The 72,089-nt window shown below is 44.6% G+C and overlaps 1 protein-coding gene across 1 annotated transcript; it reads left to right on the top strand.

Moving 5' to 3' along the window:
- Window positions 1-43,629: 43,629 nt before the first annotated feature.
- LOC114852988 (calcium-activated potassium channel subunit beta-2-like) lies at window positions 43,630-56,645 on the top strand. Its single transcript, XM_029145752.3, has 5 exons — window positions 43,630-43,643; window positions 49,931-50,038; window positions 53,715-53,885; window positions 53,971-54,163; window positions 54,250-56,645. The coding sequence occupies exons 1-5, from the start codon at window positions 43,630-43,632 to the stop codon at window positions 54,532-54,534; spliced, it is 771 nt and encodes a 256-aa protein (XP_029001585.2). The 3' UTR covers window positions 54,535-56,645.
- The last annotated feature ends 15,444 nt before the right edge of the window (window positions 56,646-72,089 follow it).

Genomic DNA, 72,089 nt, shown 5'->3' with positions numbered 1-72,089 from the left:
TGACCTCCTGTACCTTGCTCTGTGAGTTTGACCATTGCCTGTTCCTGATTACCAACCGCTTAATCCCAGTCTGTATCTTCACCTGAGCCCACTGTGTACCGGCCTGACTCTGATTCTCATTAAACCTCTTACACCTCATGTCTTGCCTGCGCTGTGCATGTGGGTGCGTTGCCTCGCATCCTGTGACAGAACAATCTGGCCAAACATGGACCCAGTCAGCGTCAAAGCCATCTGGGCCGCGCTTAAAGCCCGAGGGAAATGCATACAGAAACAGTAGGAAAGAACTGAAGCTGTGCTACAGGAGCTACCCAGACACGTTGCTTGCCAGAAGATGCTGATGACCACATTAGCTCAGGTTTCCGAGTCCTGCCGCTTCTCGACCACTCGTGCCGACAAAAAACCCATGGGTCCATTCATCAGCTGCTGAAGGGGAATTGATGTAGATCAGCAGGACCTGCTCTGACCCTCCAGCGTCTAATGGGCTCTTGACTTGTTGATTGGTTGGGTGTCAGCGGCATCCCTTTGCCCGCAACCATGGAGGCTACTGCTCTGGATGGATACCGGCTCTGGGAAGTTACTGGACCCATAACCATATTTTTTCCGACCGTAATTCTGAGCAGGTTCATTTTCATGTTGTCAAGACTTAATTCCACCCAGTGGTACTGGACTGCACCTGGCTACACCGTGTCTTGATTGGGGAACTGGAGAAGTTGTCGAATGGGCGACTGCCCTAAAGCGTGTTTCATGACCGATGTGGAGCTTGACGCAGCCGCTCCTGTGGAACAGCCGCCCAAGAAGCCAGATCTGACGGGGGTTCCGAAGTGCTAACATGACCTCGGCGCGGTGTTCAGTAATGAAAAATAAATCACTAGTGCCAATGTTGATCACACAGTGAGCCTTCCAATCTCTAAATGGGAAGCTGATCTGGACATCACCACTAATCTCTGTCACAGCCTGGACTCACTTCCTGTTTTATTTTCTTATACTTCCGGTTTTGTCTTGTCACTTTTGTTTTAGCTTTACTTTGCAGTCACGTGATATCCCCAGCTGTATTCTATCAATCATTACTCACCTGTGTTCTCATTAGTATTTAAGCACCACCTCTAAGCCCAGCACCTTGCCAGATTATCTCTTTATGTTACTGCCAGCAATCCAGCGTTTTGTATCCATAATCTTGATAACCCGTGTATGACCTCGCTTCTCCTGACCCTGATTCTTGTCTCGTCTACGACCCTGCCTTGCCATGAGTTGACCCTAGCCTGCCTTGTGATTACCGCTTGTCTAACCCTGCCTGTACTGTACCTGCCTGCTCTGTGTACTGACCTTCGCCTGCCTGACCACGAACTAGTAAACTGCGTTATCACCCAGTCTTGTCTCCGCTGTGCGTGTGGGTCCGCTACCTTGAGTCCGTGACAATCACATATTCTGGAATAATATATGTTATAATTTATTTAGAATGACAAAAAAATAAAAATAAAAATGTACAACTACTACAAGCTGTCCAATCCCAGCAGCCCCTGCACTTTGTCTTCTAGGAGATCTAAGTGGGCTTGACCTAGAGTGAGAGTGGAGAGATGTAGTTGAAAAGCAAGGTACCGGGGTTGGCAGAGCCAGATTCCAGACTAGCTCTGCTACCCACCGCCCCCCACAACCCCCATCTAGGAAGGGAAAGACGAGACCCGGGTACCGTGCCCAGGCACCACACGCAGCGCTGCCAGAACCACCCTCACACCTCTGTCACACTTACCTATTCTCTTGCTCAAGCATGCTCATGCTCACCCTGTGTAGTGCTCCACTCAAACCTACACATATACAGTACTCTGCGGCTGTGCACGGCATGCTTTCCAACAGTTGTTCAGGTTTACAGGCAGAAGTGGCAGAGAAACATGACACCAATACTTAATTAATAGTGGAAATAGTTGTGTCTAAAATAGGACACAACTATTTGGTCGTAGCTGTGTTTTACAAAGTTGTTCCTTGAACTTCAAACTGCAGAGTTTACAAGCATCATCTGTTTACAGTCTAAGAGTATATCTATGTGCCTGTGCCACATATCACTGCTCCACCTGGTGGAATAATGCGCCATTGCTACACATTTCCCAGGAGAAGCTTAGGGGGCGTTACCAAGGCTGCTACTCGTTGAATATGTCACAGTGGGGGATCAGGGGTCTGGCATGGGGATTATTGAGACCACATTGAAGTCCTGCTGAAATCAGTTAGCGATTCTGAGACGCTCCTATTGTATATTGACAACGCCTTGGCTGCGGGCCTCATCCAACCATCCTCCTCGCTGGCAGGCTCTTTTTGTGAGTAAGAAAGATGGCTTCCTGCATCCTTGCATTGATTACAGAGGTCGCAACTGTGACAATCAGCCTTCACGTCGCTTGAGGCGCTGTTTTGTTTCCTCTGCCTGATTTCTGTTGAAATCAATTCCTGTCTCAGGGCTGTGTGTAATTAATTTCAATGCCATACAACTGTGTTTAGTAGAATTTAGGCCCTGCTTCTGTTTTCAGTTTGCTGATGTGTTGTCGTAGGCACGGCCGTTACCCAAAGATCATTTGATTCATTTTTTATTGAAGTGTTTAGAGTTTAGTTGCTCGTTGTAACGAAGCATATTTAGTTTAGCCTGTTAGGAGACAGTGCTGTTTACCGTCAGGGACTCGTACCCTCTGCCCTTGCTCTCCTCTGCTTTTGAGCTTTTAGCCGACGCCAAGTATTTCACCAAGCTTGACCTGCGAAACACCTACTATTTGGTCTGCATATGAGAGGGGGACGAATAGAAAACTGCTTTCAATACCACTATTACGAGTACCTCATCATGCCATTTGTACTCACCAACGCCCCAGCCGTCTTTTAGGGTCGTGTCAAGGATGTATTGGGTTCAATGATTAACATTTTTGCATTTGTTTACCTAGACGAAATCCTAGTGTTCTCCCATACTGAAAAGGAACACCGCCACCGTGTGCGTCAAGTCCTGAAGAAGCTGCTGGAGCATAGGCTTTACGTCAAAGCGGAAAAGTGTGAGTTCCACATTTCAACCATCTTTTTCCTGGGGTTCGTGGTTTCTTCAGAGAGAATCCAAATGGAGCCTGCCAAGACCCAAGTGGTAAAGGACTGGCCGGGTTCTCAGTCCAGCTGGGATGTCCAACTGTTCCTGGGGTTTGCCAATTTCTATTGCCATTTCATCTGGCATTTTAATTCAATTTCTTCACCTCTCCATGCTCTCACCTCTCCCAGATTTACTTTTCGGTGGACCCCTAAGGCAGATGCCACCTTCCACTGTCTCAGGTCCAGTTTCATGTCGGCTCTGCTGCTGTGAAGGCCTAATCCAGCTTGCCAGTAAATTGTGGAGGTTGATGCATCAAACAGAGGGACACAGAAGGTGGAAAGTTGCACCCATGTGCCTTTCTGTCCCGCAGGCTCTCCTCTGCGGGGAGAAAATAACATATTGGAAACAGAGAACTTCTGACTGTCACGGTTAAGGAGGCGGCTCAGGATCTTCCACCGGAGCCAGTTTGTCCCCTCAATCGGCTGTTCGTGCCCCCGGAGTTTCGGGGGGAGGTAATCCACTGTGTAACTCACTGTGCTTGACTGTTTCTCTCATTTGACATTTTATTCCCATGCCCAGACTCCCTTCAACAAAGCAGCATGTGTTTTGCCTCCATGGTTTTCCAAAGTACGTGATGTCTGACAAAGGACTGCAGTTCATTTCCAGGTTCTGGCGTGAGTTCTGCAATCTACTATGGGCCAGTCTGCCATCTACAGATGGAGCGGTTCATTTTCACTGATTTCAGTCGACTGTCAGTCACCTTTCTGGCGCTGATCACACACTTATCACACCCTCATCAGCCGACTGTCAGGAGCGCCCCTCCCTTGGTCTGTCTGGGGAAGGCGTTAAAAATGTTAATGAGGCCACCCCCATTTTAGCACCAAAGACGCAATTCCAGGGTAAAACCAAAAGGTGGAGCTTTAGTATCTGACCCGTAGAGTTAGGGTCAGACAGCAAGTATAGGCACAGTTCTGAGAACAGGACATAGATCTGATAATGTCAGTTCTACACTGTTTGCTAGGGCATACAGACAAACAGACAGACAGACAATAGTCTGTCTAAACAGTGAACTAAAAAGTTGAGAAAACTTGAAAAGTTGACTTCATTTCAGAATTGAATGTTGTACTAACTTTTTTTTAATCATAGATAAGCATCGGCAGCTCACGCTGCCACAGCTGCCAAACTACCTACTGGAGGTTTATCAGTTACTGGCTGTGTTAGGTTGAGTTGGACTTCACAAATGAAATTATTAAATTCTCATTCTATATATTATTCTTATTCACTTGAATGTAGTGTATGTCAGTCTGCTTGCTTCAGGAGCTGTTTTAAATTAAAAAAGAAAATTTCAATGTTCTAATCAAGCTTAGATAAACATAACAATAGAGAGCCTCTTTTCAGACAGAACAACCAATCCACAGCACTAGTTAGACTGGTTTCACACCACCCCCTTCTCCCCAAAGCACCAGAGTCCTGCAGTGCTGTTACCTGATGTAACCAGATACATTTGTGAACTACTTCATCCATCCATCACTTATAAGAGCCTAGTGGTTAAAGCACACAACTTCTCACCCACAGTTTTTAATTAAACTGTTTTTGTTAGTTGGTGGTTTAAAATAAGAAACTTTTATATCCTAAAGCCATAGACTTAATACTTTCTTTTTAACAAGTTTTATTTACAGATTTTATAAACATCTAGTTCATTTGTCCATTTTCTAAACCAAGTTGTCTGAAAGTTGGGTCACTACATTCTTTTAGAGCAGAAATGTTTCTCAAGGAGCTTCTACATTATATGTCCTTCATGGTCTTCACACCTTCTCACAGTCCTTTGTTCAACTGATGAGCCAGTTCTTTACAGGTGTGAAGTGAAGCCTATTGTAAATAGAGGATAGTGCCTAACTTTACTCAGACTGAAGGTTCCTGCACTTTTGGTAATGTTTCTGCTTTAAGAAAAGTCTGTAAGTCAACTTGAAAATTATTGAGCAGTCACAATCAGCCGATTGCAGTGACATTTGGCAGTAAAGTGGAACCTTTAAAGTTATGGATCCATGAAGAATTTTCTTTTTAAGCAGTTTACAAATATATCTGGTTTTCATGGCTCAGGTGAAGTTGTGTGGAAGTTGAGTCATGTCAACTCTTTCAGTCTGGTGTGCTTCTTGGGGGAGGGTTCATCACACCTACTCACTTTTGTGTTTTTTGTTCACGTAACGAGCCAGTTCTTTGCAAGTGTGAAGTGAAGTCAAACTGGAGGATAATATGGAACTTCCCTCAGAAAGAGGAAGCTTTTGGTCTTTGTCAGTTGTCAAAAAATGCCAGTAAATTTAGAGCTAAACATTACAATACAGTAATGCATACAATACAGTATAATTACAACAAATAAAATATCCATGTGGATGTTGACTGAATGTTTGACTAAAGGGCATTGTAGCATTGTATTCATAACAGCTGTAATTTTCTACTTGCTTAGACATAAATAACTTTAAGTTCTGTTATAAACTACTTTACATTTAAGACGCTCATTTCTGTTCTCTCTCTCTCTCTCTCTCTCTCTCTCTCTCTCTCTCTCTCTCTCTCTATATATATATATATATATATATATATATATATATATATATATATATATATATATATATATATATATATATATATATATATATATATATATAGTGAGTATATAGCTCACTGGATAGCTCAATCCAGGGATATCCTGGATAGCTCAATCGCAAGACTTGTATACGGGTGGTCCCCGGTTCGAATTGTATACGGGTGGTCCCCGGTTCGAATCCCCGTTAGGGCAAATAAGCATCCAGTGTGGGTCCTTGGGCAAGACCCTTCAAGCTACCGCCTACCTCATATCATGAGAGACAATGAATCTCATGAGATACCGGCTCAGACGTCGCCCGGTCTAACAAGGTCTGCGTCAGGTGTTGGGGAACCAGAGCACCTTGACGAGAAATGGGCTACTGGAACAAGAAAGAAATGGCTAAGATGCGAGAGCAGAGAAATGCTACTACTCAAGTAACCCTAGTCAGAGGGGTTACATGCGAATGGGAACAGAGAAACCCACATTCAAGACTGACTGCGAAGCAACTAGTAGCTCAGTGTTCCAACATCCACAAACGGCAACTGCTATCACAACTTGAGATTGACGAGATACAACACAAATGCTACGGCAAGGGGGAGCCAGGACGCCAGGTCAGAAGGGAGGTTTCACCATATCCCCAACCGAAAATTGGATACGAAGCCCCAATGAGCACAGATACGCTGAGCGAGGCAGCGACTGACCTGAAAGATAACATGGCGAGATTACACAAGCAACCTCGAAGCCCGGCTAAGTGAAGTACCAGCAGAAAGTCTCATGGAAGATGCAGCATTGAGAGCGATCCCTACCACAACAATCACAGAAACCAATGAGCTGATATACGCTTCAGCATCAGTGATCCTAGAGGTGCTTGGCTATAAGAGCAATCATGGGAGCCATGAGAAACAATACCCACCATGGAAACGAAGGTTGGAGGCAAAAATCAAGGCAGCTCGGAGTGGGCACTTGCCCAAGTATCCATTAAATGTGGCATATACTAAGGAGATGCACTGTCCCCACTGCTGTTCTGCATAGGTCTGAACCCCCTCAACTGAACAGTACTGGAAGGGTATATGGGAGAGGGAGGCGTCACACAACAGCAATGCACAGTGGCTGGTGGATCTGAGGGAAGACCACAGTAACCTCCCTGAATCCAGTGACTATCACAGTGGCAGACATCCAACAAAGAGTCTCAGGTATGAAAAACTGGACAGCACCCGGCCCTGACATGATCCACGCCTACTGGCTAAAGAAGCTCACTGCAATCCACGAGCGCCTGGCAGCACAAATGAACCAGCTGCTAAGGGATGGGACTCACCCTGAATGGCTAACCGAAGGGCGAACGATCCTGATAATGAAGGATCCCTCAAAGACAGTACAGTCCCATCCAACTACCGGCCAATAACCTGCCTCTCCACAACATGGAAGCTCATGTCAGGCATCATCGCAGCTAAGATAAGTGGGCACATGGGTCAATACATGAGCGAAGCACAGAAGGGCATTAGTAAGGATACCAGAGGAGCCAAACACCAACTCCTGGTAGACAGAACAGTCGCCCAAGACTGGTGCGCTACACCAACCTGTGCACAGCCTGGATCGACTACAAGAAAGCCTATGACTCAATGCCACACACATGGATCACTGAATGCTTGGAACTGTACAACATCAACAGAACTCTAAGGGCCTTCATTGCAAACTCAATGAGGTTGTGGAAAACCACCCTTGAAGCCAATGGGAAGCCACTTGCCCAAGTATCCATCAAATGTGGCATATACCAAGGAGATGCACTGTCCCCACTGCTGTTCTGCATAGGTCTGAACCCCCTCAGCCAAATAATAAACAAGACTGGCTATGGATACCGACTCCGGAACGGGGCCACATCAAGCTGTACGCCAAGAGTGAGCGAGACATCGACTGACTGATCCACACCACCAGGATCTACAGCTCGGACATCGGGATGTCATTCAGGCTCGAGAAATGTGGGAGGATGGTGACAAAGAGAGGCAAGGTAATCCACACAGAAGGGTTCTCACTCCCAGAAGGAACAATAGCAGACATTGAGGACAGTTACAAGTACCTTGGAATACCACAGGCAAACGGCAACCTTGAACAGGCAACAAGGAATGCGGCAACAGCCAAATACCTCCAACGAGTAAGGCAAGTCCTAAGAAGCCAGGGCAATAAACAGCTACGCCCTGCCAGTGATCAGATACCCTGCGGGAATAATAAGGTGGCCAAAGGAAGAGATACAGACCACAGATGTTAAGACACGAAAGCTCCTCACCATGCATGGAGGGTTCCACCCCAAATCCAGCACCCTGAGATTGTACGCTAGCCGCAAGGAAGGAGGCCGAGGAATAGTGAGCGTGAGAGCCACTATCCAGGATGAAACATCCAAGATCCATAAGTACCTCAAGGATAAGGCCCCGACAGATGACGTGCTGAGTGAATGTCTCAGGCAGTGGAGAACAGAGGATGAGATGCTGGATGAGGGACCATCATGGGAGGACAAGCCCTTACACGGGATGTACCACCGGAACATAACTGAAGTGGCTGATCTCAACAAATCCTACCAATGGCTTGAAAGGGCTGGGCTGAAGGACAGCACAGAGGCACTCATCCTGGCCGCACAGGAGCAGGCCCTGAGCACCAGAGCCATAGAGGCCCAGATCTACCACACCAGACAAGACCCAAGGTGTAGACTGTGCAAAGAGGCCCCTGAGACGGTCCAGCACATAACTGCAGGGTGTAAGTTGCTGGCAGGGAAAGCATACATGGAACGCCATAACCAAGTGGCTGGCATATCTGCGCAGAGTATGGACTGGAAACCCCAAGGTCAAAGTGGGAAACACCTCCCAAGGTGGTAGAGAACGAGCGAGCCAAGATCCTGTGGGACTTCCAGATCCAGACTGACAGAATGGTAATGGCGAACCAACCAGACATTGTGGTGGTGGACAAAGAACAGAGGAAAGCCGTAGTGGTGGATGTGGCAATACCAAGCGATGGCAACATCAGGAAAAAGGAACATGAGAAACTAGAGAAATACCAAGGGCTCAGAGAAGAACTGGAGAAGGCTTGGAAGGTGAAGGCCACAGTGGTGCCTGTGGTGATTGGAGCACTGGGGGCAGTGACCCCCAACTTGGAGGAGTGGCTACAACAGATCCCTGGAATAACATCCGACATCTCAGTCCAGAAAAGTGCAGTCCTAGGAACAGCAAGGATACTGCGCAGAACCCTCAAGCTTCCTGGCCTCTGGTAGAGGACCCGAGCTTGGAAAGTGGATGAGACCACCCGCGTGGGGTGAGAAGGGAGTTTTATATATCCACCAGGGCCAGTTGTGGCCTCGTCCACTGGCCCTGGTGGAGAGATCACCACCCAGTTTTAACTGCAAAAAGACATTTAGAGTGGGGGAGGCGCTGTCCGGGGGACACACCGTCAGCCAGCGGTCGTGCTCCTGGAGGTGTCACCCACCTTCAGTTGCTCTTTAGTTCCACACACTCACGTCCAAGCTGGGTTGCAGGGTTCTGGGGTACCTTTTCTGCTGCCCTCTGCCTCCTCCGGGTTGGGGGGGTTGGGCGTTGCTCGGGAGGATCTGCGGTCCCTGCCTGGGGCCACATGGACAGCAGGCCGGAGACCTACCCTCCCCACGAATGTGATCAAGCGAATGGTGTGGGTGAGAGAATGTATCTGAGAGTGCATTGTTTCACGTATGATTGACTAGTTTGTTGTGAGAGAGTTTATGGTGTGTGTGTGTTGATGTGACGTGTGGGTGGGTGTATGCGTCTGTGTTTGTGTGAGTTTGTATGCGTGTGGTGTGGTTGGAGTGTGGGGGGTCCGGTTTTCCGGGGTACGATGATCGTCTGCCTGGGTGGTCTCTTTTCTGCTGACCCCCACCAATTGCTGGCCTTGTGCTGCAGGCCGGTGTGGTGCCAGGGGATGAGGTCGGGCTGATGGCGTAGGCCCCGCTCTGCTTGTGTAGAGGTGGTGGACTGGGGGTGGGTGTAATGGAAAAATTTTGCCTTTGTGCTGTTTTTTCAAACACATTTGACATGTGCTGGTTAGGTGCAATACTGAACATTCTTACACAAACAAATAATATCTTGTGCCCTGTCCTACATCAAGTCTAAACATCTGATGTTCCATTTGACTGACTAATAATTTCTGATATATGTTTGTCTTTTACACCCGGACTCTGGCTCCTTCCTATCTGACTCCCCACCAGACTCAAGGCTGGTAAAGCGAATGCATCTTGTCTTGGAAGCTCGGTGTTCCTTCCTTTGGATAACAAGACATGACGATGCAGAAGTGAGAAAGGAAACATTCTCACTCACAGCGAGATAAAGTGGCACAAACAATTCCATTGCTGCAGAGAGACATTCCACCAGAGCCAGAGAAAGGGGTTAAAAGGCAGAGACAACTTGAGGATCGTGGGCTCTTTGCATCACACCTTCGTGGTGTGTGCACTGATCTCCCCAGCTGGTTTTTGGTTTGTTGATGTGGACGATCAACATCCATGCTTTTTATTTGCTTTCCCCATTATTTTTATTTTCTTTATTATTTCAATAAATCGCACAAAAGGGCAACTCTCTCTCATCTGCTTCTTTATGAAAAATTTCCACCACACACACACAGCCTTGCGGTGCTATAAAAATGGGGCCCCACCACTTACATAATGCCTTCCCTAGCTCCTTACTCTAACCCTGACCATCACAAATAAAGGCAGATGTTAACCTTTGCTCGAATCCGAACTAAACCTCAATTCTAACCTTAGGCCTAAAATCACACTTTGACCCTCAAAAAGGCCTTTAAAGTTGTGGGGCCCTGCCAAAGTGACCATAGGGCCCCACTTTGGTATAAAAAAAAAAGGATTTTGGGCCCCACTCTGATGTAACCGCAAGGACACACTCACACACACACACACTGCGTAATGATGTGATGACACAGGTTTCATATTTACTTGGTGGCGTTCAGATGAACTGAAACTCACTTCTTCTATGTGTTTTCTAAAATTGACATTTAAACAAAATGGCAAAGTAGAGATCTAATTACAGACCGTGAAGCTACTCACATTAAATAATTAGCCAACTCAAACTCATTTTCAAAGCCCTTCTTTAATCATTTGTTCCCTAGATAGTTGTCTCTGGTTGTTTTCTGTTCTCTGCAAGGTAGCAATCCTGCATGTCTGTCCTTCCCTAATAAGAACATCTGAAGATGTTTATGTGTCTGGAGAGAACGAAAAACTGAGAAAGTCTTAAAAGAAAACACAAGATAAGAAAGTGTGTTTCAGGCATGTCAGAACTTCAAATGAAGGCTAAATTTTTTGTATTTATTATTTCATACATGCATGAGAGAACAGACGAAAATAGTTGCACAATTGGTTTTAATGGGTTTGGGTTTTCGGTAATACTAAGTTGATTATTTGTTTGTGATTTTACTGACTTTTAACACTACAGTAGCACAATGAGAAGGGGTCATTTGACCCTTTTTACCTTACACACCTAGGCCAGTAAGCAAAAGACCCCTCGGTCCAGCCGACAACCTGTAAACAACTTCTTTTGTCAGGTAAACAGGGCCATCACTCACGCAGGTACTATGGTCATACAGGTACTATGGTCGGCTTTCTTCCCAAGCCAATGCTGTAACAAGTGAGCCACCAAGCCACCACAGACAGACTTTATGTCTAAAAAACAATCTATGTTCTACTGTTCGTAATACATTATGTGGGGCTGGGGACGCCAAGATGTGTCGTTCGTGAACGATTCGTTCAATATGAACTAATCCTTTATATGACTCGGAAGGAACGAGTCCTCTCAGTCAACGACTCGTTCAGTACGTGCAGTACCTTCTCTCGCCACATGGCAGCAGCTGCTTAAGCTCAGTCAGCAGGACCGGAAACAGAAATGATTGGTTCAGGACTCACTCAGCTGAGCATCCTTCCTCAAGGAACCCATTCTTTTGTCACGTGACAGCCAAGCCGCACAGGCTCTGTAGAGCAGCAGACTCTCCAGTGCGTTCCTGATTCGTTCCTACAGATCCTTATGGAATGTTGGTTCTTTTGTCACGTCACAGCTCAGCTACGTTGCTGTGTGGACTGATAAACAATGAACAATGTCTGATTTCTGACATTGTCACCTGACAGCCAACATACATTATTTTTTTATGGAATTACAAATAATTAGTGGTCTTTGAGTCTTGTAAATCTGTTTAGTTTTATCGTGTGCATATAATGTAAAGTGTGTTTGTAAAGCAATACTTTTGAACATTATATCAACATGTTGATTTTGTGGTCATGTTAACAATGTGAGTCTCATTGTTTGTCAAAACACGACCGCAATCCTTCAAGAGTTACAAATATTTGTCGATGTTGCGCTTCAAATGCTCTGTGCGTTTTATTTTGAAAATCCGGGGACGGGCCCCGCCCCGGTTTCCCTTTTTCTTATTTCGTTTTGAAAGTGGAGAAAAGGAGAATGAGTAAATCAGTATATAACAAATGTGTTTTACCGATTTACGGAAACGAAACACAGCATAAAAAGACGTTATTCAATTTTCATTTTACACATGAATAATGAATTGCACTTCATGCACGGACCTTTGTATTGCAGTTGTATTTCACAGACAACACTAATTAATTTAAATAATAATAATATTAATAATAATTTTTAAAATAAAAACACAACTCACAAGTGAGAGCATGCAGTCAGTTTTTACAAGAAATCAAGAAAAGCAAAATAAACTGTCACATTCACACACACACCCCTTTTATTCTATGTGTAAAATGCTTTTTGGGTAGTGTTTTTATGAAGAAAAATCTGTTGTATAAAAGAAAAAAAATGCATGTGTGTAGATCTCTCCATAAGATGGCATAATGAGGCACAGGTTCAGAGTGCCTTCCTCCCCCGTGATAAGCCAGTGATGGCCCTATTTGTTTAACAAAAGCAGCTGTTCACAGATGATTTCGTATGTTAGCCAAAGCAAATGAGGTCTTTCGACCCCGGCTAGTTGTGCAAGTACAGTAATAAGCAGAAAAGTCCAGGTGTGCTAATGTTAAAGGTCAATGCAAATGTTTTTTTCTACCCTAAATAATGATAAAGAATTGGACCTTAATGTCTCGATGAGGTGTCTGTATCTTTTCATGCCAAAAAGCTCTGTAGGGGTGTGCCACAAGCCTGATCGCCACACCTCTTTGACGAAGCGCATAGCCATGACCCGCCATGGGGATCAAAAGTCACGGTCACTGAATCCATTGTAACAGCGAAAATGGTTATCTTTGATCCAAAATCTGACTCTGAGCTAGAATGGGAGGCTGTTGAAGTGGTTACATTTCGACTGGTGCAAGGTACGTCTAACTGGCAATTTCACATTTCGTTCAGTTTATTGATTTACATAATATGCAACTTGATTAGCAGCTGCTAATGCTAATAGTAATTGTTGCCAATAGCCTATGCAGCCTAAGTTAATACAACAGAATATTCATAACACGACTATAGGTTGTTTTGGGAGCATAGCTCGATAAACTAATTTTTACACGTTTTTTTCTCTTTCTCTGCTGTGTCAAAATAATTTCACCATAATAGGATCTTCAGCTGCAGCTTATATTTTGCCATCTATATTTGTCTGTCGGGTGCCAATGTGGGAACAGTGAATGCCTACAGAGGCATGGTGTGACAGCAACTGTTGCTGTCAAGATATTGCACATGTTTAATACTTTTTCTTAATATAACATGGTATTTGATATTAAAATTTAGATAAACCTTACATACAAGATGCCTGAACCAGTTGCCAAACCTACTGTCATATATGGTTAATAATCCAGGACTGGAGCCAGTATGTTTGAATGTGGATTCATTACAGAACATAATTAATATACAGTATATCAGACAAACTATGGACAATTACACATGTATGGAATAAATCAGTACCTCAGAATTTCATAAACAATTTTAGAACATTTTACAATTTAAAGATTAATCACAGCATAACCTACCTGGGAACTTTTTACAAACATCTAAATACATATTGACCTACAGTAACATATTTTTAACTGCTTTGTAGTTATTTTGTTTTTTTCTTCATAAATTTGAAAGTAATATGTGTGTATCTCAAGTGTTGTTGTTTTTAACTTTGCTTTTATAGTGCTGGTTTGTTAAATCTTGGCATGGCATTAATGACCTCCCTTCCGTCAGGTTACTCAAATTCTGCTCAGAGGGCCGGTGGGACAGGGATTTTTACAAGGTCCTCCATAGAACAACCTGAGTCCAGCAGGACTTTATTGAAGATGGTCTCCATCAGGTTTTCCACATAATAGGCAGGAATTACAAATTGCCCATAAACAGACTCAGATGTTGCATACAAAGTAAATATATAGACAATAATTAGATAATGAATACTTCAACTACAAATACTCAAATGTGAAATTCAAAATCTCTGTCAAATAAAATTGCCTATAGGCCAACAAATGACAAACCGCTGTTAAATGTACATACCTTTTTTACTGAGGTGAGCAACAAGCATTCTTTACACAGGAGCAAAGATAGATTATAAACCAGGGGTGTTAAACTGATGCAGACGATGGCCGTTGCCCTGCGGTCAAATAAGCCGCTGTTCTGTAGTCAAATGAGCCGTCGCTATGGTTGAAGTGGGCGATTCATGCGATACTGACGGTAACAGTAAATTTAAACACCACTTTCATTATTTTAATATCTATTACCCTGAAATTTAGACAATTACAAGGAGTATCTCACAACATCCCTAACTTGTGAACGGTGTATATGGTACTATACAATAGTCCATGGAGTTGGGATACAGTTGCACATGAACAAACTATACCATATGTTCAGTGCAAAGAGTCTTATGTGATGCCAACTGTTATTTCAAGTAATCCCTCTCCTTGGTCAGCTCATCAGTCTTCTCAATTTGCCACTCTACTTTCATCTGCAGCATCTCCATCCCCTGGGATTTTCTTCTTTCCCTCAACAAAGCAGTTGGGGCCAAAGATGCACCGAAAATCTAAAAGTGACATTTATAATAATCATTGTACTACAGTACTGTTTCTCAGTTCCGGCAACAGAAATTGATATAAAGTTTTTGTTAAAAAGAATGTGCACTTTCTAATTAGTTTCACGGAACTTTCAGTGAATACATATATTTTTTTTTCATCCTGGATCAAGTTATTAATCAAAACTCTGTGAGATGCAAAGTGGGCCTAGTGCCTCAGGAAGTTAAGGTAGCCCCATTGCTAAACATTAGCTTATTAGCTAGTAACTCACTCATGTTATTAAAACACACTTACTGCGGGTGGCACTGTCTGCACAACTTTTCGATGTATGAAACTTAACTCCAATCACACCTGCAGCGCTTGAACGCAAGTGTTGAGGACGCTACTGACACATGTAAAACTCAGCGGTGTCATGTGTACTCACCTCAGACCTCCGCTAGATTGTTGCGAGTTATCTCCTCATTCCAGCGTTAACGTGTATATATTCGAGTCACCGATCTTGCCTGTTACCTGATTCTGTCCTAGTCCAGTCCTCTTGTACCATACCAAAGCTTATCTTGTTGTTGACCCTGCCTGCCTTGACCGTCAATTTTGCCTGCTCCTTTTGACATTGCCACACACTGTAAGTCTATGCCAGAACTGTACCTGTCCTTGAATTTTGCTGTGAACATTAAAGCTTGTTTACCTACCCTCTTGTCTCCGACGCCGTGCATGAGGGTCTGATTCGTCAAGCCGCCTGACAGACGTTTCCTGTCCACTCTTAATGACGTAACAAAAGTGTGAGTCTATCAGGAATCAAGCCTACATATGCTCCCAGGTTGATTGCATGCCTTTTTTTTTTCAAATGTTTTTATAGAAACAATGTGTCAATTTAAACAGGTTAGGAGGCTCATTAATGGAGAGAACTCAAAGAAGAAGGCAGTGGGTCTTTGGGATGCCAATTCTACGTCTTCTCGAAAAAAGATCTAGGAGGCATCGAGTGCCTTTGAGTGCGCAGTTATTAGTGATGAGTGGCGTGCTTATCGCATACTCCCTGATTTAGGGTACAATCATCACACTGTCAACCACAGGATGTGGTATGTGAAACCCCACACAGGTTCCCATACACAGCATATTGAGAGGGCATGGAGATCATACAAAGAGCAGGTTTGGAAGCTTAGGGGAAAGACTGTTTGCTTTCTGACCACCTTGCAGTCATTGAATAGAATGTATGGCTTGCAAAGAGACATCAAGATGGTGCATTTGGTAGGCTAATTCATGACATTGCCAGAAAGTACAAGTAGAGACAGCTAGTAGAGACAGCGTTGTGTTCAGGGATTGAAAGAGTTATGTGAGGTAATATTTGTACTGTTTACAGACATGTTCCTGTGTATAAATATCTTTTGTTATTTTGAGATATTTTATTTGTTGAAGTATGACAAGGGTCTTATTTTATTCATTATGACCTGACTGTAATGTTTGATTTTATGTATTTTTGTAATTGTATTGTAAAGTTTTCAGTACAACTGAAATTGAATACAAAAAATATGTTCTGTATCCTTGTGTCATGTCTTGATTTTGAGCTTGTGGCACGGTGGTGCGGTGGGTAGCACCGTTGCCTCACAGGGAGAAGATTTTGTGTTCCATTCCCGGAGGCGGCCCTGGTGCCTTTCTGTGTGGAGTTTGCATGTTTGTGTGGGTTCTCTCCGGGTTCTCCGGCTTCCTCCCACAGTCCAAAGACGTGCATTAGGTTGATTGGCCTCTCTCCATTGCCCTTAGGTGTGAGTGTGTGTGAATGATTGTATGTCTCTGTGTTGCCCTGAGATGGACTGGCCAGGGTATACCCTGCCTCTCGCCCATAGCCAGCTGGGTGACCCCGCTTAGAAAATAGATGGATGGAATTACCTGCATTGCAGAATTAATAAATAATCTTTTCATGTTTTATTAAGTATGAATAAACAGCAAATAACGACCTTATGCATCACCTTAGTCACCAGGAGTAAATTGTTAGTGAATATCTTATGAGTCATGCTTAATATTTTTTAATCTCTCTGATTCCCCGGCTGATGGCCTCACCTCTATAGCCCTCATCCTGAGGGAACCTGCACTGGCCGAGGCCCTGAAACTCTCGGAGCTGCAGCCAGCAGCCACATCAGTCCCTGCGTCTCAGTCAGGTCAGTCATGTCACGCTCAGGTTTCAGATCAGCCATGTCACGCTCAGGCTCCAGTCCAGTCATGTCACGCTCAGGCTCCAGTCCAGTCTTGTCATGTGCAGGCTTCAGTCCAGCCTTGTCACGCTCAAGCTCCAGTCTTGTCCCAGCCTGTCCTGTCAGCCTCCGGGGGGAGGTCGTTCCAGCCGCAGCTCCTGTCCGCCTCCAGGAGGGGGTCGTTCCAGTTTCAGTTCCTGTCAGCCTCCAGGAGGGGGTCGTTCCAGCTTCAGTTCCTGTCGGCCGCAAAGAAGTGGCTCCGGGCTTCAGTGACGCCAGCCAAGAGGCCGCTCCTGGTGGTCCTGCAGAGGCCACGCCCGGTTCCGTTCTTGTGAGTCCGGACTGGTTCAGGCTGGCCCGGATCCTGGGGTCTCTTGTCTCGTTGTGCACAGGAGTCGTCCCTGGAGGTGCCGAAGGTTTCTGCAGAGACACGTCTGCAGCGGCTCCTGGTGGTCCGGTACCGGCCACGTTCGCCTCAGCCCCTGATGGTCCGCTGCGATCACGTTCGCCTCAGCTCCCGGTGGTGGTGCCTGAGGGTCCAGCCTCAACTGCGTCCATCCCTGATCCAGCGTCACGTCTGTCCTCGTCTCTGGTCCTGGCTCCAGCAGATTGGTGACTGGGTGTTCATCAATTCAATTCAATTTCAATTCAATTTTATTTATATAGCGCCAAATCACAACAAAGTTATCTCACAGCACTTTACAACGTAAGGTTTGAGACCTCACACAACTAAACCCAACAAATCCCACATACAGCAAGCATTTAATTTGACAGCAACAGTGGAGAGGAAAAACTCCCTCTTTAACGAGGAAGAAACCTCCAGCAGAACCAGGCTGGATGTGGGCGGCCATCTGCCTCGACCAGTTGGGGTGAGAGGATAGAGAGCGAGAAAAGCACAGCAACAACAACAAGCAACAACAGAGCACAGGCAGGATGGTTGGATCCACAGCAGCCTTTCACAGACACAAAGCTCTAAATCTGATGAGAGGGGGGGAGAAGCACAACTACTGGAAAGAAGGAGACAAGGTTAGTTAAACATAGAACAATGATAGGAGGTTATTGGATAGAAGAGATAGAAGGAAACAGAGGATCTCAGTGTATAAATTAAGTCCCCCAGCAGTCTATGTCTATTGCAGCTTAACTAAGAGATGGTTCCTGTGACTAACAGTTATTGCCAGTGATCTTAACCATCTCAGGTTCCAGAGGAGAGGAGCTTGGTAGCTAAAAGCTCTGCCTCCCGTTCTACATTTAAAGACTCTAGGAACCCCAAGTAGCCCAACGCTCTAAGAACGAAGCGTTCTGCTGAGAGCATAAGGAACTATGAGGTCTTTAAGATAAGAAGGAGCTTTATCATTGAGTACTTTGTATGTGAGTAGGAGAATTTTAAATTCTATCCTACATTTTACAGGCAGCCAGTGTGTGAGTGCAACTTTGAATTTTGACTAGTTGATCTGTTTCATATGGTTCCAAAGACATATATAGCTGAGTATCATCTACATGAAAATTAATAGAATCCTTCCTAAAAATCTCACCAAGAGAAGACAGGTATAGGCTGAACAGAATTGTACCAAGCACAGAACTACTCCATAGCTAATACTTGTGCATGTGGAGAATTTGTCATTAACATAAACAAACTGGAATCTGTTAAACAAATAGGATTTAAGCCATCCAATTGTTTTTCCTTAATTCCAATTCTATGTTCTAGTCTCTGTAATAGGATGTTGATTAATCAATTGTATCAAATGCAGCACTAAGATCTAACAGGACAAAGGCAGAGACCATTGTCTGAAGCTATTAGAAGATTATTAGGGATCCAGAGGGTCTCCAAACTTTTTGCACAGGGGGCCAGATTTGATGTTGTAAAATGTGAGGGGGGGCCGACCTCAGCTGACGTTCATTACATAAAGCAGCAATATATTTAAACAGAGTTTAGCAAGCCATTCTGTGTTTCACGTTTTCTTTTTTATTTTCATTTTAACAATCAAACATGTATTTTGGTTCATTTGAACATGAATTATATTATCATGGGAGTTCAATGTTCACAGAATTTTTGAAAAACAGAAACGATTATCTACAAGTGCAGGACTAATTTGATATATGACATATCATCAAATATAAATGTTGATTGAACAGTTTATTCTGGAGTGAAAACTGACAACTTGTCTGAATTTGTGACTGAACAAAACAAAATTAAGTCTGTTATTTAAACGACAAATGACTTGCCTGCATTAATGTGACGGGTGATACTGAGATCTGGACTGCAGCCCAACGTCCAGGTCTGGCTCAAAGGCAGAGGTATTCATGCGCAAGATGTCTCGCAGGTGAGAGTCTGTGAGCCGTGTCCTCACACGACTCTTATTTAAGTTCATAACCAAGAATGTCTTCTCACACAAATACGTTGACCCAAACAAGCTCAGCATTTTCTTAGCAAACTCTCGAATCTCTTGAAACCTGCCTTTATCCAGCTGTCGGTAAAAGTTGGCGAGAGAAAGCTGCTGGTGCCGACTGCGGCTCTCGGCGTCACACTGCAGCTCAGTGAGCTCCAGCTGTAAATGGTCTGGAACATTATCTGTGTCCACGGAGAAAGGTGAGGGAAAAAGAGCAATATCCTTCTCAATAGCTGCAAAATCCCGAAAGCGTTGTGTGAACTCTTCAGCCAAAGATTTAATATCTGATGCGTACCTCTTCGTTTGCGCACTGACATTGCTCTCTGGGAATCTGGCCATGATTTCTTGCAGCGCTGAAAAATGTGCAGTATTGGGCTGGGTCTGCGACAGGTGTCTTTCAAACAGTTTGAGCTTGGTTCCAAAGGCTTTGATGTGTGAATATAGTTCATAGTTTAGTTCATTGTTCTCGTTTCAAGTTTAGGCAGCTTATAAACCAATGGCAACAGATAAAAATACCATTTTTAGTCTTGTTCTTTTATTTAGATTTTTTTCTATTTTCATTAGTGTTCTTTTACTCCTGATTTTAATAAACTGTCAATTAGTTTATTTCTCTCTGACCGCAGTATTTTGTTTACTGTTGATAGGGTTGTGTGAGCTGCACTGTTTGCCAGTGGTGCACAGACAGAAGGACGCAGAGTAAAGCAAAAAGAGTATTAACTGAGAAGAAGCTTCTAGCAGTTCATATTAGGTGCATTCTGTCGCTTGCTACATAGTCACTCAGGAAATACACAAGATGGCAAAACGAAAGTTAATTTACCTTTCACACAGGTTGTCTTTACAGGTTATAAATCTCAAGAAAGACAATACCTTCAATGCAAGTAAAATATATTGTGGTCATGATCAACACAGTGTCCACTTGCACATAAACATCAGCCCCATAATTATTACCGGATTCTATTATTATTAATATGATACATTGAAATATAGTATCGTCAATTGTCCAAGTGATCACAAACAAGATAATTCATTGATTTAAAAACCCTGGAAATCAAGTAAATTTGACTTAGTAAGTAAAATTGTAATATGTATTAGACAAAACTGTTTTTTTTTAATAGGATGTGTGGTTTTATTAAATGTCAGAAGTGTACTCTTACTGACCAGTGTTGTTTCAGTGTTTCTTGATGAACAAATTAAACATTACGTCATTATATGCAAATTTAGAGCGCAATGCCTTATGGGTAATGCACCCTAACAGAAACTGGTCTGAGAAGGAGTGAGCCTTGCAATGATTGGATAATGACTTTTGCAGACTCTTACTTATAGATACAATGACTGACACATGATTTCGTACTGAAACATTTACCTTAGGTTTACACCTTTGAGCCTGATGAGACGTTCAAGTCTTTGTTTAATAAAGTAAACATCATAACAGTCTTTCTAGACACACAAAATTGTTTTTGTTTTTTTTAGACACTAACTCAACAGTCCCCTTTATTTTTTACACATCTAATATAGCACTGCACCCTGAGGGTCACTCACACGCACACTCTCCTCCCTCAGGGTGCAGCACACAAAAAAATTAGAACACAATACACATGGACATGAACAAATTTTGACAATTTTAAATGGGGGTTGACCCAAAAGATGACAGGTAATATTTAAGAATGAAGAGACAATCAGATTCCTGCATATTTTCTATGTGGGGAAATCATCATTTATTCCACTGCTCTGAAACATTTTTGCTGATAAAGTTTAAAATATTTACAACACATTTACAACACTAATTTGATAAAGGAAACAGCTAAGAAATCAAAGGAAAAGTACATAGAAGACACACTCTGTGTATCAGGAGCTTGACCTGTCAATCAAACTGTTTCAGTTGATGTTGATGTTGTCATAGAGACAAAAGGCAGGCTCAAAATGCTCTGTAAAAGCAGAGTTTCACCCTGTATAAACAGGCTTGTTCCAGCTAAACCATAATAGTTATCAGTGAACAAATGTTGTGAATTTTATGTTTAAGGATTAAAGACTGTAGCCACAGTTGCAATTTCAAAATGTATCTCTTTCTCCGTTTCTCCCAAACGTCTGCCGAAAATTATCATTACAGTTAATGGGAGAAATTGTGGATCTCTCTGCGCCTTGAGGCCAATAGCGACTAAAGTGTAGATCTGATGGTTTAGGCAGACACATCATTAGAAAGAAGACAGGTATGACGATGATTTAGTGAGTTTTTTACACTGATAGAGTAAAAATTGTGGCCGTGGTGACTAGTTAAATACAAAAGATCTGTCTTAAAAAATCGAGTCCTCGCACTCTAGCTGTGACATCACACCACAGTCATAGGCTTTCTTGTAGTCGATCCAGGCTGTGCACAGGTTGGTGTGACGCACTCTGCAGGCTTGGGCGACTGTTCTGTCTACCAGGAGCTGGTGTTTGGCTCCTCTGGTATCCTTACCAATGCCCTCCTGTGCTTCGCTCATGTATTGACCCATGTGCCCACTTATCTTAGCTGCGATAATGCCTGACTGCGATAATGAGCTTCCATGTTGTTGAGAGGCAGGTTATTGGACGGTAGTTGGATGAAACTGTACCCTTTGAGGGATCCTTCATTATCAGGATCGTTCGCCCTTCGGTTAGCCATTCAGGGTGAGTCCCATCCCTTAGCAGCTGGTTAATTTGTGCTGCCAGGCGCTTATGGATTGCAGTGAGCTTCTTTAGCCAGTAGGCGTGGATCATGTCAGGGCCAGGTGCTGTCCAGTTTTCATACCTGAGACTCTTTGTTGGATGTCTGCCACTGTGATAGTCACTGGATTCTGTTCAGGGAGGTTACTGTGGTCTTCCCTCAGATCCACCAGCCACTGTGCATCACTGTTGTGTGACACCTCCCTTTCCCATATACCTTTCCAGTACTGTTTAGTTTCCAGCCTTGGTGGGTCTGCTCTGCTGTTATTACCCTGCCATTGAGAGTACACTTTCGCAGGTTGTGTTGCGAACAGCCGGTTTATTCATCTGGCTTCGTTGTCCCTGGTGTATCTCTTTAGGCGGCTGGCCAAGGCTTGTAGCCTTTGCTATATATATATATATATATATATATGGCTCGCTGGATAGCTCAATCGGTAAAGTCACAGGACTTGCATGCGGGGGGTTCCCGGTTCGAATCCAGTGTGGGTCCTTGGGCAAGACCCTTCAAGCTACCGCCTACCTCATATCATGAGATACCGGCTCAGACGTCGCCCGGTCTAACAAGGTCTGCGTCAGGTGTTGGGGAACCAGAGCACCTTGGCGAGAAGTGGGCTACTGGAACAAGAAAGAAATGGCTGAGATGTGAGAACAAGGCTCTGTTGGAATGCTACTACTCAAGTAACTCAAGTAACCCTAGTCAGAGGGGTTACACACAAAGAATGTGCGGTGAATGGGAACGGAGAAACCCACATTCAAGGCTGACGGCGAAACAACTAGTAGCTCAGTGTTCCAACATCCACAAACGGCAACTGCTATCACGACTTGAGATTGACGAGATACAACACAAATGCTACGGCAAGGGGGAGCCAGGACGCCAGGTCAGAGGGGAGGTTTCACCATCTCCCCAACCGGAAATTGGGTACGAAGCCCCATTAAGCACAGATACGCTGAGCGAGGCAGCAACTGACCTGAAAGATAAGATCATGGCGAGATTGAACAGGCAACCCCGAACCCCACTACAACGGCTAAGTGAAGTTCCATCAGAAAGTCTCATGGAAGATGTGAAGCACATTGAGAGCGATCCCTACCACAACAATCACAGAAACGCTTATACGCTTCAGCATCAGTGATCCTAGAGGTGCTTGGCCATAAGAGCAACCATGGGAGCCATGAGAAACAATACCCACCATGGAAACAAAGGTTGGAGGCAAAAATCAAGGCAGCTCGGAGGGAAGTGAGCCAAATGACAGAGGCCCAGAGAGGTGCAATGAAAAGACCAATGCCCAAGAGGTACAGCCAGATGACCATACCTGAAGCACTCGAAACTGCCAAGCAAAGGCTACAAGCCTTGGCCAGCCTCCTAAAGAGATACACCAGAGATAACGAAGCCAGACGATAACCGGTGTTCGATAGTTCGCAACACAACCTGCGAAAGTGTACTCTCAATGGCAGGGTAATAACAGCAGAGCAGACCCACCAAGGCTGGAAACTGAACAGTACTGGAAGGGTATATGGGAAAGGGAGGCATCACACCCAAACAGTGATGCACAGTGGCTGGTGGATCTGAGGGAAGACCACAGCAACCTCCCTGAACAGAATCCAGTGACTATCACAGTGGCAGACATCCAACATAGAGTCTCAGGTATGAAAAACTGGACAGCACCCTGGCCCTGACATGATCCACACCTACTGGCTAAAGAAGCTCACTGCAATCCATGAGCGCCTGGCAGCACAATGAACCAGCTGCTAAGGGATGGGACTCACCCTGAATGGCTAACCGAAGGGCGAACGATCCTGATAATGAAGGATCCCTCAAAGGGCACAGTCCCATCCAACTACCGGCCAATAACCTTCTCCACAACATGGAAGCTCATGTCAGGCATCATCGCAGCTAAGATAAGTGGGCACATGAGTCAATACATGAGCGAAGCACAGAAGGGCATTGGTAAGGATACCAGAGGAGCCAAACACCAACTCCTGGTAGACAGAACAGTCGCCCAAGACTGCAGTGCGACACACCAACCTGTGCACAGCCTGGATCGACTACAAGAAAGCCTATGACTCAATGCCACACACATGGATCACTGAATGCTTGGAGCTGTACAACATCAACAGAACTCTAAGGGCCTTCATTGCAAACTCGATGAGATTGTGGAACCACCCTTGAAGCCAATGGGAAGCCACTTGCCCAAGTATCCATCAAATGTGGCATATACCAAGGAGATGCACTGTCCCCACTGCTGTTCTGCATAGGTCTGAACCCCCTCAGCCAAATAATAAACAAGACTGGCTATGGATACCGACTCCAGAACGGGGCCACAAGTCACCTCCTCTACATGGATGTCAAGCTGTACCAAGAGTGAGCGAGACATCGACTCGCTGATCCACACCACCAGGATCTACAGCGGACTCGGAGGGATGTCATTGGGCTCGAGAAATGTGGGAGGATGGTGACAAAGAGAGGCAAGGTAATCCACACAGAAGGGTCTCACTCCCAGAAGGAACAATAGCGACATTGAGGAACAGTTACAAGTACCTTGGAATACCACAGGCAAACGGCAACCTTGAACAGGCAACAAGGAATGCGGCAACAGCCAAATACCTCCAACGAGTAAGGCAAGTCCTAAGAAGCCAGCTCAATGGCAAGAACAAATCCCGGGCAATAAACAGCGCTCTGCCAGTGATCAGATACCCTGCGGGAATAATAAGGTGGCCAAAGGAAGAGATACAGACCACAGATGTTAAGACACGAAAGCTCCTCACCATGCATGGAGGGTTCCACCCCAAATCCAGCACCCTGAGACTGTACGCTAGCCGCAAGGAAGGAGGCCGAGGAATAGTGAGCGTGAGAGCCACTATCCAGGATGAAACATCCAAGACCATAAGTACATCAAGGATAAGGCCCCGACAGATGACGTGCTGAGTGAATGTCTCAGGCAGTGGGAGAACAGAGGATGAGATGCTGGAAGAGGGACCATCATGGGAGGACAAGCCCTTGCATGGGATGTACCACCGGAACATAACTGAAGTGGCTGATCTCAAAAATCCTACCAATGGCTTGAAAGGGCTGGGCTGAAGGACAGCACAGAGGCACTCATCCTGGCGCACAGGAGCAGGCCCTGAGCACCAGAGCCATAGAGGCCCAGATCTACCACACCAGACAAGACCCAAGGTGTAGACTGTGCAAAGAGGCCCCAGAGACGGTCCAGCACATAACTGCAGGGTTGTAAGATGCTGGCAGGCAAAGCATACATGGAACGCCATAACCAAGTGGCTGGCATAGTATACAGGAACATCTGCGCGGAGTATGGACTGGAAACCCCAAGGTCAAAGTGGGAAACACCTCCCAAGGTGATAGAGAACGAGCGAGCCAAGATCCTGTGGGACTTCCAGATCCAGACTGACAGAATGGTAATGGCGAACCAACCAGACATTTGGTGGTGGAAAAGCAGAGGAAAGCCGTAGTGGTGGATGTGGCAATACCAAGCGATGGCAACATCAGGAAAAAGGAACATGAGAAACTAGAGAAATACCAAGGGCTCAGAGAAGAACTGGAGAAGGCTTGGAAGGTGAAGGCCACAGTGGTGCCTGTGGTGATCGGAGCACTGGGGGCAGTGACCCCCAAACTTGGAGGAGTGGCTACGACAGATCCCTGGAAAAACATCCGAAATCTCAGTCCAGAAAAGTGCAGTCCTAGGAACAGCAAGGATACTGCGCAGAACCTCAAGCTCCCTGGCCTCTGTAGAGGACCCGAGCTTGGAAAGGGATGAGACCACACGAGGGGTGAGAAAGAGATAGAGTGTGAATATATACACTAATTAGTATAGATATAATACTAATATATATAATAAGAAGAAAGATATATATATATAATTTATATATATATTTAGAGATATAATATATATATAGATATATAGATATATATATTGTATTATATAATTATATATAGATATATATATATATATATATATATATATATATATATATATAGCAAAGTAGAATAAAAGTAGTAATTTTCACATATTAAATTAATAATATTAATCAAATGGACAAATTATAACTAAACTACTAAATACAAAAATAAATACCATGAAATGTCACAAAAGTAGTACAAATATAAAAGCCCCATTTATTTTTCACACATCCAATGTATCACAATGCCCTGAGTGCCAAAGTTATAACATTCCTTAATTATTCCGACCTTTACTGTAACTATAACACTACTAACACTAGAACAGTTACTTTACCTATAAGCCTTAGCGGCTCAGGGCTGGAATAACCCCCCTGGGCTTCTACAATATGTTAAGATTACTAAGCAAATAGTCACAAAAGTATTACAAATATAAAAATATTAGCTAAATAATGTAATATGTAAATCGATAGATTCAAATCAATAATACAGTATAATATAGAAGTGAATAAGAGCTCGATTTTTTTAAACTATCCAAGCTCTTTGCAGCCAGTTTGTCCCTCCAGCGGTGCTATTGTTTTGTGTTTTTCTGATAGTGGTGGGTGACACTGCAAGCTTTGGTGCCGATCCGATACCAAGTAAAAACTGGACCAGTATTGCAGGTATCTATATCCATACCGATGCTTTTTGAAAATTATTGCATTATCAAATATAAATACATTTTCATGACTTTCAGGTGTTTTTTATATTGTATTATTAATTTAAAGCCCAGACAAAGTTCAACAGAAAATATAAATATATAATATAAATTGGTGGTGTTGCCACTGTATTTAACAGCCTTTTTGCAGATTGTACAGGCTGCTGTTGTTTCATTTTTGGTTTGTCTGTGTCCTCTTCACGCTTGTTTGCTTGAGGGCCCAAGTCGCTGAGTCACATGAGATATCAAGAGGGAGGGGTGTTGGTGTGTGTCTGCTTCGCTCTGGCATACAGGCACTTACTTAGAGATACAAACAAGACAGTTAGGTTGCCTCTTTGAAAAAACAGCAGCAGTGCATACAGGATTTCAACCAAATTCGATATCAATACTAGCGTTGGTATCGATATTATCAATATTAGGATTGATCGCCACCCTATTGTCTGGTCGTCCGTTGCTCCTGTTTACTGTTCCTGGTTTGACGAACCCTTGTTCAATGTTTCATTTTTGGTTTGTACTTTGCTTTGTTTGTCCATGTCCTGGTTCTGTGCAAATCATTGTTAGCTGTATGTTATTATGTTTGCCTGCGTGTGCAGTGAGCCTTATTTCAGTCAGTTTACCATGGTCTGTATTTTATGTCTTATAGGGTAAAAGCAGCTCTGATAAGTAACTAGGGCTAAAACCATTTAGAGCCTTCTAGAGTAAAACAATCTAGAAATCAATTCTAGGACACACAGGCACCCGATGCAGAGACATCCTTGTAGGAAAACCAGCTGCTTAGTTTTGTTGTAACTAACCAATGTTCTTTTTGGGGAAATGAGGATTGCAGTAGTCACGTCTACTGGTAATAAAAGCAGGCCTTTGGTCTCCTAGGCAACAGGCCAGGTTTCCCGCTGTACTAAATCTCTGAAGCCCATTGGTCGGAGGATGAGGAGCTCCCTGCAGCATTCCCATGGCAACCAGCTCTGTGGTTTCTGAGAAATGGTGGCATGCTTTTTTGTCGAATCTGTAACACCAGGCTCACCCCCATACTGACTATCACATACAGTACATTTTATCTCTTTCCTCTCACCTAAACACAAAAGCAGCTTGTTCTTTTGTCAGCTAACAGAAACAAAGAACCTGTCTGCATTCTCTGACTACTCTATTGGTCCTTGTTTGCCAGAGAAGTTTCACATTTTAATTAACTCCACATGACCAGCTTCCAGTTTGTTTGCCTTTACTGGGTAGAACTATAAGATCTGTAGTGACTGTTTGTGATTTGTCTATGACAAATGTGTGTTTGAATGTTGTAAGGAAAGAAGACTTACTGTACATGGAAACATAATATGATTTTAAACAGAAGTACCTACAATTAGATTCATTAGAATAATGACAGATTTAATTTGGTTTGATAAAAACACATAATAACAACTAAAGAACCATGATATTTACTGAACTGAAATCTCCCATGATTCTGATCGTTTATCAGTGTCTGGCTCATCATAAACCTGGAACATTCTCAATTCCAGAATCAGGTGTCAGATCAACAGTATTACCTAAAAGGGATTATTCAAATTTAACAACAAAACCATTGCATTGTGCACAAATACGCTGGCAATGTCTTCACAACATACATAATATGATGTATCCTCAACATAACTGAGACTAGTGCCTCACTGATCTACATGTATACCAGAAGAATAAGCATGTCCCACTTAGCAGATACTGTAGCAAGCTTTGAATCGTGAGTCGTGTTTGCAAAAATGCAAAAATACTGGCTGTGTTTTAGGTGTCTAAAATGACGTGTTTCTATTTTACTGACCAAATTAAAACTATATGAACCAAATATACATCCAGCTTCCAGTATTGTCACTACATGTTAACTACAATGTTCGGGTTGAAATTATTGAATTATGTTCTGATAATCAGATAGATAAAAACAGAAGTGTATGATGGCATTAAGATTTGAACTTGAACCTTTTCTTCCATTGTGAACTGAACATGTGACATAAAGCAGGTGATGACACGTGAGGGGCTTTCATTGTGTCATTTTCTGGTGTGGATACAGTCTTATATATTAAGCTCTTCATTCCTGTCAAACTAAAATTTGTGACAATGACAGAATATATTTGTATGACACCACAGTGGAAATGAATTTTAGCAAACTGCATAACTGATCCGAGTCACGTTTGAGCAGTGTCACTACACTACACTACACACGTTTTACAATTTTATACCATGACTGAATAATATATTTCTGTGTATGCAGCTTTATAGTGCCATCATAGACACATGCACAGAGTCGCACACCCCCACACTGGATATTCAAACTCTCTTTGATCATCCAGGTTTGACTTGGTGGTTGCTATGCCAACAGGCAAGAATAAAGCTTTGAACTGCTGTGGTATTGCTTTCATGACTGATGCAACACTTACCACCTCGCCAACCCCCACCTCACACCCTGCCAGCACTTTCAACCATGTGTGAGCACACACGCACGCACGCACGCACGCACGCACGCACGCACGCACGCACGCACGCACACACACACACACACACACACACACACACACACACACACACACATACACACTCTCTCTCTTACAGTTTGGTGGGTTCACTATGTAGGTCAATGCTTTGTGGAAGCTTTGTGGAAGAAGAGCTGGAGAGAGGGACCATCCCGATTTAATGCTTGCTGTTGAGTGGTCTGAACACACACATACACAAGGTGCTTGTGATCGATGCAGTGCTGTGCTGCTTTCTAAATCCTTATATTTAGATAGAGTCCTTCTATCTTTTGGCTCCTAATTTGTCAGAGAACACATGAGGGATTGTGGGAGGCCAAGTATCTTGTCCTCCCCCGTCTTCCTCACTCTTGCCTCCTACTATTCTCTTCACTTTTTGATCCTTCCTATCTAATGTAGCTTGACCTACATTTGCTCCTGATGCCTTGGCCCTTTGATGCCTCCTTTTTTTCTTCCGTCCTCTGCACACACACACACACACACACACACACACACACACACACACACACACACACACACACACACACACACACACACACACACACACACACACACACACACACACACACACACACACACACACACACACACACACACACACACAGAGGGTGGGGTAGAGTCACAGAGTCTATTTAGAGCTGTTAAGGGTGGAGTTCTAAAATAGAATACCAAACTAAGCCCTCAGTTAACCTTGCCTCAAAATACTGCATGTGTGTATATATTAACTTTGTGTGTTAGGTTGGTTGTGGATATAGTGCCTCCTATGGACAAACACTATCTCCAGTATAGTCACATGTGTAACTCCACACTGCCCCCTGCTGATTTTGTTCAATAGTGCAACAGCTTTTATTCTTACGTCATCACATTGCCCACTGCTTCCATCTAGTGTTCACTGACTGCAGCTCCTATCCATAAGTATTCCATGAAATTCACCTTCCTGTTGGACATGTTTAAAGCAGGTCAGTGCTTTAGTAAAACAACCAAAGAAGAAACATTTGAATGATGGATGGCAGACTATGTCTATTTAGATCTCAAACAGACAAAGAGACAAAAGTGTGTCTAGACTAGATGTCTGAGACAGGCTAAAGTTGCACTTTACAAGCATGGTAGTCCAGTCTGAAATTAGATCAGTGCTAACCAGGCCTTACTGGTAGTAAGTAGAATGAGGTCACAACTGGTTCGATATTCACCCTTTGACCAGAAAACAACATAAAAGGGTTGTTTATCAGTCAAAACAATGTTAGATAAGCTTTGCATGTGTACATTCACAAAAATGAAATCCTTTTGAAAAACATCACGGCATAGTGCACCAGTGCAGACACACATAAACAGAACAATAGCTGTATTTATTGAGTTTCTCTTTTTCTAGGACATAAACTTCAAGAATGCTCAAACCTGATCTGATTTTCCATCAACATTAAAATCTGTGCCAGATCACCAGGAACCGATGCAGATGTGATCCGTGCCAGATCACCAGGAACCGATGCAGATGTGATCCGTGCCAGATCACCAGGAACTGAGGCAGACTTGGTCGAACCACCGGGAGCTGCCTCTGCGAGCGTGGTCAAACCACCGGGAGCTGCCTCTGCAGACGTGATCCGTGCCAGGCCACCAGATGTAGAGGCGCACGTGGCACTCCTGTCGGCATCCAGAAGGAGGCCGACAGGAGCTGCAGCGGAAGCTGCAACAGGAACAACCCCCTCCTGGAGGCCGGCAGGAACTGCAGCGGGCGCGACCTCCTCCAGGAGGTTGTCAGGAACTGCAGCAGGAGCTGCGGCAGGAGCGACCTCCTCTTGGAGGTCGTCAGGGACTGCAGCAGAAGCTGCGTCAGGAGCGACCTCCTCCTGGAGGTTGTCAGGGACTGCAGCAGGAGCTGCGGCAGGAGCGACCTCCTCTTGGAGGTCGTCAGGGACTGCAGCAGAAGCTGCGTCAGGAGCGACCTCCTCCTGGAGGTTGTCAGGGACTGCAGCAGGAGCTGCGGAGGGGGGGCCTCCTCTTGGAGGTCGGCAGGGATTGCAGCACAAGCTGCGTCAGGAGCGACCTCCTCCGGGAGGTTGACAGGAACTAGAACGGTGTTGGGGGACCTCATCTGTATAATCTGTTATTAACAGAATTATTATTAAGGTCCCACATGCTCAGACAAAGGGACACTGCGGCCAGCATGTAAAGTCCTCATCCTGATAGTAGTGAGTGAGAACAAAGAGATTTCAAGTCTCAGCGCCAAAACCAGGCACCAGGCTGGGGACCCATACCTGCCCCCCCCCCCCCGCTGACATCCAACTCCCGCTGACACAAGCGACAAACGGCGGAGAAACTTGGACGTCAGCCATCCTGATTGGACCAAACAATAGGACGGGCGTGACCAAAAACACGGTTATAAAAGTCGCCGTGACCAAAGACTCGTCCCTTGTTCTCTTCGACCCTGTCCCGTTTCCCCTTGTTCTCTTCGACCCTTCTTCTCTCCGACTTCGTCCCGGTCCCTTCTCTCCTCGCACACGAAGGCCACTGCAAATCGTTCTTCTCTCCGTCCACCTGGAGCTTCCCTCTGCACCAGCACGCCTGGAGCCTCCACCGCAGCCAGCAGCTGAACCAACGGGGACGTCGTCACGGGAGAACGGGCCTGATCACCCAGCTACTCCCAGCCACACGGCAGGAAACCGCCAGCGTAACCGCCTCACTCGCCGCCTCACTCGCCACCGCATCAGTTGATCACAACGCAATCACCTGAACCGGACCGGACCGCAACAGCGCACGCACGCACGCAACGCCGGATCGTCTCACCAGGATTAAGCAGTAAGGCAGAGGCATTCTTAAGTCTGAGCAGAGTAGAACTCTTAGGGTATCAGTAATTGTTCCATTGTTGTGTTGTTTCTTTTCCTGCACACACAATCTGACCACTGTGCATTTCCGCGATCACGTGACTGTAACGCTGTTACAGATCTACGTGAATCTAAGGGGTGCATATTTAAGTGTTGTAATCTGTGATTTCGCTAGCTTAAGTGTTTTATTGTGGTACTGTGCAGTGCTCTGTTTCTGCTGCGACAACGCCAAGCGCGCGTTTCAACCACTGCACGCTTCCGCGATCACGTGACTACATCGCAGAATATAGTCCCACGTGTTTGTGTGACCACAAGCCTTATCCACGCTAGTCCCACTTCACACTCCTTTACACGCTTCTTTCCCTGTGAGCGCCAGACACGTGCGCTCCATTCAAAGGGCTCACCGGCACACGCGCGCAGCTGTGCCACCTCACCACGCACCTAAAGGGGGGCGCTCCTCCTTCCTCCTCCTTTCTCTTTCTTTCTCTCACACACACACACACACACACACACACACACCCCTCTTATCTAAGGTAACTCGCATACACATACAGTACGTCCAGACGAACACACCATAAGATTAAGTTGTGATTTGCTGAGTTATTCAAGATAGTGTTGACACTAGAGTTAATATTAATTGTTTAATAAAGCGTTCATAATTTAATTGGTCGTTGTCTGTGATTATTTGTATATGGTTTTGCAGCACTGGTGAATTGAGTCGGCTATGGTACGGAGTTCATCCTTCAACTAGAATACAATTGAGACTGTATTGGCTATTCCAAATTGGTTATTGGTCCCTGGTAACAGGGTGGTTCCCACGTAAATTAAGTAATTGTTAATTCAATTAATAATTATTAAATCAATAATAGTAAGTGTTTCACTTACCAAACTGTAGACATTTGTCATATAGTTATATATATTTAAGCTAATAACCAAGATTTGTGAATCTAAATTATAAACATAATTGGTATCTCCACTCAGGAGCAATAAATCCAATTATTATAATTTGTGCTCCTTGCATATCCCCAACAACGGCGTCCTCAGTGGAGCCGACAGGAGCTAGAAGGGCCTCTCCAGGGAGGTCGAGGTGCGCTTGAGCTTGACGTGGCTGGGCTGAAGCTTGTGCTTGAGCTTGACGTGGCTGAGCTGAGGCTTGAGCTTGAGCTTGAGCTTGACGTGGCTGAGCTGGGGCCAAGGCAGGACTGGGTGTGGACAGAGTCGCAGATTGAGGCGTAGACTGTGACGCAGGAACCGACGCAGCCTGAGACGCGGGAGTTGCTGCAGGCTGAGACGCGGGAGTTGCTGCAGGCTGAGACGCGGGAGTTGCTGCAGGCTGAGACGCGGGAGTTGCTGCAGGCTGAGACGCAGGAACCAGTGCAGGCTGAGACGCAGGAACCAGTGCAGGCTGAGACGCAGGAACCAGTGCAGGCTGAGACGCAGGAACCAGTGCAGGCTGAGGCGCAGGAACCAGTGCAGGCTGAGGCGCAGGAACCAGTGCAGGCTGAGGCGCAGGAACCAGTGCAGGATTTGACGGCAGCTCAGTGAACCCAGGGGCCTCACGCAATGCAGGCTTTCTAAAGATGAGCGCGGTTGCTTCACGGAAACGGTGCTCCTTGGTAACTGGGTCAGTCACTGCTTCAGCAGAGTTCAGATAATGGGCAAACAGGAACAGGACTGGAGGAGTACATTGAGCACGGATCGGCTGGAAGATTGTGTCCGGGATACCTGCGATGGAGGTGGGGATGTCATCTGGTGGAGTGAGAAGGCCCTCTGCTGGAGGAGAGGGATGCTTGGTTGCGGGGCCCGGGCCTCTGGGGCCTGGACCTTGGATCTGTGCTTTCGCCGGCGTCGTCGTCTGGAACGCCAATGACTGGATGTGGACTCCATCTCCTCACCCGCCGTGACTGATGCAGAAGATGGGGCCAAGGCATAAACGGGATCCAACTGGACAGCGTCTGGGGCGTGACCGTGACCCGACTGAGCAGCGATAGGCACATCAGCTTGAACTGCCGGAGCGGCAACAGGAACAGGACCAGACTGAGCGACGACAGGATCGTGAGCTTGATCTGACAAAGCAGCGACAGGATCGTGAGCTAGATCTGACAGAGCAGCGACAGGATCGTGAGCTTGATCTGACAGAATGGCGACAGGAACGTGAACAGGACCAGACTGAACGGCAACAGGAACATGACCTTGATCTGACAGAATGGCGACAGAAATTTTCGCCAGCGAATCGGGAGCAGCTGATGAGACGCTGGCGGGCGCTGCGCGCCAATTCCCTCCGCACTGACTGGAGCCTCTCAAAGAGCTTCTGCACTCCCGGGTAGTCAAGCCACCAGAATTCCTCCTCCAGGATACCAATAGCCTGCTTTATGTTGCGGAGCCGGACCTTCAGACTGGGGCTTCCGCATAATCCTTTGCGAGCTCCCCCAAGCACCAGCGAAGGTCCTCCGGCAGACTCGAGAAGGTAAAAACCATTGCAACTGTGCGTTGTCCACGCACACAAAAACAAAATCAACTACTGACCTTAAACAGATGCAGGGCGCCGGCTGGGTCCGAGTCTGTCCAGATTGTACTGTCACGACGCTCTAGGTAGCAGACCCACATGCACGGCGGAGACAAAGCTCGGTGATGAAGAAAGTTTAATAGAACTCGTAGTCAGGCAGGCAAGGGTCAATACACAGAAAATCCAGAAACTCCAGCGAAGGTACAGACGGGGACAAGGCAAAGATGGTCAAGACAGCAGGCAGGCAATGGTACACGATGACCTTACAGAGAGACGCTGGGGAGTTGTCACGGGTGGATGAACAAACAATCTGGCAACTGGGCAGGGCTAGAGCTGGTGCTTAAATGCAGAGTGATGATGATGGCTGGATAGGTAGCAGGTGAGTAATTACTAACAGGACACAGGTGAGTCAACTAAAACTGGAGGTAAAACTGGAACTGAAAACATTGCACTGAACAGGAAGTGGTACAAAATAAAACCGGAAATGAGTGAGAAACCTGACTACGTGACGTGAACTGTGACACTATTTTGTCAGTCTAAATACCTGTTTCCAGTAATAGGCAACCAAATGCAGGGTGATTTGGCATAGACATGCTATGCTGTTATACTGTAAGTAAAAACTACATAGAGGAATATCAATTATGTGTTTGTTTGTATTTTGTGAACTCAATTTAAGGCATTATGCTATTAATGTCTTGTTTTATTCTGAAGGACTCTGTTTTCACTTAGTTGTCATGTTTTGGTTCCAGTTTCCTGTTTTATTTTGTAGTACTTCCTGGTTCTGTTTTCATCTTGTTAGTTCGTCGTTAGTTCACATCCCGGTCTCATTACACACACCTGTCTCGAATTAATCATCACTCACCTGGGTACTTAACCACCACCAGTCACCTCAGTAATTTGCCAGATCGTTGTATGCAAGTCGTCACGTTCCAGCAGTTCTCAGTTCAGCTTACCTCGTTCTCGATCCTGTTCAGTACCCCTGACCGCCGATTCCAGCCTGGTATTGTAGCCTTGTTTACTCTGTTGCTGAACCCTGCCTGTTACTGGATCTTATTACGGCTTCTCCGTCTGTACCTAAATCCTGTGCCTTATCGTGTATGACCTGGACTGTCTGTAACAACAAGTATTGTATTAAACCTTGGTTTTACCATCTACCTGTTGTCTTCACGCTATGCATGTGGGTCCGATCTCTGCCTAAGCCTGACAATTAAAGCGTGATACATAAGTTATAAATTCTACGGTATGGCTGATGAAATTCAACTCCAAAGGATTTCACATTAAGATCAGAGCAGAAGTTACTGCAACTCAGCTCTACAGTTTGTTCATTGGTCTCACATAAACACGTAAGATATAGTAAAATTTTTTCATTTTAAAGCCTAGTGTTTGCTGTGTACTAATTCAACTTCAACTGAATGTTAATAGAAGCATTAAATGTCTATTCGGACGCCCAAACCAAAACTGAAAGAAGCAGGACTCTTTAATAAGATGTGTGAAGAGCGATCTTATCAAGACTTCATGGACCTGAACAGCTGTTTGGCTACCAAAAAAGGTAGTTGGCGCTAAGGCAAGTTTCAGCACAATATATAAGCTGCACCATACAGTACGTAGTTTGGTCTCAATAAATAGTAAGTCCATCTACCAAACGATGCGTGCGCTAAAGATCCTTGTGGATTCAGTTCACCAAGCATTTAAACACAATTTTAACAAGGGGTCTGTTTCAGGTTTCCAACTAAAATCATTTGTTAAATAGCCCTTAATGTTTTAATTAGCATAGCATAGCCACGCTTTTAGCTAGCAGGGAAAACAGGAAGTAAAAGACTTGGCTTGTGACCAATCAGGAAAAAGACCTGGTCCCTACCCTTTCTGTAATGTAGAAATGATGTTGTGATTCTTGTTAATGTTGTTGTGTTTTTTGTTAATGTTGTTGTGTTTTCTAATCATGTTGTGTTTCCTGATAATGTCGTGTTTTATGTCGTAAAATTTCATTGCTTGTGAAAACATTTTTTTTTGTCTGATTTGGTTTGATTAAAATCTGGTTGCCGCTCATACCAGTGACAATGAATAGGATGGAATGGACGGATGGGAAATCAAATTTTTGAAACGTACATGGGCTGTATCAAGTGATCTCTAAGTGATCTCAGCCACTCAACCATTCAGTTACAATGACACGCACAGTCAAAACAAGTCAGAACTGCAGTTTCGGGCAAACAAAGTAAACACGTAGGAAGAAACATGTTGCTGTAATGAGTTGCTGTAGATCTGCTTGAGTTCTGGCATCCCTCCAGAGTTACAATCGACAGCTGCTATAAAGCAAATTACTATGATTATTACAGTTATGTATGTAAAATCAGTGACGCACCTGTTGCACCGTGGCGACACAACCATACTGCAGTGAAAATGCTAGTCACTTTGAATTTCTACCACTGTACACTATGATAATATCTCAGTAAACTAAGGCCTCAGTGGCTCCAAACCTTTATAGGATTATAGCACAATGTGTTAACATAATCTTAGCAAAGAAATAATTGTAACACAAAGCTGTCATACATTGAAGGGGATGCAGGACCCAAATGCACAGCCCAGACAATCACTATGGTTTTAGTAGGTTTTAATGAACACTGGTCAGACAGGCAAAGGTCACAGGTTTGGCAAGTGTGGTAGTACAGGCAGGGATTAGGCAAATACGCAGTCAATCTCCAGACAGAGTTCAGCAAAACTAGGCAGAGTCCATACCATAACCGAAGGAGAAGGCAAGGCAAAGTCAAACATCCAGGACTTGTACACAGAAGGAATTACTTTGGCATAAACGCTGGATAGACACAGGCAACAAGATTGCACTGATTGGCGGGGGACAAGAGAGGAGATACTGCGGCGTAAGGACACAGTAACTAACGCCCGAACCAAGCGGGAAACTACTGCTCTCACCAAGCTGAATCAGGTGCCCTCACTATTCCTCACCAGCAGAGGAATACCTGGCACTGCGGCCCAAGTGTACAACGCACACAGCTGCAAAGATGTTGCGCTACTAAAACACAAACCTTTTATGTGTCCCTGGCTGCATCTGCTGACGAGGTCACGGGGAAAAGGTAAGGGGAAGAACCCAAACGCAAAACTTCGAATTGAGTGGGCGAATCGATCCTAATATCGATAATATCGATGCCAACGCTGATATTAATATCGATCAATACCCCTACAAAAATATTGATACTTTGGTTGAATTTTTAGTCCAGTATGCACTGCTGCCATTTTTCCAGAGGCGACCTAACTATCTTGTCTGTCTGCATCTCTAAGTAAGCGCCTGTGTGTAAGTGCCATTCCTGTGCGCCAGAATGAAGCAGACACACACTAACACACCTCCCTCTTACTTTAAGATCTCACATGACTCAGCGACCATCAAACAAACAAGCAGGAGGAGAATACAGATAAAGCAGAAAGATGGAAGCAAGAAGTAGTAGCAGTGTGTGGTTAAATTTTCAAGCCAAAAATAAAACAATGGCAACCTGTACAATCTCTAAAAAGGCTGTTAAATACAGTGTCAACACCACCAATTTATATTATATATTTATATTTACTGTTAACTTTGTCTGGGCTTTAATAAATTGATAATACAATTTAAAAAAAACACAAAAACCTAAAAGTCATGAAAATGTATTTTAATTTGATGAGGCATAATTGTCAAAAAGTATCTGTATTGGTATGGATATCGGCAATACTGGTCCAGTATTTACTTTGTATTGGATTGACACCAAGATTTGCAGTATCACCCACCCCTAGAGGACACACTTCTACCTGTGTCTACAGGACTCCGAGTAACACAAACATTATACCTGAACATACAGGACTTTGGTAATCTAAACTAGTGCTAAACAAAAAATGCTCTGTGCTAACAGGCAAAAACTAAAATGCTCCGTAAATAATAAGCAAACTGCTCTAAACATTGACTGACATAACGTAACAATGACAAACCTTCACAGAAAACAAGCACAGGACAATAAAGAAACAAAGTTCCACACACCAAAATTCTTCTCTGTTTAACTACTCAATGTAACGGTCATGTCACAGTCTCTGGCTCTGTTCCTTGTTTTATTTTGGTTCCAGTTCCCATTTCCGGTTTTATTTTGGTAGCACTCCCGGGTTCTGTTTCTGTCCCTGCTTTACTTCCTGTTTACCCGATGTCACAGCTGTTCCCTGTCAGTACCGGTCTTCATTACACACACCTGTTTAGAATCAGTGAGCGACTCCCTGTATTTAACCACCAGCTGTTTTCCTAGCTCTTTGCCAGATCGTTGTTCGTGTGTTACCGTTTTTCCCCAGTTCATTGTTCCTGTCCGGCCGTGTTTTCGTGTACCCTGTTTTTGACGTTACCGTTTGCCTGCCTGACCACGCTTCTCCGCCTGACGACTCAGTATTGTTAATCCTGTCTTTCGTGTATGAACCTTGCCTGTCCCTGACGCTGTCTCTGCCTAACCTGGAATACACCCTTTGATCACCGTCAAGCTGTGTTACGCTGTGCATTTGGGTCCTCATCCGAGCGTTCCTGACAGGTCATGCTCATACCTTACCACACCAGCAAAAGTGAACCAAAGAGCAGGGCTTACAGTAAATACACACAACACAGGTGAATCAAATTGAAGTAATTACACAGAGCTCATACAGAAAATGACCCTAGGAAACAGAAATATAAGAGCTCCCCTAGCGAGCAAAGGGCAGAATGAAAAAACATGTGAGTTTTATCTCTAAGTACCTAATTATATTTTATATGTTATATAAATTCCCTTCTCACCCTCCATGGGTGGTCTCATCCACTTTCCAAGCTCGGGTCCTCTACCAGAGGCCAAGGAGCTATAGGGTTCTGCGCAGTATCCTTGCTGTTCTTAGGACTGCACTTTTCTGGACTGAGATTTCGGATGTTTTTCCAGGGATCTGTTGTAGCCACTCCTCCAGTTTGGGAGTCACTGCCTCCAGTGCTCCAATCATCACAGGCACCACTGTGGCCTTCACCTTCCAAGCCTTCTCCAGTTCTTCTCTGAGCCCTTGGTATTTCTCTAGTTTCTCATGTTCCTTTTTCCTGATGTTGCCATCGCTTGGTATCGCCACATCCACCACTACGGCTTTCCTCTGCACTTTGTCCACCACCACAATGTCTGGTTGGTTCGCCATTACCATTCTGTCTGTATCTGGAAGTCCCACAGGATCTTGGCTCGCTCGTTCTCTACCACCTTGGGAGGTGTTTCCCACTTTGACCTTGGGGTTTCCAGTCCATACTCTGCGCAGATGTTCCTCTATACTATGCCAGCCACTTGGTTATGGCGTTCCATGTATGCTTTCCCTGCCAGCATCTTACACCCTGCAGTTATGTGCTGGACCGTCTCAGGGGCCTCTTTGCACAGTCTACACCTTGGGTCTGGTCTGGTGTGGTAGATTTGGGCTTCTATCGTTTGGTGCTCAGGGTCTGCTCCTGTGCTGCTCCTCAACCTATCCTGTCCTCCAACAGCCCTGGTAGCCAATCAAATCAACCAAATGCCGACAGACTGGTCACAATCTTCAAATTACCAGATGTGACTTTCCGCCAATAAAACGCTTTAGACTGGCTCCAGGGAAGGCCAGCAATGTTCAGATCAATCGGTTTATGACCCAGGAAGTAGTTTAAATGGAAACTGGGATTGGTTCGCCATTAATTCGAACCTTACACCTTTACAAAGTGAAACTAAATACGGCACGTTCAGATAAGTCCTGAGGTTCTCTGGCACAAATCTCGTTAGATTCGTTAGAATCTTAGCTTTATTCGTGTTGCCCAACATTCTATGTTTACTTCATCCCTATGTTGCTATTGTCTTCCTTGTGCTTGTCATCAGACAAAAAGACTCAGTGTGGGTCAAAGTGGGAATGAGGCTGTCACACAGTCTGCTGGAGCTGCTCTACCCATGACAGACACAATATAATATATTTGATTACTAAATTAAAAGATTTATTTGGGGGGATTAGGAGCATCCTTCCTTCAAGTATGATACACATGAGAAGCAAATAAAGAATTCCCAGACATATTTATTGGGAGCTTGGATCATTTCATTAACATCAAACTGTAAAGTGTCTGTTTCAAACAACACAGAAAACAACAGCAAAGTCTCCCACATGAAATGAGTTGGACATTGAAGGACAATGAAAACTGGCCATGCTGGAAATACTGTAGACATATTTAGATGAGAGAGCTACCGTATGTACAGAGTAATCTGAAGTACAGTACTTGAAGCCATGTTGTGAGACCATTTGTCAGTTGAGTCTTTTGCCCTCTTTTCTTTCTATTTAGTTTCCGTAGTGTTGACGTTTTTGATCTTTGTTTTTCTTATTAAAGAATTTTCTTTTGTGCCCTCCACTCTTTGCCATGCTCTGAGTTTCAAAACATTTCAAGGACAATGCATTATTTAAATAGCATACAGAACATGCACAACAGCTGGAACCATAGGTGGCAAAAGCCAACTGCAGACCACATATACTGACTTACAGCTATTCATACATCCTTCCAAATACACACCCACGATGTGTGTGTGTGTGTGTGTGTGTGTGTGTGTTCCTTCCTGCAGTATGTGACACTACATATGTGTGAGCTTGTGTGTTACAGGAAGTAGGACCACATCAGAGAACATTCCTTGTAGTTTATACAACACAAGGTTGTTGTGACCTTTTTAACAGTTCTAAGAAAGTTGAATAAATAGAGCTTATAGTCTTTAACTATCTGACAAGAAGTCGGCAGAAAATATAAAGACTTTATAGAGACACGACATTAGTATTAAAAAGGGCACTACTTCCCCATTCACATCATCATCAAAACACATCCACATTAAAATCTTAATTATTAAGTAGTAAGTAATTCCACAGATTACACCCCATTCATTGCACTATAGTATTTTTGTAATGCGGTACCACAAAGCTATATATTCAGATATCTATCATGCCTCTAGAGGTCAATGCAAAGAATAGAGCTGATTACTGCTGACCCAAAAAAGTGTTGTCTACTATTATCTATTTAAAAAAACTATGCATCATTATAACACAAGAGTACTCTCCTGAACCATTTTATCTGCTCTGTCCCACATTGACACAGCTTAGTCACCTCCCACATCTACACTGACAGATGCTGAAGAGGTTTATGTCCAGTACTCTTAGAGACATAACACCCCAATTAGAGCAGCAGTAAGAAGGATAGTTTTTATAGCTTGCTGGTAAATATGGTTTAAGTCGCTTGGTGACAATGATCCTTCTTTCAAGCTGCAATGAGAACACTTAGGTACAATTAATAAACACTGCAGTTAGGATAGAAGTAAAACAGGTCTATAGCGGCTTGTACCACTTTTCTGACCGTGTGACCATCGACTTTCCTCGAACACCATCTGAAACCAGGTAAGCCACATTTTTTATTGAGTACTTGGGGGATGCATTAAATGTAAGCTAAATAACATTATTATAAGATAATGTATTATTATAAGCATTTTTTTCTTCTTCCTCCTACACTAAGTGCTCAGTACAGTGCATATTTCATTTATATACTTTAGCACACATACTGACCAGGTTGTGTTTAGTTAAGTTACTCAATTATTTGTCTTATTTGAAGTTTGTAAGTAACCTGCAGTGCATTCTCTATAACACTAACCGTGAGTGATCATCATCCATTTTTGACTAATAAACTCAGATGGTTACGATTTAGCTAGTGCCAGAGTGGTGCTGTGTTAAAAGGTCTGTTTTAAGCAAGGAACTGGTAATTGAAACACAAACACATAGCCCTATGACATTTATAGACCTATTGTGTGTGTGTGCATGTGTAGTGAAGTTCAATGTGTATGCGTCCGTTAATATTTACTCATGTCATGTTGCCTGATCCTGTTTGAGCAGCCAGATGCTAACAGTTTTGTTACATCGGTCCAATAGCCTACTGTATTTGGCTTTTTATAAAAAACAGTGAGCTAAATAAAATGACAGTTTTAAATGAGTTGCAAAACATTAATTATTAATCTTGGTTTCAGCCTTAGCAGCATCGCAAAAGGTTGAAGGCCCTTTCTACCACGGTTAGAGGGAATAGACAAAGTGATGACTCCCATGTTGTTGTTGTTTGCCTATCCAGCCATCCTGACACAGCAGTCACCTAGCGTTCAAAAAAACGAAAACAAAACGCTTCTTACCCAACATAAACATGGTCATTGCTGTCACTTTGAGGTGAACTCTGCTAGACTTGGTTGACCTTCATGATACAGTCATGAGTTCTCAGACTGTAAAGGATATCATTGCATGTGTTGTAGACACCATGTTCACATACCATTTCATGTGTGTTAATGGCACACCTGTAAACACGTGTAGGCGTGCAGTCAGTCAACACATGCCTCGCTCATAAATCAAGTCAGCACATGTTCTCTGAATATGTTTATTTTAAGTTATGTGTTTGTCTGCACTCTATTATTTATATTGTAAAAGCAGTTGATATATCAACACACATAATTTTACATGTAAACAATAAAATACTAATCAGCTTTCAATTTACAAAAGTTACTTATCTAATCCTACCATATGAATCACCTTTCAATCATTGGTTTGTAATCAATGTCTATACACACAGTCCAGATATCCTCACTTAACTTGTGTGCTTTTATGTGTTTTATGTGTTTCCCCAGTTTTTAACGCCATAGTCTATGGCTAAGTATAGTAAAATCAGTGAAGAATGCAGAACACGTAATGCTTTCCAGTTCAAAATATGTCTAACCCTTGCCAATATAGATATATTTTTGGTCATTGTGCTTTGTATATATCTGATGTGAGATTCCCAGGAAATTTTGTCATCAACTATGACACCCAGAAATTTGATTTCCTACTCTCTCTATATTAGTATTGTAGTGAATTTAGTTTTATCCAAATTCAAAGATAGTATATTACTATCACACCATTTCTTTATTTTCTTAAGTTCCTGTGAAACCAATCAATCAAGAGTTGGTTGCCCATATATTGGTGTCATTAGCAAATTAAACCATTTTCACTAATTTAGAAACTTTGCATATATACGTTAATGTATAAAATGAATGATTTAGGTCACAAAACTGAACCCTGAACCCTGTGGCACTTCAAATACAATGACTAACTCACTCGAATGATATTCACTCAACTTCATAAACTTATGCCTCTTTTCCAAAATATTTCTCATCCATTTCAAAACCATTCCTCTGATTCAATATTTTACTAACTTATCAATTAATAATTTGTTATTAATTCTCTCAAATGCTTTTTTTAGTTCAATAAAAGTTTTCATCGTGTATTTCTTCTAATCCATAGCACAATGTCCTCCGTCAGGTCAGTAATGGCCAATGATGTCGGATCGACTGAAAATTTGTTCACTGTCTATAATTTCCTTTTCAGCTCTAGGTTTCAAAAACATACAACTCGCGTTCCTTTCAACACAGCCTTTTGCGTTTCCTTTCGATTGGATTATTATTTATGGAATTAGATGTCTCGTCATCTCTCTCATCTGTCTCTCGTGACAGCCGAGCTGCACAGGCTCTGTAGCGAGCAGCAAGTGCTCCAGTTCGTTCCTGATTCGTTCATACAGATCTTTACGGATCATTTGTTCATTCATTCTTTTACCATGTGACCAAGCGAGTGTTGCGCTGTTAAACAACAATGGCAGGACATAAGTCATGTTAATGTGGTGCGTATTCGCTAGGTTTTCACATGGTTGGAATTGCTTTTGGCATTTTGTGATTATGATTTGTCCACTGAAGGAAACGCATGTTGTCTTCAGTATATAGTGTTTCAGAACCACGACCATTATTACAACACCCACAGCGCCACCTGCTGTAAATGAACGGAATTAACAAATGATCGAGAGATAAAGATCCGAGTCAGTTAAAAGAACCGAAATTCCCATCTCTACCCTGCACATACAAAATTCACTTTTTGGACAGTCTGGTACATTTATAGGACTCCCTGCTTCATGGTAAGACACTCCTGGTGTGTTAGAAGTACACTCCCTACCTATTTCACATTTTGCTACTTTATCTAATCCGGTCCAAGAACGATCGGTTTCAAATTTACCTAATAGTCTATGTCTACAGTTTTAGACCACTCACAGAGACAGAGACATTGTTGGTTGCTCCAACCAGCATTGCAGCCTTTTCATTTTACCATCGGAGCAAGAAAGGAGAACTTTATGGATAAATTTGAGGGTGCATGTAATGCTGGGTTTGAGGTTGAAGAAGGGCTCTTTTCCTACAAGATGTGATCCACTTGCTGCTTCCCCAACCGTGAGTACATGCTTGATACTTATTTGATGTATCTACTCTAGAGGTTTTTTTGTTTCTAATCTAGATCCCCTCCTGTGTAAGGAATGCTAATGGATAGAACAGTTGATGCTAACAGCTACAGCGACAGAGAAAGTTAGCCGCAAAGCATGTTGTTAGCGCAGTGTTAGCCGCTAGCACTAGCCCTCCACATGACGTTGAGTACAACTTGGGTTTGGCTGCGGCAGTAAGTTGTGAGTTAAGTTGTGTTTTTTATTACTACCTTTACTTTCAGCTGTAAATGTGAACTTTTTTTTAATACAGGCTGGCGCATGCCAGCTACCAAAACGCAAGGAGGTTGCTTCTCAAACTGACCACTGCAGTGTGTCCACTGTAGGCTGTGGACACACGGCTACCTTGTAGAAGAGTTGTTGCTCACCTCAAAAGCAAAGGTATGTACATTTAACAGGACTATGATCATTTGTTGGCCAATAGGCAGTTTTATTTGATAGAGATTTTGGATTTCACATTTGAGTAGTTGTAATTTAAGTATTCATAATCTGATCTATATTATTGTCTCTATATTTACTCTGTATGCAGTTGGTCAACTTATTTTGATATTTTAGTTTGTTTATGGATAATTTGTAATGCTCGTGTTATGGTGCAGATTATGTGGAAAATGTGATGGAGACCATCTTCAATAAAGTGCTGCTGGACCCAGGTCGTTATGTGGAGGACCCTGTCCCACCGGCCCTCTGAGCAAATTGTCTTCCAAAACGTGACGCGATTTGACTATCGCTGTTTCACTGAACTCTTTTTTATGAGGAAAAAAAAGACAAATGTTTCATAATATTTCAACTTTTATTCAGGTGTTGCAATGAAAACAGTAATTTAGTGATTTCACAGGTGGTTTAAGTCCAACATAGGTGCCTTGTCCCTCAGGAAACACTGACCTGATCCACAAGACCAGGGAAGATGGGATGACAACTTCACTCTTCACCCTAGAAGTCCCCAGCACCATCTGACAAAACTTCTTTAGCCTTGATACGTGCAACTACTTGAGATACACACAGACATAGTACTGTCAAATTTATGAAGAAAAAACAATAACTACATTTCTATTAGTTATATATTAGCACTTCATATATCATACACCTTACTAAACGCAATTACAAAATATCTTAGGTCAATATGTATTTAGAACCAAAGCTATGTTTTCAAACAAGAGTTCCCAGGTGGGTTATGCAGTGATTAATCTGTAAATAGTAAAATGTTCTAAAATTGTTTATGAAAATCGGAGATACTGATCTATTCCATGCATGTGTAATTGTCCATAGTTTGTCTGATATACTGTATATTAAATGCGGTCTGTAATGAATACGCATTCAAACATACTGTCTTCAGTCCTGGATCATCAACCATACATGACAGTAGGTTTGGCAACTGCTTCAGGCGTCTTGTATGAAAGGTTTATCTAAATTTTAATTTCAAATACCATATCACGTTTTTAAAATATTAAACACATGTAATATCTTGACAGCAAAGTTGCTGTCAGACCATGCATCGGTAGGCATTTACTGTTCCCACATTGGCACTTAATTACCTGCAAATACGGCAAAATATAAGCTGCAGCTTAAGATTCCATTATAGAGAAATTATTTTGACACAGCAGCAGCACGAGAAAGAAAAAAACATGTAAAAATAAATTAGTTTATCGAGCTATGCTCCCAAACAAGCTGTAGTCGTGTTATAAATATTCTGTTGTATTAATTCAGGCTGCATATTGGCAACCATTACTACTGTATTAGCGTCAGCAGCTGCCAATCAAGTTGCATATTATATAAATCAATAAATAAAATTAAATTAAATGTGAAATTGCCAGTTAGACGTACCTTGCACCAGACCAAGTGTAACCACTTCAACAGCCTCCCATTGGACTTCAGAGTCAGATTTTGGATTAAAGGTTGAACTCCACTACCGGACGAGGTAGCCAGTTTCGCTGTTACAATGGATTCAGTGACCGTGACTTTTGATCCCCGCAGTGGATAACGGCTATGCGCTTCCTCAAAGGGGTGTGGCCATCAACTTCGCTTGCGACACACCGCTAAAACAGAGCATTGTGGACGAGAGCTCAAAACACACGTTTTCAGACGGACCGTGTGGGCGATCGACAGAGCTTTTTCCCATGAAAAGTTACAGACACCTTACTGAGACATCAAGGTCCAATTCTTTAGCATTATTTAGCGTGGAAAAAAGCATGTGCATGGACCTTTCAAGTAGAGATTCACAAGATTAATTGTTATACAACAACAAAAAACATCTTTCAAACTAACACTTTTGATAATGTGTGATGTAAAACACAACATTTTTATTATAATTTTTATACACAACACTTATGAATGTTCTCACGACTAAACCTAAACTGACATTGGACTAATCTCAAATTTGCATCTGTTGTCAGTCCAGTCGGGTTGGAGTAGAAGGGTCCACCATCTACCCCAACAACATTTTTCTTTTTTGTGTAAAATGTACCTTATCAGAACATATTTGTTATTATGATGCTATTAACAGTTCAGATACAATAAAAACTACATTTTAGAGCTGTCTGGTGAATGTGCTGCCCAGCTATTATGCTAAAAAGAAAACTACAATTTTCAATGGGGGTTGACCAAAATGAACTCGGGTAGTAAGTAAGAATAAACACAGACACATTCCTCCATATATTTTATGCAGAGAAATCATTAATTCCTCTACAAAAAGCATCTGACACAGGACATGGGGGGACTGAGAGGGAGCGGGGCCAGGCTGAGAGAGGGGCGGAGCCATACTGCTGAAGTGAAACTGCTCTTTTTCCATACACGTACAGCACTAATATTCAATGGCCAGAGGTCCCGCTGTAGATTATTTAGAAGACAGCTGGTACTTCAGCACACAGTCTGATATTCATGGTTAGTTGTATGGGCCAGAGTTCAGTGCCGCCGTGTTACACCGTATGGAGGAGTATGAAGCTGCGCTGGCATCTTGTAACATACAGCCCAGAGCCAAATGCATCATGGCTCTGCCCTGAAAGAAGCACAACTGAATCTAACAGACGTTGAGACATTGCTTTACATTTTTAATAAAGGTTATATTTTAACAGTGCGTTTGGTGTGTTTGAATAAAGTCTTTGTTTCTAAGTTGTTTAGCAGCTTTTTATTTTGAATCAAAGCAGACAGTTGTTAGAAATCCACATATTCTTTATTTAGCCAAAACCCTCTTCTTTTCTTCATCTGCGTTTAGTGGTTGGCAAAACAAGACGGTTGACCCTTCCAAGAGTCTTTGTGACGATATGCAACTGGCCGATATTACTTACAAAAGGATGAAATTAATTATTGAATTAGTGTTATAGTTGCTGCCAGCCAGGCTAAAGCACAGGCTAACGTTAGCAACGTAAGTAGCTAGTGCTACTCCTGACAGTCCAAAACACAAGCAGCAGCTCATAACTGTACTCAAACTTTACAGCACAAGCTAAAACAATAAATGGTCGAATATATTACTTAGTGCTCATTCGAACATTTTGTCCCGGCTGTTTTTTTTCTGGTTTGGTCTTAGCATCCTGAAGCGAGTTTCGACTGCTGCTTTGCTTACAAGTGGCACAAAACTAATGGTCCCTAACACACGTTCCCCCCGTCAGCAGTAGAATCCATAACTTCATCCAAGAGGAATCAGCAGTGGTGAAGCCGATATTGCCTATAAAATGAAGTAGTAATATGAATTATTTACTGCCAGCCAGTCAGAGCAATATACAAGCTAGTGTCAGCAACATAAACTAACCCTACTTCCAACAGTCTAAAACACCATAATCAGCAGCTTGTAACTTTACTCAAACTTCACAGCGCAAGGCAAAACAATAAAAGGTTGAATATATTATTTATTCAGAGCTCATTTGACCTTTCTGTCCCGGCTGTTTTTTCTGGTGGTTCCTAAAGCTAGTTTCCAGCTCCTCTGAACGCATGTAATCCAAAACTAATGACAGCATATACACAGTTTCTGGTCCTTCTCCGTTTTTTATTATTTATTTAAGTCCTTCCTGTCTGTCATGTTTGGTTCTAGTTTCTGGTTTTATTTGGAAGGACTTTCTGCCACACTCACACCACAGCTGTGTTTCATGTCACCTCCGGTCCTCATCAGCATCAGTATTTAGTCTCCACCTCACACACCAGCCAGTTGCCAGATTGTTGAGTTCCGATACCACTTTCCAGTGTTCCAGTATAGCTTACCTTGTTGCATGGTCCTGTCTGTACCTGACAGCCGATTCTTGTCTGCACCCTGTCTGTACCTACGCCTGGAGATCTTGGTAACGTCCTGACTGTCTGACCACGATATAGCCCACTCCTTGTCTGTACCTCTGCCGAGCTCACTGGTTACCGAACCGTTGCCTGTCCCCGGAACTAAGTTTGCCTGCTCCTTTTGTGACTTTGCCTGAGATCACCTGTGTACGACCTGGATTTCCCTGACTACGTTTGTTCAAATAAACCGCTTATCAGCTAATTATCGTGTCTGCGCTGTGCATGTGGGTCCAAAACCCGAGCGTCCCTGACACACACAGTCAGCAGTAGAATCCGCAGCGGTGAAGTCGACACTGCCTATAAAATGAAGTAGTAATAGTGAATAAGTTGCTGCCAGCCAGTCAGAGCTAATATACAAGCTAGCTTTAGCAACATAAGCTAACTCTACTTCCTGTAGTTAACAGTCTCTCGTCCTCCTCCAAATGGTGTAACTCGTCTGTGCTGTACTCTGGCTTATACTAAGCAGGAATATCAGACTGTGCTGTAGAACTTGCTGTCTTCTAAATAAACTACAGCGGGACTCCTACTATTGAATATTAGTGCTGTATGCGTATGCGAGGAAAAACAATGACGGACTGAGCACTTTCGCTCAAGCTGTCTGGCTCTGCTCCCCCCTCTCAACCTGTTCGTTGCTGTGTCACAGAAAGAACTAGGAAGTACTACTTGTAATTTTTGAGCCCACAGTAGGCCATCTGCCAAAGTTGTACATGAGGAATAAATGATAAGTTCTCTGCATAGACATTTTGGGGCAATGTGAGTGTCCCTTAATTCTTAAATATTACCCGAGGTCGTTTTTGGTTAGTTTCATCACTGGAGGTTTAGTTCTGGATAGTTTTCTCAGTGTGACCTCCTGCATTTGGTACTTTACTCAATAGATGTTTTCATTATGTAGGTTTTTAAAACATTCATTTAGATCAGTGTAAATGTGATCATGCCTAATATCAAGATAGGCTCTATGTTACCCTGATCAAGCAACACGTTGACAGCCAACAGTTTCTCCCATACTAGCAGAAATCACGTTTCTGTTTCACAGGTGTGTCAGCGCCTCTGGCAGCAGCGTGGGACTACAATTTCCACATTTCTCACACAGGATGTTTATGTGGGTAGGAAGTAAAGCAGCCGATGGGAAAAATAACCGCAGGTGTGGTATTGCGTTTTTTCGCTGTGGGCTTTCATTTTAGATGAGAATCATATTGAATACCAAAGATCTCAGTGTAGGTTTTTCTAAACAGGAGTCAACTGACCAGTTTATGAAACGAGGTGGAGGTTAGGTGATTTAAAAGATACCATTGTAGCTGATGCAGAAATAGTGTTGTTAAAAAAATTAATTAACCCATGCTGACACGAAAGCGGAGCATTGATCAGTGGACCCTGCATCTGATATGTATATGTACTAGTGCCAAAATGAGAGAAAACTGCTAAGGTTCATCTTCAGTGTGTCAGTAATCGAGAGTCTTCACCATGCTATTAGTCACTTCCGGTTTTATTTTGTCAGGTTCCTGTTTCAGTTAGCCTGCCAGGTGTCTGTCTTAACTTCCGGCATTCACCAGCTGTTTCCTGTTAGTCATTTACTCAGTATTTAAGTTCCAGCATTCACAGTGGCCAATTGCCAGTTTGTCTGTTCTTTTTTGCCAGCATTCCAGCATTATCTAGCATTGTTTTGACCTGTTTTGAGCCTCACCTCAGTCATGTTTTGACCACAATCTCGCCTGCACTCTCTGTACCGTTGCTTCTGCCTGCCTGTTTTTGACCAAGCCTTTTTTTGACCGTCTCCGCCTGCTTGCCAGTATCTCTGTAAACATGAACCTGACGACTACATGTTTGACCTGCCTTTGCCTGCCGATTAAAACCTTGTGACTGATCGCAGACTCTGAGCCGTGCATGTGGTTTCGTAGCCTTGCGCTGCCTGAATGAACAATCTTGCCAAAGATGGACCCAGCCAGCTACGAGACACTCCATTCCACCGTCCAGGTGCAAGAAGATCCCAGCGAGAGAATCAACAGGAAGCAACCTTGGGTACCATCAGTCCCAGTAGCCGTGGAGCGATCCGCTGCGGCAATACCCGCTCCAGTTCCTGCCGTCCCAGCACCAAGCTCCTGGCTAGGCTCCAGTAAGTCAGGAGACTGTCGACTGTTTTTACCCCGTGTGAAATCCATTTCAAGCTGCAGCTGTTTGTGCATGGACTTTATCGTCGAGTTAGGGATGCTTTTGCGCCCCAGGAATTACCCACTGAGCTCAATGCATTGATTGCCCTGGCCATCAAGGTGGACTGATGGCTGTGTTTCAGCGATCAAGAGCGCCAAAGGGAGGAGCACAGGGAGACGCGGGTCAGACTGCGAACCACACACGTGATGCCCAAGAAGCCACGTTTCCGCCATGATGTGAGCTAGTTTCCCCTTCGCCAGTTACCACAAATGTAGCTATTAATGAACAGGCAACCGAAGAGCCCATGCAGTGTAAAGCATTTCTTTCTGAGCCAAGAAGAAGCGACATCACGCGGGTATTTGGATCTATGCTGGTATTGCGGTCAAGCCGGACACATCGCCAATAGGGGTCCGCTAAAAGAACAGGCTCAGAGGCTGGAAGGCTCTCTCTCTGAAGGCGAGAGGTGAGCCAGTCGTCTATGTTTAACGCTCCTTCTCGCTCATTGCCTACCATTACACTCTCAGCAGGTTCCAGTTCTCTCCAGAAAGCCATGCTTATTCATTTAGGCGCTGATGTCAGCTTAATGGATAAGCGCATGGTGGAAAGGCTCGGAGTGAGCACCCTTCTCCTCCCTTCCGCGGCAGAAGCAACCACATTGAATAGACAGCGTTAAATAGACACCGACTCTAGAGAGCCACCCATCGAACTGGTCCGGTAAAGATTTGACTTTGTACTTGTCAACTTAGATAACATCGTGGTCTTTTCTCGGTCTGAGGAAGAGCACCGACAACACACGAGACAAGTGCCGAGGAGATTACTGGAGCACAAACTAAATGTTTATATACAATACAGTATGATATGTATCCACCGTGTCCTTCTTGGGATTTGTCATTTTACAGGGGGAACATTCAGATGGAGCCAGGCAGTGGAGGAGTGGCCAGTTCCACAGTCACCACGAGATGTGCAGCTTCTGTCGTCGATTCATCCGGTGGTTCAGTAGCAAAGCTTCCCCTCTTCATGTCCTCATCGCATCAAGAGTCAATTTTAAGTGGTCATCAGAGGCAGACGCTGCCTTCTCTCAACTCAAGCTCAGCTTCACAACAGTCTTTCACATGCCTGACCCTACTCAATAGTTTATGGTGGAGGTCGACGCATCCAGCTCCAGCATTTTAGCGATGCTCCCCCAACGAGATGCCAAGAGTGGTAAGCTGCTTTCATGTCCCAGACATTGTCTTCTGCGGAACGAAATTATGACATCGGCAATCAAGAACTCCTAGCCGTCAAGGCAGCTCTTGAGGAGTGGCGTCACTGGTTGGAGGGGGCCGAGCAACCGATCCTTGTATTCACTGATCATAAGAACCTGGAGTACCTCAAGTCAGCCAAAAGATTAAATTCTCGCCAAGCATTATGGTCCCCGTTCTTCAGTAGATTCAACTTTCATCTATCTTATAGGCCTGGTTCCAAGAATACCAAGCCAGAACCCCTCTTCCAGAAGTTTGGTTCCTTGTTGGGCACTCAGGTCCGTCTATCCTCAGGTTACCATCCGGAGTCAAACGGTCAAACAGAGCACACCAAGCAGCAGTTGGTGACCGGTCTGCGTCTCCTCTCCTCTAGTAATCCTTCCACATAGAGTCAGCAGCTTATCTGGATAGAATATGCACACAACACTCTCCCTTGCTCCACTACAGGACTGTCTCAATTCTATTGTGCTTACGGTTATCAACCTCCGTTTTTTTCCTCCCCTTGAGAAGGGGGTTCACATTCCCTCAGTTCCTTGCCTTGCTCTGCCACTGTTGCCGCCACTGTGATGATATAGAACCAGGGAAAGTACTAAGAGGCAGCAGACCACACTCGCAGGCCACCCCCTTGTGGTAGGCCAACAGGTGTGGCTGTCAACCCAGGATCTTTTGCTGGGCATCCAGTCTTGTAAGTTGGCACCAAGATTTGTTGTGTCATTTGCTATTAAAAAGATCATTGACCTAGTTTCTGTCAAACTCACCTTGCCTAGAACCATGAGAGTATATCGCACCTTCCATGTCAGCTGTGTCAAATCAGTGTCCACCAACCCCTTGGTCCCTCCTTTTTCGCCTCCACCTCCTCCATGCATCGTTGACAGGGGTTTGGTGAACACTATCAAGGAGCTGTTGGCCAGTCATTCTCAAGGCTGCAATACTTCGTGGACTGGGAGGGGTATGGTCCAGAGGAGCGGTCCTGGGCTCCAGTCAGGGACGTTCTTGGAACCCAGTAACGAGACTGGGATCATCAGTCCCTTCCAGAACAGCCTGGGCCGTCTGGAAGCCGACCTGGACAGGGGGGTTCTGTTAGGAATCGAGAGTCTTCGCCATGCTATTAGTCACTTCTGGTTTTATTTTGTGTAGTTCCTGTTTCAGTTAGCCCGCCAGTTTGAGTCTTGACCCAGTTCCTGTTTCAACAACAATCTCGGCTGCACCCTCTGTACTATTGCTTCTGCCTGCCTGTTTTTTTGACCAAGCCTGTTTTTGACCGTCTCCCACCTGCTCCTTGCTTGTACCTCTGTAACTGTTGTGAACCTGACCACTGCCTGTTTGACCTGCCTTTGCCTGCCGAATAAGACCTTGTGACTGATCCCAGACTCTGAGCCTGACATGTGGGTCCGTAGCCTAGCGCTGCCTGATAGTGTTACCTCTTTACAGATTCATTTACAACACAATTCATGAGCATGATATCCTGGACCAGAGGAAGACAGTGACAGCTCTGAAGGCAGGAGAGGACAGAGCCATTGTTCTTGGCCTCAGCATGGTCTTGTTTTCTATCATGATGTACTTTGTCCTGGGAATTACGGTTTTGCGCTCCTATGCTGAGAGGTAACCATGATTTCTGTCAAAGAGCACAATGCACCGTGGAGTTCTGATCTAACATCATGTGAAAATAATTTTCCTTTCCTGGCAGTGTGTGGACAGATGAAGTTAGCTGCACTATTGTGAATGCCACAGTCATGTGGGATGTAAACTGTTTGTACACCTGTGGAGCAGAGTGCCAGAGGAGTTCTCGTTACCCCTGCCTTCAAGTCTATGTCAGCCTCAACTCCTCAGGGAAGGTGGTGCGGCTGCTGCACAACGAGGCCCAGGACAATAACCCTGAGGTAATCCACAGCGCAGTGCTGTTGTAGCTTGGCGTCAAACTGTTGAGAGTCATGTCCAGTAAACCATTCTTTATTCTCTCCCTCAGTGCTTCTACATCCCAAAGTGTCGTAAGGACTATGTAGCCACACAAACCATAATTCAGAACATTTCAGAACATCTCAAATCTCAGCACACACTTCAGTGCTTTCTGGACCCTACAGAAAAAGTGGACTATGTAATTCTGACCCAGATCTATGGTCGGGCTGTGGTGTTTAATTCCTTGTTCTGGCCCACCTTTACCTTCATGGGAGGAATCATCCTCATCGCCATGGTGAAGTTAACTCAGTACCTGTCCTTCATGTATGAGCGAATAAGCCACATCAAGCGGTGAATAATAGACAAGAGAAATTTTATGGGGACAAACAAGGCAGGAACCAAGAATGCACTGTGCTGTAGTGTTCATTTATTTATGCATCTATACTTGATAACGCTTCACTCACTGTACTCGTGTATTAACAGTATGTCTCGAACATACTGTAATGACAATGTAGCAATCCACGTCTGGTCTGAGGTAACCTGACCTACATGTGAACTTAACTCCGTCCTTTGAAGAGCCCCTACGTCCCTTTCAGTCCGCAGAGATAAGGGACCCTGAACTGGGATAAGGGACTGGCTTCTATCACCACAGGCACCAATTGACGCCAACATCTCAAAGGTCCATATCAAAGAACCATGAGTCCACTTTGTTGATCTACCTGTAAATCCCTCAGGATTTCACCTCTGCTTATCATGCCAAAAGGACAGGCTGTCACATTTATCACCAAGAAGCTGTCTCTCCCAGAACAGGGACCACCAGCCATAAAATGTGGAATGTGCTCATCAAAGAGAACGAGAGACTCCATTTGGACACAGGTTCTGGTTCAGATGCACCAGAACATTCAACTTCCATAAAATGGATGCCATTGTATTCTGTGAACAAAATGTTTTCACTTGGTATTAGATTGGTTTCTGTGTGATGTTCAATGCCTGATCTACAGATTTGCCAGGAAATTCCTAAAGTTACAAAGGGACTTCAACTCATCACCATGCTCTCCTTTGTGTGTAGGCACAAAGTTGAAATAGAGAGACTCACCTTCTTTACTTCTTTTAATCTGTGCAACATACACATGGATTATTTCCACCAGCTACAGTTCGGTATCCTCATTATTGTATTACATGTTTAAGTGTTACAATTGTTTAATTAGTAATGTCCAGATTAAGTCATTTATAATTTGATTTCACTTGCATTTATTATTCGTGTATGTTTTAGTGTTTACTGGCTGTTACAGAAGACAAGACCAGTCATCATGAATAACATTTCATTTGTTACAGCGTTTTTAGGGACCACATATAAGACCTTAATATTCTATGCATTTAATATTGATGTTTAACCATTCTGACCTTTCTGCTTATTTGAGTGTCAAAGTGATCATTACATGTTTATTGTGTTATGGTGTGATGGAACTTTGAGCTTGATGAAAAGAGAAGAGCTTAGTTATCCCAGATTTAGGAGCAATCCAAATCAAATAGTTTGATTCCTGATCTGAAGAGGCGGAACTCTTCACCACTGGTTGAACTAAATTATCCGCCCTGCAGTGACCACTGCCCCAGGGGTATTTAAACCAGTGACGCCCTAGTGGAATCAGATTTCCCTCTATCTTCAAACTTCTTTCACTTTTTCTTTTTGCGTCGCATTACTTTTCTTTAATTTTCCTTTGTTCTTAAATTTTGTAAACCTAAGTTAAACTTAGAAAACACGAACAAACAACGATTTTTGTAACGTTAGAAAGTCATCAAGAAACTCCGCGAAACTGAAACTATCACAACCAGTCCTTAATTGACTCGCTATTTTTGATCGAACTAATTAAATTAGATTCCAGCCCGTTTGCTTTTTGGGCTGGTTTAAGCAGCGCTGACGCTTTAAAACACCTTGGAAAGTCCAGCCTGGCTGACTGTTACTTTGCTGAACTCGAGCCGTCATCATCACCGCGGGCGACGATTCCTGGCCCAGAGGCCGTGGCACCTGGACCAGAGAGGGCACGCCTGCTCAACCAACCGGTAATGGGAGACGCTGCACAGCGGCTACAGCTCCAAACTAAGGGAAGACGAACATCTCTAATCCTCTGAGAAGTCTGGTGTTTCTCAAAGCGCTAAAATTGAACATCCCAAATTCATGAGTTATCCTTAGAGTCGAACTAGTTAGAGACAAATACTTTTTTCTCTTGATCAAAGCCATCACACACTCAGTTCTTGACCATTCTTTGGGTTTTCACTCATTGATTCATTCACTGTTCATCATCTCATTCTGATCGTTCTCTCATTTTCTGTTCTGTTTTTTTGAGTATTTCCATATTATGTTATTCATATATCCAGTAGTGTTAGATTAATAAAACGTTAAAAGGAATCTGGTTTTGTGTGCATTGCTCTTCAGATTTAAGCAGAGGTCACTGAACTGCGACAAGAATTCACGGCATAAGAGACTGATTTGGTTTTATCACAAGAAAGTGATTAATGTTGTTCATGAGTGGTAACTCATTGAATTGATATCTGGTGATGACTAGATTGATACAAGCGTGGTTTCAGCTTTAAAACAAACCTGGTGCCCCAACTTCGAGGTATATTAATGTTTCGACATTAATATCAAACTATTAATAATTTGAATCTGCTACAACAATAATAACTATGTCAACAGCTAAGTTAGCCATTATTTACTACCTTTCATCTCACGATGTTTCTGATGTAATCTAATTTAATTCGTTATGTCAAGGCTGAACAGTAGAAGTTTGCATTGTGTCAGCGAAAGTGTCTGGGATCCGGTCTCAAGACTGCTTTTCCCACTTCTGATTTTAATTTTTAGTCCGGTTCTCACCTGCCATGTTTGATGTTTACTTTCTTCCATGGGTTGTTCCAGCTGTAGCTCATTTATAATCAGATCAGGTTAATGATGTTCACTGGTGTATAATGTAATTAAGCCCTAGTGTGTGCCAAGTCATTTGTTGGCTCATTATACTTGTTCCCCTGTTTCCACTGTGCTCCCTGGTTTTCCGTGTTTAGGTTTATTTATTTAGATTATTTAGATTAAAAAAGAAAGCACCCGGAGCCACAAACCAAGCAAATCTGTTAAGTAAACCATCGGAGCAAAATAAATAAGAAGCAGGGATGTACATTAGGCTAACACATTCATAATTAAACAACTGTTGTACTGTGGTTTACCTTGGAGATTAATACTAATACCAATAATAGTGCTAAGGTATGTGCACATACTAATACAAACATATACATACAATATACATACATATGTGCATTATTATACATATCCCATACTACTTAATAATAGCCATGGCATACAACACCACAATTTTCATATTCACACATTATTGATATTGGTAGTGATAAGGATCAGTAAAACTTACAGTTGGATTTGGCAAGTGTCCCACTACAAGGTTAGTAAGGCTGTAGCTTAATATTATTCACCCAAAGGGTGAGGCAGACGTTGGTGCATGAACAATGCCACTTGTGGAAGCCAGGGTGATGTGAGGAGCTCGGCCACTACGCCCATCCAGCAAGCAGAGGAAGGAATCCCAGCAGACAGGGAGCCCACACACCTTCAGTTCCAGGAGGGCAGGTGTTGCGACCCAAGCCGCCCACACAGAGCCCCCCAGGCAGAGCTGCAGCAGCCACAGAGACAGCACCCGAGGTCAGAGTGGGCCACCGTGGGTCAATGCTGTCCACCTCATGAGAACCCGGGGCAAACACTCCCCCCGGTGGGAGGGTCGGCCTGAAAGAGTGGAGCCCGAGGACCCACGGTCCGTAGAGAGCCCGTTAGGAGATGCCCCCGCGCCCAGAGTGGGTCCCACTGTGGTGGAAATCTTCCATAAAGAAGCAGATGAGAGAGTTGTCCTTTTGTGCGATTTATTGAAATAATAAAGAAAATAAAAATAATGGGGAAAGCAAATAAAAAGCAATGAATGTTGATCGTGCACATCAACAAACCAAAAACCAGCTGGGGAGATCAGTGCACACACCATGAAGGTGTGATGCAAAGAGCCCACGATCCTCAAGTTGCTTCTGCCTTTTAACCCCTTTCTCTGGCTCTTGTGGAATGTCTCTCTGCAGCAATGGAATTGTTTGCGCCACCTTATCTCGCTGTGAGTGAGAATGTTTGCTTTCTCACTTCTGCAGCGTCATGTCTTGTTATTCAAAGGAAGGAACACCGAGCTTCCAAGACAAGATGCATTCGCTTTACCAGCCTTGAGTCTGGTGGGGAGTCAGATAGGAAGGAGCCAGAGTCCGGGTGTAAAAGACAAACATATATCAGAAATTATTAGTCAGTCAAATGGAACATCAGATGTTTAGACTTGATGTAGGGCATAAGAGATTATTTGTTTGTGTAAGAATGTTCAGTATTGCACCTAACCAGCACATGTCGAATGTGTTGGATAAGAAACAGCACAAAGGCAAAATTTTTCCATTACACCCACCCCCAGTCCACCACCTCTACACGAGCAGAGCGGGGCCTACGTGTCAAGGAACGCTCGGATGAGGACCCAAATGCACAGCAAACACAGGTTGACGGTGATCAGACGGTGGTTTATTCCAGGTATTAGGCAGAGGCAGCGTCAGGAACAGGCAAGGTTCATACACGAAATCCAGCATACAGTACCAATTCGACAGGCGGAGAATCGTGGTCAGGCAGGCGAACGAGTTCGGTAACGTGCAGAGCAGAGAACGGGGTACACAAAACACGGACGGACAGGAACAGCGAACTGGGAACAACGGTAAGCACACAAACAACGATCTGGCGGGGAACTGAGGAAACAGGTGGTGGTTAAATACAAGAAGTGATTACTTGATACGGAGCAGGTGTGACTAATGGGGACCGGAAGTAAAGCTGGAACCGAAAACAGAAACCGGGAGACTACCAAAATAAAGACAGGAAGTGGAAACTGGAACCCAAAACATGATGATATGACCGAAAAACAAGGTGCCTTCAAAATAAACCTGATAACAGAGCCAGAACCTGACACTACGCCATCAGCCCGACCTCATCCCCTGGCACCACACCGGCCTGCAGCACAAGGCCAGCAATTGGTGGGGGTCATCAGAAAAGAGACCACCCAGGCAGACGATCATCGTACCCCGGGCGGAAAACCGGACCCCCCACACTCCAACCGCACCACACGCATACAAACTCACACAAACACAGACGCATACACCCACCCACACGTCACATCAACACACACACACCATAAACTCTCTCACAACAAACTAGTCAATCATACGTGAAACAATGCACTCTCAGATACATTCTCGCACCCACACCATTCCCTTGATCACTTTCGTGGGGAGGTTAGGTCTCCGGCCTGCTGTTCATGTGGCCCCAGGCAGGGACCGCAGATCCTCCCGAGCACCGCCCAACCCCCCCAACCCAGGGGAGGCAGAGGGCAGCAGAAAAGGCACCCCAGAACCCTGCAACCCAGCTTGGACGTGATTGTGTGGAACTAAAGTGCACTGAAGGTGGGTGACACCTCCAGGAGCACAACCGCTGGCTGACGGTGTGTCCCCCGGACAGTGCCCCCCTCACCCTAAATGGCTTTTTGCAGTTAAAACTGGGTGGTGATCTCTCCACCAGGGCCAGTGGGCAAGGCCACAACTGACCCCAGCCCCAGGACCCAGTGAAAGAGCCCACCCCCGGCCCTAAATGTATGTGTACGTGGCTAAGTATGAGGAACTTTGGGAGATTGTCAATTCTCCAAAGGGGGTCCAGCAGACAGAGCCATCAATGTGAAGGCTCCGTCCACTGGCCCCCCCGGAAGGAGCCCCCAGATTCCTGGACGAGTGTGTATGACTAAAACTGCAGAGCATCCCACTTGGGAGGGACGGAACCATCTAAGTGGATGAATGTCGAGAAATGTAGTTGGGAAGCAGAGCACCAGGGTCTGCAGAGCCAGGTTCCCGACTGGCTCTGCTACCCATCCCACCGCCCCCCACAACCCCCAGCCAGGAAGAGACAGCCGAAACCCAGGGACCGCAGTACTACTGCCCAGGCGCCACACGCAGCGCAGCCAGAGCCATCCTCACCCTTCTTTCACACTTACCCATTCTCTCGCTCAAGTACAGTATGCCCATGCTCGGCCCGTGTAGTGCTACACTCAAACCCACACACATACTCTGCGGTTGTGCATTGAGGGCCAACCTCCGCCCAGGACCCAATGAAGGTCGCAGCCTGAGTAGTTTGCCAACCCCCCCCTGCAACAGGCCCGAACAACCGCTAGGGCAGGCAGCGCCCCACCCGAGCAGGGGCAGCGCCCCGGGGGAGAGACACCCCTCCGGGCACAGGCAGGCACCCCCGGAGGGACTCCCCCGGATGGAGGTCACCCGGGTCTCCACCCCCAGGTCCGCCCCCCCGCACACCGGCAGGGAGGCCCGCCTCCGCTCCCTGGAGACAGGCACACGCCAACCCTCAAAATGGCCCTACTCAGGCACAGGACCACCGGTCTCAGCAGCCACCACACCCCCGCCGCAGGGGACCCACGCGGCCAGCCCAGAATCCACCAGCCCTGTTGTCCTGGTTCCTTAGGTAGGCAGGCACCCCCAACCACCAGTCACCCCCCCCACCACTGTGCCAGACATGATGCAGCACCCGAGCCCCATGCATCCTTACCTGGAAATGGAATCAATCAGAGTATAGTTTTTGGTCATTGATTTGATGAAGCAGACAATGTGTCTAAGGTGGTATAATCTAACAAGCTGTTCAGGTACTGAGTAATGCTTAATTTGTTTTTAGTTTTCCAGTTCATAAAGATGATTTTCTTTGTGACACAGAGGGCAGAAAAGAGTGTGTGTGATGAGTTTGTCTCTAGATCAAGCACACTTAGATCTCCTAGAAGACAAAGTGCAGGGGCTGCTGGGATTGGACAGCTTAACTGGGTTGACAGGTGTTCACATACTCTTTGCAAAATTGCTGCACAGGTGAACATGACCAGAATGCATGTAGGAATCTATCTGCTGTGTTATCTGTACAGTGAGGGGAAATACATTAAGGGGAAATTAAGATGTAGATTTTGGATACTGTCCTTTTCCCTGATATATCAATAAATCGCTCTATTACTGGTGGTGGTTGCATGTGGATGGGAGTATTCTTACTTTTTGCATTAAGTATTGACTTTAGTTGTTGGTGTTCTAAGAAATTGGAATTTCTTATGCCAGTGATTTCATAGTGGGGACACTAATTTTTCAAAAGAGGTAAACTTGTCTCTTGTGAAAACATGTTTCAGATGTGTTATCCCTTTGATATGCCAAGTTGGAAAGTGTATTGCCTTTTTGTTTTGTATGATGTCTGGATTGTTCCAGAGAGGTGTGTTTTGGCAAAGAGTAAGCGAAGACACATTAATTTAAAAAAAATCCCACCAGGCTGTCAGAGATGCTTTTATGCTAATGCTCTGGTAACAACTATGATGTTTAATTTTGGTGCTGATAAAGGGCAGATCTGCAACTTTAATATTTCCACAAAATGTTTGTTCAATGTCTATCCAGGAGGAGTCTGCTGGCATGGGCTTTATCCATTTGTGGACATGGTTCAGTCTATTGGCAAGAATAAAGTGGTGGAAGTTAGGTAGTTCTAGGCTGCCGCAGCGTCTGGGTTTTTGAAGACTTTTTAAACTAAGTCGTGGTGGCTTCGTTTTCAACAAAAACTGTGAGATGTAGGAGTCTAATGTCTTGAACCACACCTGGGCTGGCTGAGTTGGAATCATTGAGAATATGTAATTAATTTTTGGCAGGATCATCATTTTTATGGTGGCAATTCTTCCCATAAGTGAAATGGGTAAGGACTGCCATCTTTTGAGGTTGGCTTCTATTTGTTTTAATAATGGATTGTAGTTTAGATCAATAAGCTCTGATAGCCTAGACGATAATTCAATGCCCAAGTATTTAATGTTCCCTGAATGGAGTGTGGTAGAAGAGATGTTAGTCACCTTAAGTTTAAGTGGTAGCACTATAGACTTGGCCCAGTTAATAGAATATTCTGAAAGTCCCGAGAATTCATCTATGAGGCTGATAGTTGTAGGAAGAGACGTCTGTGGCTCCAGGAGAAACAGTAACACATCGTCAGCATATAAACTTATTTTATGATTTACTGATTTGGTCGATATTCCAGTAATTCCTTCATGCTGTCTTATTGCTGCGGCTAGAGGTTCAATAAATATTGCAAATAGTGATGGGGAAAGTGGGCAGCCCTGTCTTGTCCCTCTATGCAGATTAAACCTTGGTGAGATCTGGTTCTTTGTTCTGACTGCGGCGTTTGCTGAGCTGTATAATATTTGGATCCAGTCTATCAATGATTTCCCAATGCCAAATTTGTGCAGAGTGGCTAAAAGAAACTTCCAGTTTACTCTATCGAAAGCTTTTTCTGCATCTAAGGAGACGATGGCTGACTCTAGTTTACGGGTGGTGACATAATCAATTAAGTTGATTAATCTGTTCATATTGTTTGTTGACTGTCTACCTTTAATGAAGCCTGTTTGATCAGAGTGAATTATATATGGAGTGATTTTTTCTAATCTTCTAGCAAGTGCCTTACACACTATTTTTAGATCTACATTTATCCCGCCTGTTTCTTCAGCATTTGTTTTTGATTCCCTGCCTGATACCAGTTCTGTTTTCTGAGCCGACCTAGTCTTTACCTTGCCCTTGTCTGTACCGTTGCCGAGCCTGTTTGTTAATGACCATCGCCTGTCCACTGACGCCGAACTGCCTGATCCTCCGGTACCGTATTCCTGCCTCTCTGTTACCGACCCGTGCTTGTCTGACCGCCGCTATCTGCCTGCCCCCTTGTTTGAAGATTGTGCCAGTGATCTCCAGATTGTTACTCTGTTTCCTGCGCAATAAACGTTATTTTTGGAACGAGTTGGATTCTGTGCCGTGCATGTGGGTCTGATCTGTCAAGACACCTGCCGCGCCTGACAGACAGATAAATAAGGTCGGAGAGCAGACAGTGAGACTGTAAGGTGGGGAGGGGGGGTTGTATCTGAATCAGTGTAGTGAAGTGTTGTCTATAGAAGTATGACCGAGGCTGAACAAGATGTTTACATGCCAGTCCAACAGTTGTCCTTGAAGGGAGTCACAACAGGGGAAGAGGACAGATAGAGGCACAGCTGGTGAGCTAGATTAGACCCGGGAAGGGAGGGGTGAGGGAGAAGGGACAGAATAATACACAGCCTTTTCTAATACAATTAACAATCCATGACTAATTTGTCTAGATCAATACTCCAATCGGTCAGAACTCAGGGCTTCATCACCTCTTGTGGGACCATGGGTCACCCGGGACATCTCCTCGCCTGTCAGACAAGGCTGTCACCATATTCACCAAGTGTTCAGTCTGTCTGCAGATATTATCCGTCTGTCTCTTGTCTTCCTCCGAGCGGGCTCAGATCTTATTAGTCAGTCCTGCAATCTGAACGAACGGCATCCGAACGGGCTGAGATGTAACTGATCAGTCCCTCCATCCGGGTCTACTTTGATGCAAATCATCCGAACGAGCTGAAATGTTACTTGTCAGTCCATCAATCCGGGCCATCCTCTGGTGTAATTCTGTCAGCCGAGTAATCATGGCCCCCATCGGCGTTTGTAGCTCCACAGCAGGTGGACATGACAATGAGCTGGCCACAGATTTTCCAATCTTCCGATAAAGCAGGGCACCACCAAAGCCAATCATGAGTTGCCCTGTTATCAAAGTCCAAAATATGAATAGATCCTTTGCATCCTCGATGGACAGAGGCTCCAGACACACGGGGCACCAGGAATCCCACGCGTCACGCACGTAGCCGGAGGCAAGAGACCCCAAGGGGCAGAGTGGTTCTCCCGGAGATTCTTTTCTTTGTGAGAACATTTTGTCCAATGCGCTGAGTGACCCGTTGATTAGCTCCATGTTCAAAAATGTTATTCCAGAATAGCAGATCAGGGTGCTCAGAAAGAGACAGGACAAGGAGACTGCAAGCAAAAGCAGAGTGGGAGCAGAGAGAAAACAAGTCTGCACACCTCGAGAGGCGGAAGTAGAAGTGATACCCGGTGTCTATTTGAGTCCTCGTATTTAAGAAATAAAAATCCAAACTTACCCACAACCCACTTTTTCACGTTAGGGCTGTAAGATGTCACCTTCATCTTCAAACAGGAACGTAAGTTGATGTCTGTGAGGCGTGAGCCGTGCTTGTTTTTAATAAAGTTGATGTTGGAGAGGGCCTGCTCACAAATGTATGTGGATCCGAAGATTGCCAGGACCCCAAATTCATACCTCTTCATGTTTATGTAGCTGTCGGGAATTGCATTCCATGTCTCAAACACAAGTTTGTCCTGTTTGGGAAGGTTTGCAATGTCGCTCCATTTGTGATTCTGACCGAGAACGGTTTTCTGACGAGACAAATTTTCTAGATCAGCTGTCAAGCTTTTGAACTTCAACACCCAGATGTCCTTGTCGGCGATGTCGGCCAGTTCCATCTCCAGATCAGGTTGACTTACACCTGCAAATGCAGTCATGTTCAACAGGGATGGATCGATGGTCAGGGGAGTGACAGGGAAGGATAAGGTGTTTTTTTTCTCTCTGAACTCACAGAATCATTTTCCAAATGATGTTTGCATTGCAGTGATTACAGATTGCAAATACTGTGAATTTATGGCATTGCCAGCTTGTTGGAACTCTCTCAAAGTGGGGAAGTGATACAGTGTACCTTGCTGTAAATCCTTGGCGCACACTATCAATTTGCGCTCGAATCCCAACACCTCTTCCAGCATGTGCAGAGCTGTGCCTCCTTTCCCCTGAAGAGATGTGTTCAACGTGTTGAGGTGATACAGGTGATATCAAGTTTTCCAGCCACTCTGGCTGTTCCAGCTCAGAAAAAGGGAGCCCTTTGTTGCTGAGGAAAACTTTCACCTCTTCCAGAAACGCTGCAATGCGTTTCAGCACTTCCCCTCTGTACAGCCACCAGACTTTGTTATGCAGCAGGAGATCAGAATATGCGCTGTCCAACTCATCCAGTAATGAGCGGAACTGACGGTGATTTAAACCTTTTGCCATTATTTTGTTAACAATCTGAATGACAACATCCATTACTTCTGTGCATTCTGGAGGAAATGTTTGCGCACACAATGCTTTTTGGTGCAAGATGCAATGGAACGTCAGCAACTTTCTATCTAGTGACTTCTGCAGTAAAGCCACAAAGCCCTTCTGAGCTCCCGTCATAGATGGTGCCCCATCAGTAGCCACGGACACCAGGTGGGTAGTCTTTATTTCTTTGGTTCTTAAATAACCCAGGACAGCCTCGCAGATGTCCTCCCTCTGTGTTTGGCCTTTTAACGGTATCAATTCAATCATTTCTTCCTGTGGCCCGGCAGCGCTCACGTATCGGCAGAACAGCGCTATTTGTTCGATGTCATTTTTGTCTTTGGACAAATCACAGGCGATTGCATACGCCAAAGCTGAATTGATATCTTCAATCTGCTGTCTGGTGACGTTTTCTGCCATCTTCACAGTTCTGCCTTGGACAGTTTTTGTAGAGAGAGGCATGTCCTTTATTTTCTGCAAAATTGTATTTGAAGTCCGAGAACAGGTGTTCTGAAATCTTAAATGTTTCTTAAAGGTTTCTTAAAGGTATTCTCCATCTGTAAATGGCTTCCCATGCTTGACTATTTCTTGAGCAGACGAAACAAAACTTGCACATGTAGTTGAATTTCCAGTCTTAATCCACTTCTTGAAGTGACTTCTACTCACATCAACCTTCCGCATCAGCTGCGAACGGCCTTTTTTCACTCCTCTCCCTTGGGATATTTTACAAAGGCAGAGTGTTTGTTCTCGAAATGTCTCGCAACATTTGACTTTTTGTTGTTCGCCAATTTTCACCACATATTAAGCAGACTGGTAAACCAGTTTCATCAGTGAAAGCAAAAGAATCTGCCCACGTAGCATTAAACGCTCTGTTATCTTCAGAAATTTTCCTTTTCTTGGATTTATACATCATTTACCTGGGGTCAAAAAATCACGCTGGTAGTGTGCTGAAAAAATGCTGGCTGCCAGACGTGAGGGACGCCAGGAATTCGAATGTCGCACATCGGCGGATGTGTCGCATATTTTGGGCGGTAAAAATATTAAAACGTTTAATTTTCCCACAGCACCACCATGATTTTGAGTTTCTGGTATTTATGTGTGCAGTTCGTATGTCCAGTTAAGCTGACGCTTCGATTACTAAGGTTTGCTGCCATTACGTGTGTCACAAACCGACGATGGAGGAAGGGCCCAAATGCACAGTGTTGACTTGAGTATGATAAGAAGGTTTATTAGCAAGGTCAGGCAGGCAGAGGTCATACACGGTGGAATAGCAATCAGGATCCGACAAGGACTTGATGGGCAGGTCCTTAGTGGACAGCCAGATCTGCTGTCCGACCGTGTAGGATGGAGCCTCTGAACGGTGACGGTCAGCTGCTCTTTTGTAGCGTTCCTGGGTGAGTAACATGGTTCGTCTTGCCTGGGCCCAGGTGCGCCGGCAGCGTCTCAACAGGGCATGAGCGTATGGATTGATAATTTCTTTTTCCAGAGACGGAAAGAGCGGTGACTGGTATCCATAGGCACACTGAAAGGGAGACATGCCGGTGGAGGAACAAGGTAATGTGTTGTGTGCATATTCTACCCACAGTAACTGTTGGCTCCAGGATGACGGATTGGTGGAGGCAAGGAGACAGAGGCCGGTTTCCAGCTGCTGGTTCATGCGCTCTGTCTGACCATTGGCTTCGGGGTGGTAACCTGAGGTGAGGCTTACTTGAGCTCCAAGTAACTCGCAGAATTCTTTCCAAAAACAGGACACGAACTGGGGCCCTCGTACTGAAACGACGTCCTTGGGAAACCCGTGCAGTCAGAAAACATGTTCCAGAACTGCCTGGGCTGTCTGCTTGGCTGAGGGAAGCTTGGGTAGGGGAACAAAATGGGTTAGTCTAGAGAACCGATCGATGACTGTGAGGACTACAGTATAACCCCGGGATGGGGGAAGACCTGTTACAAAATCCAGGGCGATATGGGACCAAGGACGATGTGGGACTGGTAGAGGCTGGAGGAATCCCGGAGGTGGCTTGTGCGATGATTTATGGGTGGAACAAACAGGACAGGCGGTGACGTATTCTCGTACGTCCTTTAGTACGGATGACCACCAGAAGCGACTGCCGATCACGAAAGCAGTCCGCTGGACCTCAAAGTGGCAACTGAAGGACGAGCTGTGGGCCCAGTGGACTACCTTCCTCCGAAGCTCCGGAGAAACAAACAGCTGATTTGGTGGGCAGGACGGAGGCACCGGAAGACCTCGAGTCGCCTCTTGGACACGGCTCTCAATGGACCAGGTTACGGCCCCAACAAGACAGGAAGCTAGCAGGATTGTGGTGGGTTCTGACATCTCCGGCTCAGACTCATGCACTCTTGACAGTGCATCCGGTTTACCGGTTCTGGATCCAGGGCGATATGAAACATGAAAATTGAACTGGAAGAACAAGGCCCAAAGGGCTTGACGGGAATTAAGACGTTTAGCAGTAGCAATGTACTCAAGGTTTTTATGATCAGTAAATACTTGAAAAGGCTGCTCAGCTCCCTCCAACCAGTGGCGCCACTCCTCCAAGGCCACTTTGATCGCTAACAACTCCTTGTTTCCAATGTCGTAGTTCTGCTCCGCCGGAGATAGTTTCCTGGAGAGAAACGCACAAGGATGCAAGCGCCCGCCTTGAGGAGCCCGCTGGGAGAGAACTGCTCCGACCCCAGAGTCCGAGGCATCCACCTCCACCACGAACTGACGGCTAGGATCAGGCATGCTGTAATGGAAAAAATTTACCTTAGTGCTGTTTCTTATCCAACACACTCGTCATGTGCTGGTTAGGTGCAATACTGAACATTCTTACACAAACAAATAATCTCTTGTGCGTTCACCCTGTCACCCTGAGGTGCGTTCAGGGTGACTGGGTGATTCTAGACTCGAGGACGCCATTTGCTTGGAGCGTCGCGGTGGGTTAGTGTGTTCCTCCTCACGGCGCTCCTTGATGCTAGTCCATAACCGACGATCCACCTTGATGGAGCCAGGGCTATTAACTCATCTAGGCCGACTGGGGTTTCGGTGGCTGCTAGACTGTCTTTAACTCGACGGGACAGACCTTTGATGAATACGTCACTCACAGCGGTGGAGTCCCAACCTGCCTCCGCGGCGAGTGTCTGAAACTCGATCCCCTTGACGGAGGCTCACCAGCTTCTGGGCGGCTTCTCGACCCGGCGTGACCTCCTGGAAGATGCGTTTCAGGGCGGCGGAGAAGGCTGTGAACGAGGCTAGACAGGCTGAGTTATTTTGTCACTCCACGGTGGCCCAAACTTCCGCTTTTCCCGAGAGGTGGGACACGGCGAAAGCGACCTTGGCTCGCTCCGTCGGAAAACACGGAGCATGAAGCTCGATTTGTATCTCACATTGGGTTAGGAAAGCTCTGCAATCACCTGTGTCACCGGAGAAATGCGTCGGAGCTCCGAGTTGAACGTGCAGAACGGCTGAGCTCAGCGTGGGTATTGCGGCGGCGACCGGAGCTAGAGCTGGTTTTACTCGCTGGGTAAGTTCCGCCAGTTGTTTTCTGTACGCTGTCATGAGATTTTCCTGGCGAGCTGCGTATCTGGAAAGTTCCTGAAACATAGTGGTGATTCTTTCTTCTTGAGTACGAATCCGCGCTTCCTGGGCTTGCAGCTCGGTCTTGATGTACTTTGTGGTGGAAATTTTCCATAAAGAAGCAGATGAGAGAGTTGTCCTTTTTGTGCGATTTATTGAAATAATAAGGAAAATAAAAATAATGGGGAAAACAAATAAAAAGCATGGATGTTGATCGTGCACATCAACAAACCAAAAACCAGCTGGGGAGATCAGTGCACACACCACGAAGGTGTGATGCAAAGAGCCCACAATCCTCAAGTTGCTTCTGCCTTTTATCCCCTTTCTCTGGCTCTGGTGGAATGTCTCTCTGCAGCAATGGAATTGTTTGCGCCACCTTATCTCGCTGTGAGTGAGAATGTTTGCTTTCTCACTTCTGCATCGTCATGTCTTGTTATCGAAAGGAAGAAACACCGAGCTTCCAAGACGAGATGCATTCGCTTTACCAGCCTTGGGTCTGGTGGGGAGTCAGATAGGATGGAGCCAGAGTCCGGGTGTAAAAGACAAACATATATCATAAATTATTAGTCAGTCAAATGGATAATCAGATGTTTAGACTTGATGTACGACAGGGCGCAAGAGATTAGTTGTTTGTGTAAGAATGTTCAGTTCAGTATTGCACCTAACCAGCAACAAGTGTGACAAGTGTGTTGGATAAGAAATAGTACAAAGGCAAAATTTTTCCATTACATTCCCCCCTTTTGATTACACATTAATCAAACACTAAAACAATAAAAATTTTCAAACATTGCATTTTGTAGTAACAACCCTTACAAATGAAACAGTAAGTGTATTAAGTCAAAATTCAAAAATACACCTTCACATAAAATGCAAGTAACTTAGGGACAAAAGGTTGGGAGCTGTTTTGGTGGGTAGTTATACAAGAATAACCTCTGTATAGGCATGTGAAGAAAATAAGCCCATAATCATATTTGTATCAGATTATATTTTGTGATCAGATAGCCTAAGACCATTTTTTTCTCAGGAACGTGTGTGTAGATGTATGGTCTGATAGTGTGATTTACCGGCGCAGCTTGGCTCGCACCCTTAGCTGAACGGTCAACGCAGCCTCGCCTCAGTGCGTGTGTGAGCACAGCAAGGGTCGTCCTTCTCAATTATTTTCGTTAGTGGTGGTTTTCTCCGTGGGATGTAGATGGAGGGTCGTCTGTTGGATCCGGGACCTTCCTGCAGTAGATGGAGTGGATCCAAGTCACTCTTTCTGTAACCTTCACAGTCGTGTTGGTCGTCAGAAGGACCTGGAAAGGGCCTCGCCACCGTTTGGAGTTCCAGTGCTTCCTCCTGAACTCCTTAACGATCACCCAGTGCCCTGAATGGACGGTGTACAGTGGTCCTGTCGACTGTTTTCACCTGTTGGATAATCTGAATTATGGGGAAAAAGTGTTTGGGCGGCACGGCTGCCATCAGGACCAAACCAGACTCCATGGCTACAGGTGGAACCATTCGTCAGCCAGAGTCTGCGTTCCTGTGAAGTAGAAAATGTTTAAAGCACAGGAAGATGAGGAAGGAGAGGGTAGAGAGGAAACGAGGAGAGGGAACGTGGATCAGGAGAGGGAGGGGTTGTTGGGCAGCGACTTTCGCAGCAGCGTCTGCAGCTGCATGTCGGCAGAAACAAAGTCGTCACTGAGGGTGTGAGTGTGACGGTTAAAAACAGCATTAGCTGTAGGTAGCAGGACAGCGTCCAGCAAAGCAGAACCTAATCATGATGTAAGATTTGGTTTGCAATCAGACTTCAAAAGCTTCCTATGCTTCCACAGAGAACCAACGTGTGACAAGCATCTGTGGAGTCTGTGTAGATGGTAACAGACTCTCCTTCTGCTGGTTTACTAGCTTCAGTCAACACAGTCAACTCTGCAGCCTGAGCAGAGTAGTGTCTTAGCAAAGCGCCAGACTTCAAGACGGCATCTTGATAGTAATGGTCAGCATGTTGAGTAAGGTGGTGTTGCATCTAAGCCGTCGGGCTGTAGAAAGATGTAATCTATTCCAAAAGAATCAAAGTCACAGTATGAGGACAAAAGAACAGAAGTCGTACAACCTGATTTCTCATTCACTGTTTGAGTGAAAGGTCGCGTAGGGTCAGATCAGGAAGACCCAAAGTAGGAGCCGACTGAAGAGCAAGCATGAGGTCAGTGAACGTTGTTCAGCCTCAGACGTCCACGTGAGACAAGAAGTGGCCCAGAAAATAACCTTAGTCTGAACAAACTGTAATTTAGACAGGCGCTTTGTGGCCTGTAGCATCCAATGTTTTAGTAGCTTAGTGGTGCCTGCAGTAACGCCATCTACGGCTTCCTTTAAGAGGGTGTTGTTGTTTACATGGTCTGTGGTCAGATTTAGGTGTGATGACCACTGGTTCACATCCTCTGATCGAACCTACATCATGTCTGTGTGTGAGTCACAGGGAAGCAGGGGCTTCCTGTAAGGCTGAGTGTTAGGTCAGAGCATCCTCTGAAAAATAAAAATAAAAACAAAAGCATGTAAAGTAGGTAAATACGTCACATGAGGTCAGACGTCGTTCACCAGTCTCCACCCCGTTGACATCTGTTCACAAAAGGACCCACGTCCTGCGTCTGTCTCCATCATGTTTTCACAGAGGGACGTGTGGAACTGTAGAATAAACATCAAAAATCTTTTTGTTTGTTAGTAAAAGAAATCGCAAGTGCAGACCTGTGTTCATCCCAAAAGAGGGAAGTTGAGGTCAGTTTGTCAGTGTGTGTGTGAAATCATAACTCTTCAAATTTATCATCAGGACCAGAAGACACATGTGCTGTACAGGACAGGTCAGATGCGTCTCTGGAGGTCGGATCACATGGGAAACAAGCTGTGATGCAGCCTGTGTGAGGGCCTCAGTTACAGCCCCCCCTCAGCAGCCAATGATAAGAGCACAGCTGAGCTGAAGTTAACACCAACAAAAGAGGGATTATTTAGAATGTCTGTAGATGTGACCTGCACTCCGTCTGGAGTGGAAATCAATCAAATACCTAAACTACACATGAGATCTCTTCCTAAAAATTTAACTGGGCATAAGTTGAAAGCAACAATAAATCTCAAGGTGTCTTGCTGTCAGATGTTGCACAAGACAGTGATAGAATAAGTTTTTCTTTTATAGTCTGCTACGTACAGTAATTATTATTACTTCTCTCTAATAGTCATCTTCCTATAGTCTGTTTTTTTTTCCTATAGT

The sequence above is a fragment of the Betta splendens genome, chromosome 4, assembly GCF_900634795.4.
Source record: "Betta splendens chromosome 4, fBetSpl5.4, whole genome shotgun sequence".
NCBI classification, from domain to species: domain Eukaryota; kingdom Metazoa; phylum Chordata; class Actinopteri; order Anabantiformes; family Osphronemidae; genus Betta; species Betta splendens.
This window is presented reverse-complemented; position numbering and strand designations above follow the sequence as displayed.

Coding starts and splice junctions, on each gene's coding strand:
- LOC114852988 (XM_029145752.3), top strand. Junction 50,039..53,714: donor GATGGGAAAAATAACCGCAG/GTGTGGTATTGC, acceptor ACCTCTTTACAG/ATTCATTTACAACACAATTC. Junction 53,886..53,970: donor TTGCGCTCCTATGCTGAGAG/GTAACCATGATT, acceptor CTTTCCTGGCAG/TGTGTGGACAGATGAAGTTA.